The following is a 72,089-nucleotide window of genomic DNA, read 5'->3' as shown; positions in this document are numbered from 1 at the left end:
GGTCTAGTGGTGCTAATTTGACTTTTTGGTTTGAAACTAGTTTTTATTTGTTTACCTAGTTGACATGCATCGCATACCTTGTCCTTGATAAACTTTATATTTGGAATTCCACGCACTAAATATTTAGATGAGATCTTTGATATTAGTTTCATGCTTGCATGGCCTAGTCTCCTATACCAAAGCCAAGCATCATCATTTAAAGCAGAGAAGCACATTTCATTACTTAGTTCATCAAGGTTGATGGTGTAGACATTATTTTGTTTTAATTCAATCATAGTTATGTTATGGTTTGGTTTTTCAATAATACACACATTTGATTCAAATCTAACGATATAACCTTTATCGCATAATTGACTAACACTCAAGAGATTATGTTTCAATCCATCAACTAGTAAGACATCATCAATAGAAAATTTTAATTTGTTACCTATGGTTCCCTTGCCAATGATTTTGCCTTGGTTGTTGTCTCCAAAGGTGACGTACCTTTCTTATGTGCTAGTGAGCATAGAGAAATGAGATGGATCTCCAATCATATGTCTTGAGCATCCACTATCTAGATACCATCTCTTGCTCCTAGCTTGTGATGGTGTATGTTTCTACAACAAGGGATTATTTTTAGGTACCCATTTTCTTTTGGGTGCCTTAAAAACTTGTTCATCATATTGCATAGAATTGATCATGGTTCCTTTAGGAACCCAAATTAGTTTGTTCGGACTAATTTTCTTGAATGGACATTTATAAGTTTTATGTCCATATTTGTAACAAAAGTTGCAATTGCTTTGATGCCGAACATGTAAGACGGGGCCTTTAATGAAGGTGGTTGGATTTTGGTGAGGACTTCTCACAAATCCGATTCCACTTCTTTTAGGAACGTGACCCTTATTTGTAAGGATCATGTTCAAAGATTTGCTACCAACCTCGAATTTCTTCAAGGTGTCCTTAAGTAGCAAGTTCTCCTTTTGGAGAGATTCTAGATCATGCCATTTTATACATGGAGCTAAACTATCATGATATTCAGTTTTTAATTTATCGATATCACAAGTGAGACTATCATGCTCCTTTTTTAGTAATTTATATTTTCTACTAATTATCTTACATTCATCAAATAACTCATGGAAAGCATTTAACAATTCATGATAAGGTAAATCTGCATCAATTAAATCCGTTACCTCATCTCCGTTGGCCATTAGGGCATAATGAGCAACTTGCTCGGTGTTAGACTCCTCTTCTTCGGACGCACTTGAATCATCCCATGTTGCCTTGAGCGCCTTCTTCTCTGATGTTCTCTTTTTGGCTTGAGGACAATCGTTCTTGTAGTATCCCGGTTTTTTGCATTCATAGCAAATCACTTGGTCCTTCTTTTGTTCGAATTTATTTTTTGTATTATTTTTAAATTTGTTCTTTCTTAAATATTTTTTAAAATTTTGAGTCAAAAGTGCAATGTTATTGTCACTGTCCTCATCACTTGATGTTCCTTTCAAGTGGTCTTCTTGTGATTTGAGTGTCATATCCTTCCTGTTCTTTGGAAGGGGGTTCTCGAGCTCGTCATGAGCTTGACATGTCATTTCGTAGGTTATTAGAGACCCAATGAGTTATTCAAGAGGGAATGTTTTAAGGTCTTTGGCCTCTTGAATGGCCGTAACTTTTGGATCCCAACTTTTAGTGAGGGATCTTAAGATTTTAGTTACTAGTTCAAAGTTAGTAAAATCTTTACCAAGAGCTTTGAGTCCATTGATGACATCCGTAAACCGGGTGTACATGTCTCCAATGGACTCACTTGGTTTCATTCGAAAAAGTTCGTAAGAGTGCACAAGGATGTTGATTTTGGACTCTTTCACTCGGCTAGTGCCTTCATGAGTGACCTCAAGAGTTCTCCAAATATCAAAAGCCGAATCACAAATTGAAACCCGATTAAATTCATTTTTGTCTAGTGCACAAAATAGGGCATTCATAGCCTTTGCATTTAAAGCAAAAACCTTCTTCTCCGATTCATTCCATTCGCTCATCGAAAGAGAAGATTTTTGAAATCTGTTTTCAACAATACTCCAAAGCTCGAAATCCATAGAAATGAGGAAGATCCTCATCCGAGTCTTCCGATAAGTATAATCCGACCCATTAAACAAGGGTGGACGTGTGATAGAATGACCCTCATGCATGCTGGAGTAAGCCATCTCTCTTGGGTATTAAACCAAATATGAGAGTGAGCCTAGCTCTGATACCAATTGTTAGGATCGAAGCGGCACTAAGAGACGGGGGTGAATTAGTACAGCGGCTTAAAATGTTGGTTTCGACAAATCTTTCGTACGATAAAAATCGGAATCGAAAGTGCTTAACTTGAAAGCGTATTCGCAAAGTTGTGCAGCAAATGTAATGAGGAAATAAAGCAAGTAAGAGGGTTTGCAGTAATGTAAATAGCAGTAATGAAATGCAAACCAGAGATTACGTCGTTTTTAAAGTGGTTCGGTCAAGTGACCTACATCCACTTGCGAGGCCCCTCTTCGATGAGGCTCCCACCTTCCACTAGCAAATCTCTTGAAAGGGAAGGGTGAATACCCCTCTTACAACTTTTTACAAGCGGTTCACTCTCTTACAGATTTTCAGCAAGAAAGAAGGAGATGAACACTAGCAAATTGGAAACAAGACTAGCTAAGACTTTTCTAAGGCCTTTCTCTCAAACAATTGCTGCTCAAAAAGTTGTAATCTCAACTGAGATTTGAGGGGTATTTATAGGCCTCAAGAGGATTCAAATTTGGGCTCCAAAATTTGAATTCTCTTTGGGTTCCCAATGCTGGCAGTGCCACCGCCTGTCACTGTCAGACATTGACAGTGTTGGGCGGTGCCATCGCCTAGCTCTCGGGTGCTGGGCGGTGCCACCGCCAGACCCTTCGGTTCACTTGTTGGGCTTCAAATTTAGCCCAAACCAAGTCTAATTTTGGGCCCAGTTGGCCCCTAACCAGGATATAGGATTATCTCTTAATCCTAATCCTAATTACAAGTGAACTACATAACAAAACACATCCTAAGCAAGTTTTCAATCGCGAATGTCGAGTCTTGTTCTGGCGAGCTTTCCGACGAACTTCTTCCGACGGACTCCCAGCAAGCTCCCGAACTTGTGATGACTTTAACGAGTAGCCGAGCCTTCTCGGTGATCTCCGTGAACCTCCGAGGATCTCTTCGGCAAACTTCCGAAAATTTCGACAGGTTCCCGATTTCTTCTCGGTTGGATCCGGCAGCATCTCCGATGATTCTTCGGACTCTTAAACGTCCATCGAACTTGACTCCGGTATTCTTGCTTTGTGTTTTCTGGTTATCGTAGTTACTCCTGCACACTTAACTCAATAATATGGATTAGATCAATTAACCCATCAATTGGTTTTATCATCAAAATCCGAGATTCAACACCGACAATGCTACTTGGCGACCGTCACATCCCCAAAAAGGCCAAGTCACGAACACCCTGTTGTGGATCCTCGAGACGATGCCAAGCCCACGCAGCGACCCGAACCAACCAAGCACACTCGGGACGAGTCCCGTTGCACCACGATTGACTCGATAGGGTCATCAGGGTCAGGTCGGGATTACCAGAAGAGGAAAGTGAGCAGCTCATCAACCTACTAGTCGAAAACACCGACGTCTTCGCCTGGTCACTAGTAGACATGCCCGGGATCAACTGGGCGATCGCACAACACCACTTGAATATCAGTCCCCAAGCACGACCCATGAAGCAACGACCCAGAGCGCTGGCGTCTGACAATCAAAAGGCAATTGACGAGGAGATAGAGCGACTCCTGGTAGCGGGGTTCATCGCAGAAGCAAAATACCCACGATGGCTATCAAATGTAGTCATCGTTAAAAAGCCAAATGGAAGTTGGAGGATGTACATTAACTACACCGACCTAAATCGGGCATGCCCAAAGGACTGCTACCCACTACCAAGGATGTACCAACTAGTCAACTCAACTTCGGGGCACGAGCTCCTCACATTCCTAGATGCATTCTCTGGATATAACCAAATCCAGATGGCCCCCGAAGACTAGGAACATGTGACATTCATCACAATCCATGGAGTGTACTTCTACAAAGTCATACCGCTCGGTCTGAAGAACGCAAGGGCAACTTACCAAAGGATGATGAACAAGACATTCGCTTACCAGATCGACAGGAACATGGAAGTATACATCAAGGACATGATCGTCAAAAGCAAATCTGCCCGGACCTACCTTGCAGATCTCGCCGAGACATTCAGGACATTGCGAAAGTGTGGCATGCACTTAAACCCCGCTAAAATACGTTTTCAGGGTCAGCTCGGGAAAGTTCCTCGGATTCATAATCCACCAAAGGGGAATTGACGCCAACCCAGAAAAGGTTCAAGCTATCATTAACATGGAACCCCCCCAGTTGGTAAAAGAAGTCCAACGTCTAGCGAGGAGGCTCACCTCCTTGGCTCGGTTCCTATCTCGGTTTGGAGACAAGTGCCTCCCCTTTTTCCGAATCCTAAAAAACCCAAAGGACTTTGAATGGACCTCGGAGTGTCAATAGGCCTTTGGCATGCTGAAGGAGCTCCTGGCGTGCTTACCCCGACTGGCTATAGTCTCCCCGGGAGAGCCACTCAGCCTCCACCTCACAACCTCCGAGCATGCTGTCAGTTCCATCCTGAGCTGAGACAATTTTGGAGTACAACAACCGATCTACTATCTGAGCCACATCCTTAGCGGGCTAGAGGTAAGATATCAACTGGTGGAAAGACTGGCCTTAGCACTCATACAAACGACAAGAAAGTTAAGGCCCTACTTCCAGGCCCACCCTATCAAAGTAATAACCGACCAACCGTTGAGGCAAATATTGTCCAAGTTCAACGTGTCCGACGAATGCTCAAGTGGTTGGTCGAGCTCAGTAAGTTCGATATGCAATGTGTCCCGAGAACAGCCATCAAGGCTCAAGTCGTAGCCAACTTCATCTCAGAATTAACCCCCTCGGGCAACAGCAGTAACAAGCACACTGAGCAATGGTGGAACTTGCACGTCGACAACTCGGCGAACGCAAAGGGAGGCAGGGTCGATCTTGCCCTTGAAAGCCCGGACGGTCGGATAGTCAGGCATGCACCCTGCTTCGGTTTCAAAGCCACCAATAATGAGGCCGAATACGAAGTGCTCCTGTCGAGCCTCAAGTTGGCCCTTAAACTACAAGTCAAAGACGTCCGAGTTTTTACCAACTCACAACTAGTGGTCCGCCATATCAACAGAGACTACATGGCTTGGGACGCCACCATGACAAGGTATCTGTCGGAGGCAAAAAAACTCATTATTCGCTTCCGAGGCTTTGCCATAGCAAGGGTGCTACGGATGCAAAACACACAAGCTGACGCCTTGGCAAGACTCGTATCGAGCTTAGTATTAGGATCCTTTTTTCTGAGCTTTTGAATAATGTTTATTGAGTCTATTTAGTCCAATTGTTTATTGAGTCGGTTTGGTTCAGTTAGAGTCAAGTAGAGGTTTATTTAATATTTATTTATTATTAGAGTTCAAGTCTTGATGGACTCTGGGTGGAACTCTATAAATAGGGATGTAACTGCTTCTTTTCAGTAATCTATAAAAAATATTATTCTATCTTTTGACAAACCATAGGAGGTTGATCCCCTCGAAGTGATCAAGGAGGGCCGATCCCCTCGAAGTGATCAAGGTGGGTCGATCCCCTCGAAGCGATCAAGGAGGCCGATCCCCTCGAAGTGATCATTATCATCCCCATTTCTCCCCTTTCTTCGACGATAAGGCTTTAGGGTCTTATAATTTGGTATCAGAGCCTACGATAAGACCTTTAGGTATCATTTGGTATCAGAGCTGATAGGGGTAAAAACAGATTTGCTCAAGCACAGTAAGCTTCCCTATAAATACCCTTGCATGCTAAAGGAGAAGAGGAGGGGATACACACAACCCCTATGGGAACTCACTCAGACACAAAACACTCAGAGGCTCTTCTTCTGCCTCATCCACAATCCCCTCCACATCGCTAACTTGATCGTCGGAGGGGTCGGGCCGAGCTCCCGGCCCGACCTGTGTGCAGGTGCGAGACGGTGTCGCCTCTTCCCGAAGCTGCGGCGGAGCTGCCTCCCGACCCGAACCGCCGACCTGACCTGCCGAACCGACCTATCGACCCGAACCACCGTGCTCGGCCGCCGGGAGACCCCGAGGGACGCCGCCCGAGATCCCCGACATCCGGACCCCCGAACCGAGCCATGACGGCCCCGAGGCCACGGCTTAAAAAGTTACTTACCATAACATATTGGCGTTAAAAGGAGGGCCCGAATGTCGAGCGATCAGCAGATCCACTCCGGCGAACCCGCAGCCATGGGGTCGCGTCCAGTCATCACCCCGGAAGAACATCCCCTGCGTGATGAACCTCGAGACGAACGCCCTGCCACGACATCGGAGCGCTACTAGCGGTTGTTCAACGACCCAGGATGGTCGCCACCCGACGCCCCCGTCGTCCCGTCGCCTGTATCGCCCGAAGCCTTCCACGACCTCGCTCATCAAGTCCGAGCACTAGCGGGCGTGGTGCAATCTATCATCCCGCTCGTCCCTCAACCGGCACCCCCGCATATGACTCAGCCGCTACGGCAACAAGAGCCACCCTCTCGGGCCCACATGACGCCTCTGGAGCCTTCCGCTACTCCCCGGGTCAGACCGACCCCACTCGGGGACCCAGTAAGGACAAACCCGAGCGGCCGCCCAGAGCCCGAGGTAGTATCCCCGGATTCAACGGACTCCCTGCGAGCCTAGCTATGCTTTCTTTGGCAGCGGCTCAACGAACTAGAGAAGGAGTTTCGCAACTCGAAGATAGAGCTCGGGGTGGACACATACCGAGGATCTCCATTCGCACCAGAGATACGAGATCACGCGGTTCCCCCGAGCTTCCAACTCCCTTCTCTGGATGCATATGACGGCGCCACTGACCCAGCGGACCATGTCGCCACCTTCCGTGCCCAACTAGCGCTGTATCGAACGTCTGACGCTTTAATGTGCAGGGCGTTTCCCACGACCCTGAGGGGTCCAGCCCGCACATGGTACGGTGGCCTAGAGACTGGAACGATCAGTTCCTTCGACCAGCTCGCCAAGGACTTCGAGCTCCACTTCATAGCCCATGCCCGGCCAAAGCCCTCCGCGGCATAGCTCCTCAAACTCAAACAAAGAGAGGACAAGCCCCTCTCACATTTCGTGGATCGCTTTGCCACGCAAATCCGGAGCTTACCGGACACTCACCCCTCTGTGTTAGTGTAGGCGTTCATGGTAGGCTTGCGACCTTCCAGATTCTACTGGTCCCTCGTAGAGCGACCCCCCACCACAGTACCAGATATGCTCCAGCGAGCCAACCGGTACATCGCGGCAGAAGCTTGGGTGACCGCAAGGAAGAGGAGTGACTCTGGGCGACGGGCCCCGTAGCAGCGGTCAAGCTCCCGCGGTTGCTATCCGATGCAATCCTCGTGCAAGGAATCTAGCCCCTTCCTCAATCTCTTGCAAGCGAAGGCTCCATGTTTACCTAACCGCCTCTTGGCTCACGGTTAGCTTCGGTCTAACCCCCCTCTTTTTTGCATTCGCACGGCTCAATCGTAGACGGCCGAGTCCACCTCAGCGCGGCCTACCCGCCTGAGCCATGTCGCTCGGTCGTAGTCTGCCCGAGTCCACCTCAACGCGGCCTACCCGCCTGAGCCATGTCTCTCGGTCGCAGTCTGCCCGAGTCCACCTTAGTGCGGCCTACCCGCCTGAGCGATGTCCCTCGGCCGTAGCCTGCCTACGCCGAGCTTCCCGGCCATACACCGCCGAGTTCACCTCAGAGCGGCCTGCCCGCCTGAGCGGTGTCCCTCGGTCGCAGCCTGCCTACGTTGAGCTTCTCGGCCATACACTGCCGAGTTCACCTCAGCGCGGCCTACCTGCCTGAGTTGTCTCTAGGCTTTAGCCACCTCCCTCGGCCATACACTGCCGAGTTCACCTCAGCGCGGCCTACCCGCTTGAGTTGTCCCTCGGCCCTCCTCGGCCACAGTCGGTCCGAGACCTTTGCGCGGCCTGCCCGCCTAAGTAGCTCCTCGGCCACAGCCTGCCCGAGAGCTCCTCGGTCGCAGCCTGCCTAGCACCTCGGCCACACACTGTCGAGATCCACCTCGGTGCACCCTATCCGCCTGTGTCGTGCTGCTCGGTCGCATGGTGCCCGAAACCACGTCCGTGCGTCCTGCCCGCCTGCGTCATGCTACTCGATCGCATGGCCCTCGCGACCACGCCTGCGCGGTCTGCTCGCCTACGTCGTGCTCCTCGGCATCATGATGCCCGAGACCACACCTGCGCGGCCTGCCCGCCTGCATCGTGCTCCTCGTTCTCATCATCCCCGAGACACACCTGCGCGACCAGCCTGCCTGCGTCGTGCTCCTTGGTTCCGTGTTCCCGAGACACACCAGCGTGGCCAGCCCGCCTGCTACGTGCCCCTCGGCTCCATATGCTAGTCATATGTGCCCAGCAAGCCAATCACGTGAGTGATGACACGTGTGACTTGATACAGAATCTTTTTGCTTATTATATTTTGGCGTATATCACTTTATAACTATTACATAAATGCATATATATATTGTGATGTCCTTGGATTTGTGCAATGGGAATCGGATCGTGATGAGATCACGATAATGATATCGATTCTCCTTTAAACACATATCCTAAATAATCCCGGTCATAGGTTACTCGAGAGGGACATCGTGATAACCGGATAGACTAGTGTGCTGTATACCCGTCCATATGATAGATGCAGCTGGTCTCATAGCTGCTCGTGTAGGGACACTAGGGATACAATACAGGTGCTCATTGGAGAATGAGTTCACTGATTGATCCGCTTACGGAATGCTGGATGGTTGATGATGCCTTATTGTCAGACAGCGATTCCGTAGTCCTAGTGGTGTATCTGGTCCTTAGACTTGAGACACCAAGGATGTCCTGTATGAGTGCTCCACTCTTTGATACCAGACTTATAGGTTTGGCTATCCCAGATCTAGTACAGTTGGTCATTGGGAGTGGTAGTCGACCTTATAAGGGCTATTGAGTGTCGACAGAGGATCATCCACTCTCGGCGTCATGAGAGGAACATCCCATGTGTTCTTGCTCAGACAAATCCCTGGCCAAGGTCATTCGGGTTGAGAGAGAAAGAGTTCTCCGGGAGACTCCGATTAGAGCGAGACTTGAGTAGAAACCGTATGGGTCTGACAGCACCATGCTCGATATACGGTCTCTAGGATATTAGATGGATGAGGAACTATAAGTACATAGTAACTGAGGACAGACAGGTCCAATGGATTGGATTCCCCTGTATCGTCTGGGGACTACGGCGTAGTGGCCTAGTACGTCCGTAGTCGATGAGTCGAGTGAATTATTACAGAGATAATAAATCACTGAGTTAGAAGGAGTTCTGACAGGTATGACTCACGGCCAGCTCGATATTGGGCCTAGAGGGTCACACACATATGGTAGGCATTGCGATGAGTAGAGGTTCGGATATGAGATATCCGACGGAGCCCTTGTCTTATTGGATGCATATCCAATACCCACTAGGGAAGGACCCATTAGGGTTTGACACGAGATCTCTATAAATAGGAGGGATTCACTGCCTCATAGGCTAGAGTCTTTGCTTGCTCTTCCTATTCTCCTCTCCCTCTCCACCTCAGAGTAGGCCTGGAGTTTTGAGGAGCGTCGTCGCAACCCTGCTGTGTGGATCACCGCTAGAGAGGAGGACGCTTGACCTCCTTCACCCTCTCCTAAGGATCTGCAAGGAAACAGGGATATACGATCTCCCTAGGTAACACAATCTCTATACGCAGTTTTGTGTTTTGCAGATTTTTGCGCATCAATCTTCGCACGACGACGAACATCTTTTTGGGAATCGGGGATTTTTGTTTTTCTTGTTCTTCTGCTGCGCATATGATGTCGTCCCCCCATGATTTCCCAACAGTGGTATCAGAGCCAGGTTTTTCGTACAAATGATTGGTTTTGAACTGCGTGTGTTGTGTTTAGGAAGAATATTGACGTCAAAATCGTTGACGCAAAAGCGAGGAAGGGTAGCAACAGTTGCTGCCCTTGATCTGCATGCCTGCAGCCACCTGCAGCGGCAGCCGTAGCCAGGCAGCACAGCGCCGGCGCATCCGCAAGCGCTGTGCCTACAGCAGCCGACCGGCGGCCTGCTTGCAGCAGGCTTACTGTGGCGGGCCTGGCAACCCATGGGCAGAGGCGCCGTAGGGCAGCGGCGCCTACCGCCGTAGGGCAACGACGCGCGACGCTTGCCGCCGCTGCTGCCGCGGGCAAAACCCCCCCCACAGGGGTGGCCGCCCGGCGGGACAGCACTGCTTGCGGAGGCAGCGACGCCCGAAGGGGGAGCCCACCTGCAGCGACAGCGCCGCCAGTGAGCGTGCCGCCTGTAGGCGAGGGAGCGCCCTCGCCCCGCCGCACAGGCCGCCGCCGGCAGGGTGGCGGCGACGGCAGCAGCGAAAAAGGGGAAAGGGTATTAGGGTTTTCTGGGCAAAAGATAGTTTTGCCCCTCGGAATTTGAGAAATTCCAGTTTCTGTCTTTTATCCAAATTACGAAAATACCCTTAGGAATTGAGAAATTCCCTACATGTCCCTGATTTCAGAAAAATATTAATTAATTAAAAGGTTTAGTTGATTATTATTTTTATTATTATCTAGTAGTCCTACATGATGATGATTATTTATACATATGATGTATGATGTGTGGACGAATGATCATGGACCGTGTGATGTGTGTACTTGTGATTATTATTATTGAGGTCTGCGAACCTCCATTATATTTCTCGTTTATTGTCGGGCCTGCGTGCCTATGATTAAGTTGTAATCACATGAGGAGGCGCAGCGGGAGCGTGGATGCGATAGCGAGACCCACGAGACGAACGATCGTGATGCATGGAGATGCATCAAGATGTCGACGGAACCGACGAGGACGAGATGGACGATCACAGGGCATGGAGATGCACCGTTGCACACATAGATCTTGATATGAGTGATTAGGCCTACTGGCTCGGGCCTAATCATATTAGGTTGTGGTCCATGATCATCTGATGTGATTGCTTATACACATACTAGATATGTATATATATTTGCATGCGATGTAGATATATATTAAATATGTATATGTGTGACATGTCATATTAGGAGACCAAATTATAGAAACATCTCTCGATAATATTAAGTCGGTAAACGTGAGGCAATTAGATTGACCCACGTGGCCTTCCATCGTTATGAGTAGGAACCGATTCTCGGTGTAGGTTGAGTTGGTCGAGTCCCTCGAGACTCACCTATATCGCGATTCGCTATCTTGCTTACGACATAGAGATGTCACCGGTGACCTAAGGGCATGGTATGCTTGGTCGAGTCCCTCGAGGCTATATCATCAAATCAGACTCATCTTATAACAAAGGTGTTGACTTAACCGAGCATCATGGTTGGTCGAGTCCCTCGAGGCCATGGTGATTCGGAGGCCGAACAGGACGGGAATTACAAGGAGTTGTATTCGGCAAGAGTTGCCTACCTTTTAGGCTTAGTGTGATTTGTCGAGTCCCTCGAGGTTACACTAAGACGCTGATTGGATCCTGATCCCCACTAGAAGTCTGTCGGAGACTTCCGTTTCACGTGCTGAGGATGTCGCGTGACTCGTTAGTAAAATAGTGGGAGCATATTAAGATAGAAGTCCATATCTTGATAGTTTATTTCTTGCAAAATCTACATGTTATTCATTTCTGCTACATCTTTATTTTCAGAAAATGTCGCTTTCAAATCCCTTACGTGGCATACTTGATGTCAACCGCCTCACTGGTCCAAATTATACGGATTGGCTCCGTAACTTGAGAATTGTTCTCACAGGGGAGAAAATCATGTACGTCCTTGATACAGTGATGCCTACGCCCGAAGAAGGGGCAAGCGAGGATGAGATCGCTCGCTACGTGAAGTACATTGATGACTCCACTCTTGCTCAGTGCTATATGTTGGGCTCTATGACTTCAGAGTTACAGAGACAACATGAAAAGATGGATGCCAGATCCATTCTCCTACATGTCCGCAAATTGTTTGAGGAATAGGGAAGGACTCAACGATATGAGATATCCAAGAGCCTTTTCCGCGCTAGGATGATTGAGGGGACACCGGTTTAGAACCATGTCCTAAAGATGATTGAGTGGATAGAGAAACTCAGGTCTAGGAATGGTCCTAGAGGATAACTTGTGTGCGGACATTGTGCTTCAGTCCCTACCAGATTCCTTTTCACAGTTCATAATGAATTTTAATATGAATAAGCTTGAGGTGACTCTCCCAGAGCTCCTCAATATGTTGAGGGAGGCAAAGAGTACTATTAAGAAAGAGAAGCCAGTTCTCTACACTGGTGAGACTAGAAAGAAAAGGAAAGCAGAAAGGTCCCTTAAGAAGGGAAAGGGCAAGGGGAAACAAGGTAAAGCAAAGGTTGCTAAGAAAGACCCAGCAAAGGACAAAGGCCAGTGCTTCCACTATGGTAAAGATGGGCATTGGAAGAGAAACTGCAAAGAGTACCTTGTAGAAAGGGCGAAACAAAAGCTTGATGAAGCTTCAGGTACATTCATGATCAGTCTCCATTTGTCAGACTCTTATGATAACACATGGGTATTGGATACCGGTAGTGCTTATCATATATGCAATTCGTTGTAGGTTCTAGCAAGGCCTAGGAGACTAGAGAGAGGCGAGATGGACCTCAAGATGGGTAATGGAGTAAAAGTTGCTATATTAGCTATTGGCGAGGTCGCCCTACATCTACCTAATGGAGCTTTTATTACATTAGATGCATGTTATTTTGTTCCTTCTTTTATCAAAAACATTATCTCCATTTTATGTTTAACAGTTAGTGGATATAAATTTGTTTTTGAGAACAATGGTTGTTCGATATTATTAGATGATAAGATCATCACGAAAGGAACATTGCATAATGGTTTATTTATGTTAGACACCACTCCACATATCATGAATGTAAATGTGTCCAAAAGGAAACGAGATGAGTTGAACAATGCATACCTGTGGCATTGTAGGCTAGGTCACATCCATGAAAGAAGGATTCAAAAGTTGCTAAATGATGGATATCTAGATCCATTCGACTATGTGTCATATGCAACTTGTGAGCCTTGCATTCGTGGAAAACTGACCAAATCTCCATTTAGTAGAACTGGAGAGAGAGCCAATGAGTTGTTAGAACTCATATATAGTGATGTATGTGGACCCATGTCAACTCATGCCATTGGAGATTACTCATACTTCATTACATTTACTGATGATTTCTCAAGGTATGGATATGTGTACTTAATGAAGTACAAGTCCGAGGCCTTTGAGAAATTCAGAGAGTATAAGAATGAGGTGGAGAACCAGACTGGAAAGAGTATCAAAACTCTTCGATCAGATCGAGGAGGTGAATACTTAAGTACATAGTTTACTTAGTTCCTCAAGGACCATGGGATATTATCCCAATGGACACCTCCTTATACACCTCAGCTCAATGGTGTCTCTAAAAGGAGAAATCGTACATTATTAGATATGGTACGGTCCATGATGAGTTTCGCTAACCTACCCATCTCATTCTGGGGATATGCCCTAGAAACCGCAGCTTACCTTCTGAACAGAGTTCCAACTGAGTCGGTAGTGTCTACACCATATGAGATATGGAAAGGGAAGAAGCCTGATCTTAAGGTTGTTAAGATTTGGAGCTGCCTTGCCAATGTTAGAAGACACAACCCCGATAAGTTAGAATCAAGGACAGAGCGATGCAAATTTGTGGGATACCCCAAGGAAACTTGTGGGTATTATTTCTATCATCTCGAGGACTAAAAGGTCTTTGTAGCTAAGAGAGCAGTGTTCCTTGAGAAGGAACACATTCTTGACGGAGACAGTGGGAGAATGATAGAATTGAGCGAGGTTGGAGAACCAAGCTCAAGCACCACTCTACAGCCCGAGTCTGTTCAGGTACCTAATACACAAGTATCAACTTTACGCAGGTCTGATAGAGTATCCCATCCTCCTGAGAGATATGTGAGACATATTAGAGTAGAGGATGTAGAGGATATTGATCCTCAGACCTACGAGGAGGCTATTATGAGTATAGACTCCGGGAAGTGGCAAGAAGCCATGAATTATGAGATGGATTCTATGTACTCCAATAAGGTTTAGAACCTAGTTGATGCGCCCGAAGGTATTATACCCATCGGTTGCAAATGGATCTTTAAGAAAAAGATCGGAGTAGATGGAAAGGTAGAGACCTATAAAGCAAGGCTAGTGGCTAAAGGGTATCGTCAAAGGCAAAGTGTTGACTACGACGAAACTTTCTCACCCGTAGCAATGTTAAAATCCATCAGAATTCTATTGGCTATTGTAGCACACTATGATTATGAGATCAGGCAGATGGATGTGAAAACCGTATTCCTCAACGGGAACCTCGAGGAGAGGTGTATATGATGCAACCTAAGGGATTCGTGTCCAAGAACTGCCCAAATAAGGTGTGTATGTTGCTTAGATCCATTTATGGACTAAAGCAAGCTTCCCGAAGTTGGAACATAAGATTTGATGAGGCAATAAGATCTTATGACTTCGTTAAGAACGAGGATGAACCTTGTGTGTGCAAGAAGGTAAGTGGGAGCGCTATCACCTTTTTGGTGTTATATGTGGATGATATCCTCATCATTGGGAATGACGTAGAAATGCAATCCATAGTAAAGGCTTTGTTATCTAGACACTTCTCCATGAAGGACTTAGGGGAAGCATCCTATATTTTGGGGATTAGAATCTATAGAGATAGATCCAAGAGGATGCTTGGCTTGTCCTAGTCCAGGTACATAGAAACCATTGTCAAAAGGTTTGGTATGGAAAATTCCAAGAGAGGTCTCATACCGATGAGACATGGGATATCACTTTCTACGAGTATGTCCCCAAAGACTCCAGAAGAAAGGGCGAACATGGATATGATACCTTATGCCTCAGCAATAGGGTCTATCATGTATGCCATGCTATGTACTAGGTCTAATATACCGCATGCTCTGAGTGTCACGAGCAGGTATCAAGCGGATCCAGGCTTGGAGCACTGGAAAGCAGTAAAGTGTATCCTTATGTACTTGAGAAGGACTAAGGATCTTTTACTAGTATATGAAGGTAATAGCCTTAAGGTTGAAGGCTACACTGACTCAAGTTTTCAGTCTGATGTCGATGATAGCAAGTCGAATTCAGGGTATATGTACACCTTGAATGGAGGAGCAGTGTGCTGGAAGAGTTCCAAGCAAGATACCACTGCTGACTAGACCATAGAGGCGGAGTACATTGCTGCATTAGATATAGCAAAGGAGGGAGTCTGGGTGAAGATGTTCATCACAGATTTGGGAGTCGTGCCGGGTAGCAAGAAGTCGACTTCCTTATATTGCGACAACTATGGGGCGATTACTCAAATAAGGGAACCCGAGTCTCATCAGAAGTGTTCTGAGGAGGTTCCAGCTTATCAGAGAGATCGTAACCCGAGGAGATGTAGCAGTGGAAAGAGTTCCATCCGAAGATAACATTGCAGATCCACTGGCAAAGCCGTTGTCTCAGATTGTCTTTGATCGTCACAGGAGTCTGATGGGGATCAGACACATAGGTGATTGGATTTAGGTCAAGTGGGAGATTGCTAGTCATAGGTGCCTAGCAAGCCAATCACGTGAGTGATGGCACGTGTGACTTGATATCGAATCTTTTTGCTTATTATATTTTGGCGTATATCACTTTATAACTATTGCATAAATGCATATATATATTGTGATGTCCTTGGATTTGTGCAATGGGAATCAGATCGTGATGAGATCACGATAATGAGATCGATTCACCTTTAAACACATATCCTAAATAATCCCGGTCATAGGTTACTCAAGAGGGACATCGTGATAACCGGATAGACTAGTGTGCTATATACCCGTCCATATGATGGATGCAGTTGTTCTCATAGCTGCTCGTGTAGGGACACTAGGGATACAATACAGGTGCTCATTAGAGAATGAGTTCATTGATTGATCCGCTTACGGAATGCTGGATGGTTGATGATGCCTTATTGTCAGACAGCGATTCCGTAGTCCTAGTGGTGTATCTGGTCCTTAGACTTGAGACACCAAGGATATCCTGTATGAGTGCTCCACTCTTTGATACCAGACATATAGGTTTGGTTGTCCCAGATCTAGTACAGCTGGTCATTAGGAGTGGTAGTCGACCTTACGAGGGCTATTGAGTGTCGATAGAGGATCATCCACTCTCGGCGTCATGAGAGGAATATCCCATGTGTTCTTGCTCAGAAAAATCTCTAGCCAGGGTCATTCGGGTTGAGAGAGAAAGAGTTCTCCGGGAGAATCCGATTAGAGCGAGACTTGAGTAGAAACCGTATGGGTCTGACAGCACCATGCTCAATATACGGTCTCTAGGATATTAGATGGATGAGGGACTATAGGTACATGGTAACTGAGGACAGATAGGTCCAATGGATTGGATTCCCCTGTATCATCTGGGGACTACGGCGTAGTGGCCTAGTACGTCCGTAGTCGATGAGTCGAGTGAATTATTACAGAGATAATAATTCACTGAGTTAGAAGGAGTTCTGACAGGTATGACTCACGGCCAACTCGATATTGGGCCTAGAGGGTCACACACATATGGTAGGCATTGGGATGAGTAGAGGTTCGGATATGAGATATCTGACGAAGCCCTTGTCTTATTGGATGCAGATCCAATACCCACTAGGGAAGGACCCATTAGGGTTTGACACGGGATCTCTATAAATAGGAGGGATTCACATCCTCATAGGCTAGAGTCTTTGCTTGCCCTTCTTATTCTCCTCTCCCTCTCCACCTCAGAGTAGGCCTGGAGTTTTGAGGAGCGTCGTCGCAACCCTGCTGTGTGGATCACCGCTAGAGAGGAGGACGCTTGACCTCCTTCACCCTCTCCTAAGGATCTGCAAGGAAACAGGGATATACGATCTCCCTAGGTAACAAAATCTCTATACGCAGTTTTGTGTTTTGTGGATTTTTGCGCACCAATCTTCGCACGACGACGAACATCTTTTTGGGAATCGGGGATTTTTGTTTTTCTTGTTCTTCTGCTGCGCATATGATGTCACTCCCCCATGATTTCCCAACACCATACTCCCCGAGACACGCCTGCGCGGCCAGCCCGCCTGCGTTGTTATCCTCGGCTCTTCGGCTTAACGCCACTAGGGACACCTACGCGGCCAGCCCGCCTGCGTTGTGCTCCTCGGCTCTTCGGCTTAACGCCACCCGGGACACACCTGTGCGGTCAGCCCGCCTACGTTGTGCTCCTCGACTCTTCGGCTTTACGCCACCCGAGACCACGCCTGCCCGGCCAGCCCGCTTGCGTTGTGATCCTCGGCTCTTCGGCTTAACGCCACCCGAGACCACACCTGCGCGGCCAGCCCGCCTGCGTTGTGCTCCTCGGCCCTCGGCTGCACGCCACCCGAGACCACACTTGCGCGGCCAGCCCGCCTATATTGTGCTCCTCAGCCCTCGGCTGCACGCCACCCGAGACCACACCTGCGCGGCTAGCCCGCCTGTGTTGTGCTCCTCGGCCCTCGGTTTCACGCCACCCGAGACAACACCTGCGCGGTCAGCCCGCCTACGTCGTGCTCCTCGGCCCTCGACTGCACGCCGCCCGAGACCACACCTGCGTGGCCAGCCCGCCTGTGTCGTGCTCCTCGGCCCTCATCGGCTCCATGATCCCCGAGTCCAACTCCGATCGGCCGGCCCACATGCACCGTGCCCCTCGGATCCGCGTGGCCAGCCCACCAGAGGTCAGAAGCCATGCATTGGACATGCAAAAACCGACGCATAGCTCCTTTCGAGGGGGGGGGGGAATATGATAGGGGTAAAAACAGATTTGACGTAACACACCGGATTTGACGTAATACATCACGACGTCAGCCCCCCCTGGACGACACACTGCTCCAGGGGGCGAGCATTAAACATCAGCATAATGTGCACCCTCACTCACCGTACCCAGACGACCTCATCGTCTGACCCCGCACAACCGGCCGAGGCAAGGGAAGGCGTCGACTGAGGCTCGCCATACCTGCGGCAGCTCGGCCTTCCACGCAACGCCCACGACGACGACAGGCACCATCGGAGGTACGGCCCTGCCTCGACAGGGTGGCACATCAGGTAACATCAAACTCACCTATAAATACTCCCAAGCCCCAAGCAAACGGGGCAAGCACACAGCAGCACAACTTCACCCAAAAACTCCTCTCCCAATCACTGACTTGATCATCGGAGGGGTCAGGCCGAACCACCGACCCGACCTGTGTGTAGGTACTCGACTATAGCCGACCCAACCCGGCGTCACAGAGCCTTCCAGCCAGACCCCCCGTAATCGTCCGCCACAAGATCCCGGGGGGAGTCATGCCTGATCCCAACCGTTCGGACCCCTGAACCAGCCGCGTCGACCCCAAGGTCACGGCTAAAAAAGTTACTTACCATAACAAGAGCCTACGATAAGACTTTAGGGTCTTATCGTTTGGTATCAAAGGCTACGATAAGACTTTAGGGTCTTATCGTTTGGTATCAAAGCCTACGATAAGACTTTAGGGTCTTATCATTTGATATCAGAGCGGTGATCATTAGCGTTCTCGCTGTAGTATTGCCGTGGCAATCAAAAATAAAAAAATTGTGTGAGGAAGCGTGAAGCCGACAGTCACGAACACTGATTCTTCTAAACCAAGAAGGAACCTCTGCGTCGCCGCTGCCCTTTGCTACAGTTATCTTCAACTTTGGAAAAAAAAAAAAAAAGCAAGAGGAAGAAGAAGAAGCCGCTGCCACCCCTGCTTCCCCTGCCGGACCCCTGTTTCCGGCCAGCCCACCCGCCGCCGCTGCTGCCCAGCCGACAGCCACCACCGTCGCCGCTGCCCTTTCCCCCCCCCCCAGCCAGCGACCTCGCTGCCTGCATCTCGCTCGAGCGAGAAGGGCCGCGGCCGCCATTTCCCAGCCAGCGGACCACCCATTGCCGCTTCTACCGTCGGCGATGCTGCCCTAGCCGCACCGCCATCGCTGCCTTACCTCGGTTGCAGCTTCGGCCGAGCGATCTGTCGGCGTCGCTGTTTCTGTGGTGCGATAAAAACAGAGCAGCCGCCGGTCCCTCTGCTGCCGCAGGTGCCGGTTGCCTCTACCGCCGCCGCTGCTTCTCGGCCACTTCAACGCCACCCCTCTCCTTCGTTGCCGAGCCACCACCGCTGCCAGCCACCGTGCGACGACCGCCGCACGCCTCCCAGCCGCCGATCCTCCTTGCTCTGCATCCGTAGTGACAGAAACAGGGCAACTCACCGGTTGCCCTTGTTCCCAAACGCGACACCGCCGACTCCTCCTTCTCCACCGTCGCCACTGCTGCCCTGCCAGCGACGACGCCGCTCGCCGCCCAGCCTGCCACGACTGCTGCTGCCAGCCACCGCAGCCTTCACCTCAACCCCCTCGATCTGTACCGTTGCTGCAGCCCCCTTGCTATGCATCTTTGCCGCAGCCGCCGGTTGCCACCACTGCAGCCTCAACCCCGGCCTCTTCAACGCCACCTCCCTCTTGTTCTGCCTCCGCTGCTGTAGTTGTTGGCTAGCATCACCGCAGCCTCAACCCGGCTGCTCGGCGATTGCTTCCTTGGGTCACAGCAGTCACAACCGTCGCCTTTTAGCCTCGGCGCTCTCATCTCACACAGTGACAAAAACACAGGGTAGCAACTCTTCCTCCATCGCAGCCACCGCAGCGGCGAGTCCTTGCCGGCACTTCCCCCAACCACATCACCATCGCTGCCTCCCAGCCCTCAATAGCAGCGATCCCTCCACGCAGCGACTGCAACAAGCATCGTTGCCTCTCACCAGCGCCTCCTTCCGCAGTGTGACAGAAATAGAGCAACGCTGCCTTCCATCCGCGCCGTCGCAGCCATCGCAGCGGTGAGCCCTTGGCGGTGCTGCCCTAGCCGCACCACCATCGCTGCCTCCAAGCCCTCAGCAACAGCGATCCCTCTACGCAGTGACCGCAACAAGCATCACTGCTTCCCACGCGGCGACCGCAACTACAACCCTTCATTCTCATAGTGTTACCACCGACTGCGTCACAACAGCAGCACCGAATAGGGCAGTGATTGATGCCCTTGACTAACACCAAAAATAGGAGTTGAGATTACAGATTTGCAGTCTTACGAAATAGCCACCGATAACTCAGTGAAAGCACAAATGGAAGCATTGGAAATTAAAATTGAGAACCGGTTACAAGAAGTACTTAATGATTTCAAAAAGGACTTACTGTGGAGCCTTAGTAAATTTCAACAAGGTGGGAGCTCAAGTTCTATGTTGCACAGATCTGAAAATACAAGAAAAAGGCCCCAAGATTGTGATGCAAACTACTTACACATGAAGGTGGAATTTCCGAGATGGAAAGATGGAGATCTGACCAGTTGGATCTCTAGGGCAGAAAATTTTTTCTATTTTCACAAAACTCCAGAAGAATCCAAGGTGGAAATAGCCTCAATCCAGCTCGATGGAGATGCACTCCAGTGGTACGATTGGTATGAAACTGTTTACGGAGTTCCTTCGTGGGAGAAGTTCAAAAGAGGGCTTCTTGTTCGATTTGGCCCATCCGAGTATGAGAATGTTAATGGCCAGCTCGCCAAAATTCATCAAGCTTCTACAGTGTTAGAATATCATAGTAGGTTTGAAAGATTATCAAATCAAGCTAGAGATTGGTCGAACCGACAACTTCTGGATACATTTATTGAAGGGCTTATTCCAGAGATCCGGTGTGAAGTTAAGGCTCGTCAACCCCGTACTATGATAGCTGCGATCTCATTTGCAAATCTACATGAGAAAAAAATTAGCAAGGAAAGATCAGCAAGGGGTTTATATTATGATAAAAAATGGAGTATGGAGCACCGATGTAAACAAGGGCAACTTTTGATGATTGAGCCAATTAGAGAGGAACCGAAAGCTAAGAATGTGGACTCCGTCATGAAGGTATAAATTCTAATGAAGATGTTGGACCCACCATACATACAATGCATGCATTAGCCGACTACTCTAACCCGCAAACTATGGAAGTTGGCAAAACTTTGGAACATCAGCCTGTTATAGTTTTGATTGATACCGATAGCACTAACAATTTTATCAACAGTGAGACCGTTGACCGATTGGCCCACCATTTTGAAGACTATGACAGATTCGAAGTAAAGATCGTTGATGGACGAATTTTCACTTGTGATAGCAAAGGTTCAAAGATAAAATTGATTATACAGGGCCAGAAGTTTCATGCAACGATTACTACACTAAAAAATCGACCTGTTGCTTACACTATCAAAAAGTGGATACAATACTTACTTGATCAACGAGTTGTGATGCGTTGCAGATAGTCTATGGCTAAAGTGCTGAAAGAGAAGCTCCATGAGATTGATGCTGCTCAGCCTTGAAGACAAGGCTGATTTAAAGAGGGAGGAACTGTTAGGACCCTTTTTTCTGAGCTTTTGAATAATGTTTATTAAGTCTGTTTAGTCCAATTGTTTATTGAGTCGGTTTGGTTCAGTTAGAGTCAAGTAGAGGTTTATTTAATATTTATTTATTATTAGAGTTCAAGTCCTAATGGACTCTGGGTGGAACTCTATAAATAGGGATGTAATCGCTTCTTTTCAGTAATCTATGAAAAATATTATTCTGTCTTTTGACAAACCATAGGAGGCTGATCCCCTCGAAGTGATCAAGGAAGGCCGATCCCCTCGAAGTGATCAAGGAGGGTCGATCCCCTCGAAGCGATCAAGGAGGCCGATCCCCTCGAAGTGATCATTATCATCCCCATTTCTCCCCTTTCTTCGACGATAAGGCTTTAGGTTCTTATAATTTGGTATCAGAGCCTACGATAAAGACCTTTAGGGTCTTATCATTTGGTATCAGAGCCTACGATAAGACTTTAGGGTCTTATCATTTGGTATCAGAGCCTACGATAAGACTTTAGGGTCTTATCACTTAGACATCGAACCGTCACCTGAGGTCGAACAACTTCCTCACCAAAATATTATGGGCAAAGAGGTGGCCACCATGGAGGAGCCCCCGACCTAGGTCGAAGAGGTCCTCCACTACAAAAAAGATGGGATGCTACCGACGGACAGGATGGCCTCCCGAAGACTCCATCGCACACAGGCGTGGTATTGTGAGATGAACAACCAGCTTTATTGGAGGTCATTCACCCAGTCGCTCCTACGCTATCTAAACCCGATGAAAGCCCAAATAGTGTTAGCTGAGGTCCACGAGGGAATCTGCGAGGAACATATTAGCGGGCGGAACCTAGCCTTTAAAATCCTTCGACAAGGATACAATTGACCGACCATGTGCCGAGACGCTATGGCCTACGTATAGCGGTGCGTACAGTGTCAAAAGCATGCGAGGGCGCATCATCACCCCGCGGTTCCCTTGACCCCCCTAGACAGCACTTGGCCTTTCATGCAATAGGGAATGGACCTCCTCGTCCCCTTCCCACCGGCCTTGGGATAGAGAAAATTCCTCATCGTTGGAGTGGATTACTTTACCAAGTGGTTGGAGATCGAGCCGCTAGCATCCATCACCAAAAAGCAAGTAGAAGGGTTCGTATGGAGAAACATCATCACTCGGTTCCGCATCCCTAAAGTCATCATCACCGACAATGGCACTCAATTCAACAATGAAAGATTCAAAATATTTTGCTCGAATTATGGAATACAGCTGAGGTTCAGCTCGGTAGCCCACCGATAGACCAACGGCCTAGCCGAGGTAACTAACCGGGCGATAGTCGATGGTTTGAAGAAGAGGGTCACGAGAGTTCAAGGCACTTGGGTAGAAGAGCTTCCGAGCATATTATGGGCCTACCGAACAACACCGATGGCCACCATGGGAGAGTCACCTTTCAGCTTGACATTTGGCGTCGAGGTAGTGCTTCCACCCGAGGTAGTTTTTCCGACCCCCCTAGGTCGAGAACTTCGACGGTGCCACTTCGGAAAGTGGGCCTCATGCTAGCTTGGATCTCGTCGAGGAACGGAGAGCCGATGCGCATATCCATGCCCTCTCTTATAAAAATGCCATCACAAGACTCTACAATCAAAGAGTGCGCCCTCGGCTGATCAGACTTGGTGACTTGGTCTTACGAAAGGCCGAAGTCAGTGACCCCACGCACTCCCGAGGCAAGTTAGCTTCAAGATGGGAAGGTCTCTACCGAGTAACTACGATAATCCGAGATAGCACTTATCACTTGACAACACAAGAAGGGCAATCGATACCCAGAACGTGGCACATATCGAATCTAAAGAAGTTTTACGTCTGAAAGGATTGTCGGGCAAAAGCCCCGCCAATGATCAAAGAAGAAAAGACACGCAAGAATAACGAGGAAATTTTTCATTGATAAGGACCCTTTTACATCGCCTGGTTGGTCGCAGCATACAAAATGAAATGGCTGCAAGTAACCACCAAAATGGAAAGAAGAGTGACGCCGCTCAAGCCCCCAGGGAATCCACGGAGTCATCAAAAGGAACCACCATAGGCATCTCGACATCTTCATCCTCGGGGTGACAAAAACAAGGATCGACGTTGATGAGGATAGTAATTATGATAAGACTCAGCTGACGTCAGATGATGCCTCACGCAACAGCACCTGGTCAATGCAGACCGGAACGTCGACCGAGGCACATTAACATCCTACCAAAGCTCAATTCTTCACACCACGCCAACACAAAGTCAGACACTACCAGCCTACCCCCTGCAAGCGGGTAGCTCAAGAAGCAGTAAGCTTCCCTATAAATACCCTCTCGTTCATCAAAAAGAGGGGAGGAGAGACAGACACACAAAAACACTTCTTCATATGAAACCCCCTCCACATCGGCTAACTTGATCATCGGACGGGTCAGGCCGAGCGCCTCGGCCCGACCTTTGTGCAGGTGCGAAGCTAAAGGCCCCCTCCGGACGCGCAAGCGAGGAGTTCCTACCCAGAGGAGATGGCTACACCGTCCCGATCGGACACTGCTCCCGATCGCCTCAGTGGGCTCGAGGAACACCCTAGGGAGGTCCCCGTCGTCCGGACCCGAACCGAACCGCGTCGGCCCCGAGGCCACAGCTCAAAGTTGTTTCCCACAATAGATTGGTGCTAGAAGAAGGGCCCGAAATGTCGGGTGACAACCCGAGCGGCTCAGATGAGCCCACGGCTAAGAGGTCACACCCGACCGAAGCCTCAAGGGAACCTCCCCCGCACGGAGACCATCATGACAAACACACCGCCACGACCTCCGGACGATATTGGCGAATATTCAACGACCCGGGCTTGCCGCCACCTGACGGCGCCCCAGCCGACTCAACGCCCGTGTCGTCCGAGGCCTTTCAGGACCTCGCTCTTCAAGTCCGAGCCCTGATGGAAATGGTGCAAACCATTATCTCGCTCATTTCTCATCCGGCACACCCGCCTGCGATCGAATCACTGCGACAACGCAAGGCACCCGTTCGGGCCCACATGATGCTTCCAGAGCCCCCCACTTCGTCTCGGATCCGATCGGCCCCACTCGGGGATCCAATGATGGCAAACCCGAGCGGTTGCCCGGAACCCGAGGCACTCTCTTCAGACTCCCTGTGGGCCTAGTTGCGCTTCGTCAACCAGCGACTCGACGAGGTGCAGAAAGGGGTTCGCATGTCCAAGGGAGAGCTCGGGGAGGACACACACCAAGAGTCTCCCTTCATGCCCGAGATACGGGATCTGACAATCCCCCCAAACTTCCAGCTCCCCTCTTTGGACGCTTACGATGGCTCCACCGACCCGGCGGACCACGTAGCCACTTTTCGCGCCCAAATGGTGCTATACGAAACCTCTGATGCCCTGATGTGCAGAGCGTTTCCTACCACTCTGAGAGGGCCGGCCCACGCGTGGTATGGCGGCTTGAAGACCGGAACGATTGCTTCCTTCGACCAGCTCGCCAATGACTTTGAGCTCCACTTCGTAGTCTATGCATGGCCAAGGCCCTCCATGGCATTGCTCCTCGGACTCAAACAAAGAGAGGATGAGCCCCTCTCACATTTTGTGGATCGCTTTGCCACGCAAATCTGGGGTTTGCCGGACACTCACCCTTCTCTGTTGGTATAGGCATTTATAATAGGCCTGCGACCTTCTAGATTCCTCTGGTCCCTCGTGGAACGACCCCTCACCACGGTGCCAGAGATGCTCTAGCGGGCTAACCAGTACATCGCGGTGGAAGCCTGGGCGACCATAAGGAGAAGGGATGACTTTCGGCAGCGGGCTCCATAGAAGGGGTCAAGCACCCGCGACGGCTATCTGATGTAGTCCTCGTAAAAAGGAAATTTAGGCCCTGCCTCAGTCTCTTCCGAGCGAAGGTTTAGTATCTACCTGACTACCTCCCGGCTCACGGTTAGCCCCAGCCTAAATCCTTCTGAATCTACATGGCTCGGCCGAAGTCTGCCGAGTCCACCTCAGCATGGCCTGCCCGCCTGAGCCGTGTCCCTCGGCCGTAGACTGCCAAGCCCCCCTTAGGGCGGCCTGTTGCCCGAGACCACGCCTACGCGGTCTGCCCGCCTACGTCGTGCTACTCGGCCGCATGATGCCCGAGACCACACCTACGTGGCCAGCCCGCCTGCGTCGTGCTCCTCGACTCCATGTCCCGAGACACACCTACACGTCCAGCACGACGCAACATGTGTCATGCTCCTCGGCTCCATGCTTTCTGAGGCACACCTATGCGGCCAGCCCGCCTGCGTCGTGCTCCTTGGCTCCTCGGCTCCATGCCCCGAGACACACCTACGCGGCCAGCCCGCCTACGTCGTGCTCCTCGGCTCCTTGGCCCCATGACCCAAGACACGCCTGCGCGTCCAGCCCGCCTGCGTCGTGCTCCCCAGCTCCTCGGCTCCATGCTCTCCGAGACACACCTACGTGGCCAGCCCGCTTGGGTCGTGCTCCTCGGCTCCTCGAACCCGAGACACGCCTGCGCGGCCAGCCTGCCTGCGTCGTGCTCCTTGGCTCCATGCCCCGAGACTCACTTGCGTAGCCAGCCCGCCTGCGTCGTGCTCCTCGGCTCCTCGGCCCCATGACCCGAGACACGCCTGCGCATCCAGCCCGCCTATGTCGTGCTCCTCGGCTCCTTGACTCCATGCTCTCCGAGACACACCTACGCGGCCAGCCCGCCTACCTCGTGCTCGTCGGCTCTATGCTCCCTAAGACCGTGTCTATGCGGCCAGCCCACCTGAAAGCTGAACCCATGCCTCGGACTCACGTTACAATGACCGATGTATAGCTTCTTTTCGGGGGGGAATATGATGAGGATAGTAATTATGATAAGACTCGGCTGACGTCAGATGACGCCTCACGCAACAGCACCTGGTCAATGCAGACCGGAACGCCGACCGAGGCACATTAACATCCTGCCAAAGCTCAATTCTTCATGCCACGCCAACACAAAGTCAGACGCTACCACCTGCCCCCTACAAGCGGGCAGCTCAGAAAGCAGTAAGCTTCCTTATAAATACCCTCTCGTTCATCAGAAAGAGGGGAGGAGGGACAGACACACAAAAACACTTCTTCATATGAAACCCCCTCCACATCGGCTAACTTAATCGTCGGAGGGGTTGGATCGAGCGCCTCGGCCCGACCTTTGTGCAGGTGCGAAGCCGAAGGTCCCCTCCGGATGCGCAGGCGAGGAGTTCCTGGCCAGAGGAGACGGCTACACCGTCCCGATCGGACACCGCACCCAACCGCCTCAGCGGGCTCGAGGAATGCCCCAAGGAGGTCCCCGTCGTCCGGACCCGAACCGAGCCGCGTCAGCCCCGAGGCCACGGCTCAAAGTTGTTTCCCACAACAGATGTCAAAATAGAGGTCAGGAAACCGAGCTCGAAACTGTGACACCGCGACTCAGTATCCGTACTCATACGACACTTGTCCTGACCGTTGCAGCCCAAGCTGAAACCCGAGGGACTCCTTGTACTCTTCAATCACCCTTTTGGTCTTAGCAGGAGTCGTTCGAGTTTCCTCCGCCAAAGCTTCCTCGGCCTTCATCGCCGATAGACGGGCCTCCTCCAAGCTCTAAGACAGGCCCAGCAGTTCGCTCTCCATCAAGCAGACCCGTCCGCAAGACTCCTTCAGCTGCTTCCGAAGACTCGCTTGTTGTTGCCCGGCACCCTCAAGCTTCGATTTCGGCCGCACAACCTCACCCTCCAGGTCGACGGCCCGCTGCTCGGCGACCGCTACCGCCTCCGATCCTGCCCCGGCCTTCAACTCCTCGACCTGGCCGCGGAGCTCAGCGTTCCTGTCCCCTAAGCTACTGATTATCCGGCCAACATCCTAGACACGATCCACTAGCGTCGTATAGTAGTGCAGGTTCTGTGTAGAAAATCGACCTAGCAATAAGAAAAGGAGGTCAGACAAGGGCCGAAGCAAAGAGAGAGAACTACTGTCATACCCAGACCAGGGACTTGGCAGCCTTCTCGATCAACACCTCGGAAGGTGAGCCATACATATGCCTGGCGATGTCTGGAATGAGAGCACCTCGGGCATAAGTCACGGACGTCGCACCGTCCGTCCAGACCCGGTCGCTAAGGGTGAGACCGGACCACCGTGCCACCAGAGGGTCAGACGCCTCGCCCTCAGCCATCCCACCCACAGAGAGAACCTGGAAGGGCTCATCCTTGGAATGGGCTTGGGTGCGGTAGAGATCTCGCACCATGGCCAGACGTGCCCCTTTGCCCGACTCTGACTTCCCGACTCATTCCTTACCTTGTGAGCCCTCAGTGATCTCCGTCGGGGCAGGGTCCCGGGGCTGCCCCCCCGGGCTACTACAAGCGCCACCAGTGACCTCTCGAGCTACGGTTGGCATAGACATCTTCGGCATAGCGGTCTTTGGCCTCTTGCACGGGCGATTGGACTCTGAACCCCCTGATCGGCTCAGATCTCCTACGGGCTGCGTAGCGGGAGGATCAGATTGGGGAGCTGTAGAAGCACGAGGCATCCCCCGCAGTTTCCTGAGGTCAATGGTATCTGCCCAAAAATAAGAGAGTCAGTAATGAGTAACGATGCTGAGGTAACTAGTAAAAGGGTATTGGCCTGAGCCGTCCCCGGAGCACCGGACTAAGGCCGACCTTGATCAACCACTCCTCGGTCATGTCCCTAATGGCTCGCGAGGTGACGAGAATCCCCTTCAGCTGCTCTAACTACTCGCGTTCATTGTTAGACAACTCGAGATAGCTGTTGTTGATTATCTGAGCTGACCATCTAAGGCCAAATCCCCACCCCCGACTGCAACTGATGAAGAAAAAGTGGCTCTTCCACCCTTTGTTGTTAGAAGGCGCCCCGCTCACCCTAAAACCCCCACTAGAGGATAAGAAATAGCCGCCCAGTCCCTTCGACAAGTGGAAGCAGGACATAAAAAGAGAAAGGGTTGGGGTGATATCTGCCCCCCCAACACTCCCCAAGGAAGGCCACCATATACCTCCAAGAATTGGGGGCCATCTGCGATGGCGAAATACGCCACCAGGAGAGGTAGGCCTCAATCAACGGATGCAAAGGAAACCTAAGCGTAGCCTCGAGGACATCAAGGGTCAACCCGAACCCGCTCGGAAACAGGTCGTAGGCCCTTTGCCCGAACCGAGGAGCGTGCAGCTCATACTCGCTTGGGATACTATAGCATTCCCGAACGCGACCAAACCTCTCCGCGGTCACAACCGAGTCGGAATCATGCTGGGACTTCATGACCTCTAGAGCCTAAACTGTTCTCTCACTCACGGGGGACGTCCCCGATGAGGGACTGCTAGAAGTCGACACTACCGCCTCAGACATTAACCTAACAGAGGAAGAGGAGGAAGAGGAAGAAGAGGAAGAGGAGGTGGACATCTCGACTGACTTGAGGTGTCTACTGACCACGGAAAAGATGAAGAGCGAGAACCCGAAGCACAAGAATGAACTCAGTTGAAAACTGTTGAATCTCGTATTTTGATGATGAAACCAATTGATAATTGTGTTTATGTCTTAATCTGCGTTTTGAGTGACGCAGGATGCTTCGATCAGGATGATACAATTAAAGCAGAAAAAATCATGTTGTGCTAGAGGAACATGTCAGAAGATTGGACGTTGGGCCGGTAGATCGATCGATGTATCAACAGAAGGCTTCGGGTCGTGGACTCGGGCATCAGGCCAAGAAGAGCGGGTATTGCGCCAAGGATATCGGAGATGCGGAGTCAACTTGCCAATTGGGCAATAGGACGCAAGAGAGGACGATGCGCCGAAGAATCGGACGAAGCGTCGAGGGACCAATGACTATTGGGAAATCTTGGGGGCGACATCATATGCGCAGCGGAAGAACAAGAAAACAAAATCCCCGATTCCCAAAGGGATGTTCATCGTCGTGCAAAGATTGGTATGCAAAATCCGCGAAACTTAAAACTACGTATAGAGTAGATTGTGTTACCTAGGGAGATCGTATATCCCTGTTTCCTTGCAGATCCTTAGGAGAGGGTGAAGGAGGTCAAGCGTCCTCCTCTCTAGCGGTGATCCACACAGCAGGGTTGCAACGACGCTCCTCAAAACTCCAAGCCTGCTCTGAGGTGGAGAGGGAGAGGAGAATAAGAAAAGCAAGCAAAGGCTCTAGCCTATGAGGCTCTGAATCCCTCCTATTTATAGAGGTCCCCTGTCAAACCCTAATGGGTCCTCCCCTAGTGGGTATTGGATCTGCATCCAATAAGACAAGGGCTCCGTCGGATATCTCATATCCGAACCTCTACTCATCACAATGCCTACCATATATGTGTGACCCTCTAGGCCCAATATCGAGCTGGTCGTGAGTCATACCTGTCAGAACTCCTTCTAACTCAGTGAATTATTATCTCTGTAATAATTCACTTGACTAATCGACTACGAACGTACTAGGCCACTACGCCGTAGTCCCCAAACGATACAGGGGAATCCAATCCATTGGACCTGTCTGTCCTCAGTTACCGTGTACCTATAGTCTCTCATCTTTCTAATATCCCAAAGACCGTATATCGAGCATGGTGTTGTCAGACCCATACGGTTTCTACTCGAGTCTCACTCTAATCGGATTCTCCCGGAGAATTCTTTCTCTCTCAACCCGAATGACCCTGGCTAGGGATTTGTCTAAGCAAGAACATATGAGATATTCCTCTCATGACACCGAGAGTGGATGATCCTCTATCGACACTCAATAGCCCTCGTAAGGTCGACTACCACTCCCAATGACCAGCTGTACTAGATCTGGGATAGCCAAACTTATAAATCTAGTATCAAAGAGTGGAGCACTCATACAGGACATCCTTGGTATCTCAAGTCTAAGGACCAAATACACCATTAGGACTACAGAATCGTTGTCTGATAATAAGGCATCATCAACCATCCAGCATTCCGTAAGCGGATCAATCAGTGAACTCATTCTCCAAAGAGTACCTGTACTATATCCCTAGTGTCCCTACACGAGCAGCTATGAGATCAGCTGCATCCATCATATGGATGGGTATACAGCACACCAGTCTGTCCGTTTATCACGATGTCCCTCTCGAGTAACCTATGACCAGGATTATTTAGGATATGTGTTTAAATGTGAATCGATCTCATTATCGTGATCTCATCACGATCCGATTCCCATTGCACAAATCCAAGGACATCACAATATATATATGCATTTATCCAATAGTTATAAAGTGATATACACCAAAATATAATAAGCAAAAAGATTCTGTATCAAGTCACACGTGCCATCACTCACGTGATTGGCTTGCTTGGCACCTATGACTAGCAATCTCCTACTTGACCTAAAGCCAATCACTTATGTGTCTGATCCCCATCAGACCCCTGTGACGCTCAAAGACAATCTGAGACAACGGCTTTGTCAGTGGATCTGCAATGTTATCTTCGGATGGAACTCTTTCCACTACTACATCTCCTCGGGTTACGATCTCTCTGATAAGGTGGAACCTCCTTAGTGTTAGGATCGGAGCGGCACTAAGAGGGGGGGTGAATTAGTGTAGCGGAAAAAACGTCGGTTTTGACAAATTTTTCGTATGATAAAAATCGAACTCGGAAGTGCTTAACTTGAAGGCGTATTCGCAAAGTTGTGCAGCAAAGGTAATGAGGAAATAAAGCAAGTAAGAAGGTTTGCAATAATGTAAATAACAGTAATGAAATGCAAACCAGAGATTACACCGATTTTAAAGTGGTTCGGTCAAATGACCTACATCAACTTGTGAGGCCCCTCTTCGATGAGGCTCCCACCTTCCACTAGCAAATCTCTTGAAGGGGAAGGGTAAATACCCCTCTTACAACTTTTTACAAGCGGTTCACTCTCTTACAGATTTTCAGCAAGAAAGAAGTAGGTGAACACTAGCAAATTGAAAACAAGACTAGATAAGACTTTTCTAAGACCTTTCTCTCAATCAATTGCTTCTCAAAAAGTTGTAATCTCAGCTAAGATTTGAGGGATATTTATAGGCCTCAAGAGGATTCAAATTTGGGCTCCAAAATTTGAATTCTCTTTGGTTTCCGATGCTGGCGGTGCCACCGCCTGTCAGTGTCTGACACTGACAGTGGACTGGCGGTGCCACCTCCAGACTCTCCGGTTCATTGGTTTGGCTTTAAATTTAGCCCAAACCAAGTCTAATTTTGGGCTCAATTGACCCCTAACCAGGATATAGGATTATCTCTTAATCTTAATCCTAATTACATGTGAACTACATAACAAAAAACATCCTAAGCAAGTTTTCAACCGCGAACGTCGAGTCTTGTTCCGGCGAGCTTTCCGACGAACTTCTTCCGACGGACTCCCAGCAAGCTCCCGATCTTGTGATGACTTTAACGAGTAGCCGAGCCTTCTCGGTGATCTCCGTGAACCTCCGACGATCTCTTCGACGAACTTCCGAAAATTCCGACAGGTTCCCGATTTCTTCTCGGTTGGTTCCGGCAACATCTCCGACGATTCTTCGGTCTCTTAAACGTCCATCGAACTTGACTCCGGTATTCTTGCTTTGTGTTTTCTGGTTATCGTAGTTAATCCTGCATACTTAACTCAATAATATGGATTAGATCAATTAACCCATCAATTGATTTTATCATCAAAATCCGAGATTCAACAATCTCCCCCTTTTTGATGATGACAATCAATTGATGACGGAGTTAAACATAACTCCCCCTATCTATATGCCATATTATGAGAAGATGAAAACACTTGAATTCCATCCATTGAATTCAAGCTTAAACCGATAAGTTCTAACCGTAGAACTTATCGTTATTCTCATTAAGCAATAGTAAATATGAAACTTTGATGAAAACTTTACGAAAAATCCATTTAAACAAGTTTATTCTTAGGGACAATTTAACATACCTAATTCCCTTCTAATGAATTCAAATTGGTCTTCATTCAAAGCTTTTGTAAATATATCTGATTGATGCTTTGTGTCAATGAATTCTAGAACAACATTATTGTTAAGGACATGATCGCGTATGAAATGATGCCTAACGACTATGTGTTTAGTTCTAGAGTGCTGAATTGGATTTTTGGTGAGGCATATGGCACTAGTATTATCACATTTTATGGGAACGTTTTTGAAGTGAATTCCATACTCTTCTAATGTATTTTTCATCCAAACAACTTGTGCACAGCATGCACTTGTAGCAATGTATTCGGCTTCCACCGTAGATAGTGCAACTGAATTTTGTTTCTTGGAAGTCCAAGAAACAAATGCATGTCCTAAAAATTAGCATATTCCGAATGTACTTTTTCTATCTATCCTGCATCCGCCAAAATCGACATCTGCATAAGCTATTAAATCGAATTTTTTAGATTTTGGATACCACAATCCTAAATTTGGAGTTCCTTTAAGATACCTAAATATTCTTTTAACACTCTTAAGATGAGATAATTTAGGATTAGATTGAAACATAGCGCAAAGTCCTACATTAAACATAATATCCGGTCTAGTCGCGGTGAGGTAGAGTAAACTACCTATCATTCCCCTATATGTTTTTTGATCGAAATTTTCACTATTTTCATCCATATCTAACTTAGTCAAAGTACTCATAGGGGTGCTTATTGCTTTTGAATTATCCATGTTAAATCGTTTTAACAATTCTAATGTATATTTAGATTGGTTAAGAAATATGTAATCACTAAGTTGTTTGATTTGTAATCCTAAAAAGAAAGTTAATTCACCCATTAAACTCATTTCAAATTCATGACTCATACATTTGGCAAATGATTCACATAGTGATTCATCCAAGGAGCCAAAAATAATATCGTCAACATAAATTTGCACAATAAGAAAGTTATTTTCAAAATGTTTAATAAACAATGTAGTATCAACCTTGTCTTCGGTAAAATTATTTAAAATAAGAAAGGAACTAAGCCTTTCATACCAAGCTCTAGGAGCTTGTTTCAAGCCATAAAGAGCCTTAGTCAATTTAAATACATGATTAGGAAGAAGAGAATTTTTAAATCTGGGAGGTTGTTCGACATATACTTCTTCGGAAATAAAACCATTCAAGAAAGCACTTTTGACATCCATTTGAAACAATTTAAAATTATTACTACTAGCATAGGCAAGGAGCATCCTTATGGCTTCTAATCGAGCCACGGGAGCGAAGGTTTCTTCATAATCGATACCTTCTTCTTGGTTGAAACCTTTGGCCACTAATCTAGCCTTATTTCTAACCACGATACCATTTTCGTCTTGCTTGTTTATAAAGGCCCAATTAGTACCAATGACTAAATAGTCACTAGGTTTAGGAACAAGCTTCCATACCTTATTCCTCTCAAATTGATTCAATTCCTCCTGCATTGCAATGACCCAAAAATAATCTTTTTTAGCCTCGTTAATGCATTTAGGTTCGATTTGAGAAATGAAGGCGGCATTAGCACAAAAATTCTTGAAAGAGGAACGAGTTTGAACCTCTTTTAATGTATCTCCTATAATTAGCTCCTTTGGATGAGCATCTATATACTTCCATTCCTTGGGTAAGGAAATTTCGGAAGAAGGTGCATCCAAGTTGCTATTTTGAGGAGGGGGTTCATTTAAATTCAAATTAGCAAAACCAAGATCATCATCAAAATTATTTTTCTTTAAATTAGAAATTTCATTAAAAACTACATGAATAGACTCTTCTATTACTAAGGTTCTTTTGTTAAAAACCCAAAAAGCCTTAGAAATGGAAGAGTAACCAAGAAAGATGCCTTCATCGGATTTAGCATCAAATTTTCCTAAGGCATCCCTTTCATTCAAAATAAAGCATTTACAACCGAAAACGTTAAAATAGGAAATATTTGGTTTTTTGTTATTCCATAATTCATAGGGAGATTTTGATAGGGATGGTCTTATTTGGACCCTATTCATGATGTAGCAAGCCGTATTTACGGCTTCGGCCCAAAAATACTTGGGTAGACTATGTTCATTTAACATCGTTCTTGCCATTTCTTGTAGGTTTCTATTTTTTTTTTCAACTACTCCATTTTGTTGGGGATTCCTTAGAGTGGAGAAGTTGTGATTGTATCCATTAACTTAACAAAAATTTTGAAAGTCACGGTTTTGATATTCGCCACCGTGATCACTTTGAATTGATGAAATCATGAAACCTTTTTCGTTTTGAGTGAGTTTACAAAATTTAGAGAAACACTTGAAACAATCACTTTTGTGAGCTAAGAAATAGGTCCAAGTGTATCTAGTATAGTCATCCACAATTACAAACGCATATTTGCTTCCTCCTAGACTTGTCGTGTCAATTGGTCCAAATAAGTCCAAATGAATCAATTGCAATGGTCTAGTGGTGCTAATTTGAGTTTTTGGTTTAAAACTAGTTTTTATTTGTTTACCAAGTTGACATGCATCGCATACTTTGTCCTTAATAAACTTTATATTTGGAATTTCTCGCACTAATTCTCTAGATGAGATCTTAGATATTAGTTTCATGCTTGCATGGCCTAGTCTCCTATGCCAAAGCCAAGCATCATCATTTAAAGCGGAGAAGCACATTTCATTACTTAGTTCATCAAGGTTGATGGTGTAGACATTATTTTGTTTTAATGCAATCATAGTTATGTTATGGTTTGGTTTTTCAATAATACACACATTTGATTCAAATCTAACGATGAAACCTTTATCGCATAATTGACTAACACTCAAGAGATTATGTTTCAATCCATCAACTAGTAAGACATCATCAATAGAAAATTTTAATTTGTTACCTATGGTTCCCTTGCCAATGATTTTGCCTTGGTTGTTGTCTCCGAAGGTGACGTACCCTTCTTCTTTGCTAGTGAGCATAGAGAAATGAGATGGATCTCCAGTCATATGTCTTGAGCATCCACTATCTAGATACCATCTCTTGCTCCTAGCTTGTGATGGTGTATGTTTCTACAAGAAGGGATTATTTTTAGGTACCCATTTTCTTTTGGGTGCCTTAAAAACTGATTTAACTTGTTCATTATATTGCATAGAATTGATCATGGTTCCTTTAGGAACCCAAATTAGTTTGTTCGGACTAATTTTCTTGAATGGACATTTATAAGTTTTATGTCCATATTTGCAACAAAAGTTACAATTGCTTTGGTGCCAAACATGTAAGACGGGGGCTTTAATGAAGGTGGTTGGATTTTGGTGAGGACTTCTCACAAATCCGATTCCACTTCTTTTAGGAACGTGACCCTTATTTGTAAGGATCATGTTCAAAGATTTGCTACCAACCTCGAATTTCTTCAAGGTGTCCTTAAGTAGCAAGTTATCCTTTTAGAGATATTCTAGATCATGGCATTTTATACATGGAGCTAAACTATCATGATATTCAGTTTTTAATTTATCGATATCACAAGTGAGACTATCATGCTCCTTTCTTAGCAATTTATATTTTCTACTAATTGTCTTACATTTATCAAATAACTCATGGAAAGCATTTAATAATTCATGATAAGGTAAATCTGCATCAATTAAATCCGTTACCTCTTCTCCGATAGCCATTAGGGCGTAATGAGCAACTTGCTCGGTGTTGGACTCCTCTTCTTCGGACGCGCTTGAATCATCCCACGTTGCCTTAAGCGCCTTCTTCTTTGTTGTTTTCTTTTTTGCTTGAGGACAATCGTTCTTGTAGTGTCCCGGTTTTTTACACTCATAGCAAATTACTTGGTCCTTCTTATGTTCGAATTTATTTTTTATATTATTTTTAAATTTATTCTTTCTTAAATATTTTTTTAATTTTTGAGTCAAAAGTGCAATGTCATTGTCACTGTCCTCATCACTTGATGTTCCTTTCAAGTGGTCTTCTTATGATGTGAGTGTCATATCCTTCCTATTCTTTGGAAGAGGGTTCTCGAGCTCGTCATGAGCTTGACATTTCATTTCGTAGGTCATTAGAGACCCAATGAGTTCTTCAAGAGGGAATGTTTTAAGTTCTTTGGCCTCTTGAATGGCCGTAACTTTTGGATCCCAACTTTTAGGGAGGGATCTTAAGATTTTAGTTACTAGTTCAAAGTTAGTAAAATCTTTACCAAGAGCTTTGAGTCCATTGATGACATCCGTGAACCGGGTGTACATGTCTCCGATGGACTCACTTGGTTTTATTCGGAAAAGTTCGTAAGAGTGCACAAGGATGTTGATTTTGGACTCTTTCACTCGACTAGTGCCTTCATGAGTAACCTCAAGAGTTCTCCAAATATCAAAAGTCGTATCACAAATTGAAACACGATTAAATTTATTTTTGTCTAGTGTACAAAACAAGACATTCATAGCCTTTGCGTTTAAAGCAAAAAACCTTCTTCTCCGATTCATTCCATTCGCTCATCGGAAGAGAATATTTTTGAAATCCGTTTTCAACAATAGTCCAAAGCTCAAAATCCATGGAAATGAGGAAGATCCTCATACGAGTCTTCCAATAAGTGTAATCCGACCCATTAAACATGGGTGGACATGTGATGGAATGACCCTCATGTATGCCAGAGTAAGCCATCTCTCTTGGGTATCAAACCAAATATGAGAGTGAGCCTAGCTCTGATACCAATTGTTAGGATCGGAGCGGCACTAAGAGGGGGGGGTGAATTAGTGCAGCGGATTAAAACGTCGGTTTTGATAAATCTTTCGTACGATAAAAATCAAACTCGGAAGTGCTTAACTTAAAGGCGTATTCACAAAGTTGTGCAGCAAAGGTAATGAGGAAATAAAGCAAGTAAGAAGGTTTGCAGTAATGTAAATTGCAGTAATGAAATGCAAACCAGAGATTACGCATATTTTAAAGTGGTTCGGTCAAATGACCTACATCCACTTGCGAGGCCCCTCTTCGATGAGGCTCCCACCTTCCACTAGCAAATCTCTTGAAGGGGAAGGGTAAATACCCCTCTTATAACTTTTTACAAGCGGTTCACTCTCTTACAGATTTTCAGCAAGAAAGAAGTAGGTGAACACTAGCAAATTGAAAACAAGACTAGATAAGAATTTTCTAAGACCTTTCTCTCAATCAATTGCTTCTCAAAAAGTTGTAATCTCAGCTGAGATTTGAGGGGTATTTATAGGCCTCAAGAGGATTCAAATTTGGGCTCCAAAATTTGAATTCTCTTTGGTTTCCGATGCTGGCGGTGCCACCGCCTGTCAGTGTCTGACACTGACAGTGGACTGGCGGTGCCACCGCCCAGCTCTCGGGTGCTGGGCGGTGCAACCGACTAGTCTAGCGATGCCACCGCCAGACTCTCCGGTTCATTGGTTGGGCTTTAAATTTAGCCCAAACCAAGTCTAATTTTGGGCCTAGTTGGCCCCTAACTAGGATATAGGATTATCTCTTAATCCTAATCCTAATTACATGTGAACTACATAACAAAAAACATCCTAAGCAAGTTTTCAACCGTGAATGTCGAGTCTTGTTCCGGCGAGCTTTCCGACGAACTTCTTCCGACGGACTCCCAGCAAGCTCCCGATCTTGTGATGACTTTAACGAGTAGCCGAGCCTTCTCAGTGATCTTCGTGAACCTCCGACGATCTCTTGGACGAACTTCCGAAAATTCCGACAGGTTCCCGATTTCTTCTCGGTTGGTTCCGACAGCATCTCTGACGATTCTTCGGTCTCTCAAACGTCCATCGAACTTGACTCCGGTAATCTTGCTTTGTGTTTTCTAGTTATCGTAGTTAATCCTGCACACTTAACTCAATAATATGGATTAGATCAATTAACCCATCAATTGATTTTATCATCAAAATTCGAGATTCAACACTCAGAACATGCTTAGATTTCTAATGAGACCTAGGTTCCTTTGCTTGAGCAATCGCCCCATTGTTGTCGCAATATAGGGAGATCAGCTCCTCGCTACCCGGCATGACTCCCAAATCTGTAATGAACTTCTTCAACCAGACTCCCTCCTTTACTGCATCTGATGCAGTAATGTACTCCGCCTCTATGGTCGAGTCAGTAGTGGTATCTTGCTTGGAACTCTTCCAGCACACTGCTCCTCCATTCAAGGTGTACACATACCCTAAATTCGACTTGCTATCATTGACATTAGATTGAAAACTTGAGTCAGTGTAGCCTTCAACCTTAAGGCTATTACCTCCATATACTAATAAAAGATCCTTAGTCCTTCTCAAGTACTTAAGGATACACTTTATTGCTTTCTAGTGCTCCAAGCCTGGATCCGCCTGATACCTGCTCGTGACACTCAGAGCATGCGCTATATCAGGCCTAGTACATAGCATGACATACATGATAGACCCTATTGCTGAGGCATAAGGTATCATATTCATGTTCGCCCTTTCTTTTGGAGTCTTTGGGGACATACTCGTAGAAAGCGATATCCCATGTCTCATCGGTATGAGACCTCTTTTAGAATTTTCCATGCCAAACCTTTTGACAATGGTTTCTATGTACCTAGACTGGGACAAGCCAAGCATCCTCTTGGATCTATCTCTATAGATTCTGATCCCCAAGATATAGGATGCTTCCCCTAAGTCCTTCATGGAGAAGTGTCTAGATAACCAAGCCTTTATTGTGGATAGCATTCCTACGTCGTTCCCAATGATGAGGGTGTCATCCACATATAACACCAAAAAGGTGATAGCGCTCCCACTTACCTTCCTGTACACACAAGGCTCATCTTCGTTCTTAACGAAGTCATAAGATCTGATTGCCTCATCAAATCTTATGTTCCAACTTCGGGAAGCTTGCTTTAGTCCATAAATGGATCTAAGCAACCTACACACCTTATCTGGGCAGTTCTTGGACATGAATCCCTCATGTTGCATCATATACACCTCCTCCTCAAGGTTCCCATTGAGGAATGCGGTTTTCACATCCATCTGCCAGATCTCATAATCATAGTGTGCTGCAATAACCAATAGAATTCTGATGGATTTTAGCATTGCTATAGGTGAGAAGGTTTCGTCGTAGTCAACACCTTGCCTTTGATGATACCCCTTAGCTACTAGCCTTGCTTTATAGGTCTTTATCTTTCCATCTACTCTGATCTTTTTCTTAAAGATCCACTTGCAACTGATGGGTGCAATACCTTCGGGCGTATCAACTAGGTTCCAAACCTTGTTGGAGTACATAGAATCCATCTCAGAAATTTGCATCACTTTGTCCTTGATTCTAACTTATCGGGGTTGTGTCTTTTAACGTGGGCAGGGTAGCCCCAAATCTTAACAACCTTAATATTAGGCTTCTTCACTTTTCATATCTCATATGGTGTAGATACTACCGACTTAGTTGGAACTCTATTCAAAAGGTAAGCTGCAGTTTCTAGGGCATATCCCCAGAATGAGATGGGTAGGTCAGCGAAACTCATCATGGACCATACCATGTCTAATAACGTACGATTTCTCCTTTCAGAGATACCATTGAGCTGAGGTGTATAAGGAGGTGTCCATTGGGATAATATCCCATGGTCCTTGAGGAATTGAGTAAACTTTGTACTTAAGTACTCACCTCCTCGATCTGATCGAAGAGTTTTGATACTCTTTCTAGTCTGGTTCTCCACCTCATTCTTATACTCTCTGAATTTCTCAAAGGCCTCAAACTTGTACTTCATTAAGTACATATATCCATACCTTGAGAAATCATCAGTAAATGTAATGAAGTAGGAGTAACCTCCAATGGCATGAGTTGACATGGGTCCACGTACATCACTATGTATGAGTTCCAACAGCTCAGTGGCTCTCTCTTCAGTTCCACTAAATGGAGAGTTGATCAGTTTTCCACAAATACAAGGCTCACAAGTTGCATATGACACATAGTCGAATGGATCTAGATATCCATCATTTAGCAACTTTTGAATCCTTCTTTCGTAGATGTGACCTAGCCTACAATGCCACAGGTATGCATCGTTCATCTCATCTTGTTTCCATTTGGACACATTTACATTCATGATATGTGGAGTAGTGTCTAACATAAATAAACCATTATGCAATGTTCCTTTCGTGATGATCTTATCATCTAATAATATCGAACAACCATTGTTCTCAAAAACAAATTTATATCCACTAACTGTTAAACATGAAATGGAGATAATGTTTTTGATAATAGAAGGAACAAAATAACATGCATCTAATGCAATAAAAACTCTACTAGGCAGATGTAGGGCGACCTCGCCAACAGCTACTACAGCAACTTTTGCTCCATCTCGCCTCTCTCTCTAGTCTCCTAGGCCTTGCCGGAACCTGCAACGAATTGCATATATGATAAGCACTACCGGTATCCAATACCCATGTGTTATCATAAGAGTCTGACAAATGGAGACTGATCATGAATGTACCTGAAGCTTCATCAAGCTTTTGTTTTGCCCTTTCTGCAAGGTACTCTTTGCAGTTTCTCTTCCAATGCTCATCTTTACCATAGTGGAAGCACTGGCCTTTATCCTTTGCTGGGTCTTTCTTAGCAACTTTTGCTTTACCTAGTTTGCCCTTGCCCTTTCCCTTCTTAAGGGACCTTTCTACTTTCCTTTTCTTTCTGGTCTACCAGTGTAGAGAACTAGCTTCTCTTTCTTAATAGTACTCTTTGCCTCCCTCAACATATTGAGGAGCTCCGGGAGAGTCACCTCAAACTTGTTCATATTAAAATTCATTATGAACTGTGAAAAGGAATCTGGTAGGGACTGAAGCACAATGTCCATACACAAGTTATCCTCTAGGACCATTCCTACACCTGTGAGTTTCTTTATCCACTCAATCATCTTTAGGACATGGTTCTGAACCGGTGTCCCCTTAGTCATCCTAGCGCGGAAGAGGATCTTGGATATCTCATATCGCTGAGTCATTCTCTGTTCCTCAAACAATTTACGGACATGTAGGAGAATGGATCTGGCATCCATCTTTTCATGTTGTCTTTGTAACTCAGGAGTCATAGAGCCCAACATATAGCACTGAGCAAGAGTGGAGTCATCAATGTACTTCACGTAGCGAGCAATCTCATCCTCGCTTGCCCCTTCTTCGAGCGTAGGCATCACTATATCAAGGACGTACATGATTTTCTCTGCTGTGAGAACAATTCTCAAGTTACGGAGCCAATCCATATAATTTGGACCAGTAAGGCGGTTGACATCAAGTATGCCACGTAAGGGATTTCAAAGCGACATTTTCTGAAAATAAAGATACAGTAGAAATGAATAACATGCAGATTTTGCAAGAAATAAACTATCAAGATATGGACTTCTATCTTAATATGCTCCCACTATTTTACTAACGAGTCACGTGACACCCTCAGCACATGAAACGGAAGTCTCCGGCAGACTTCTAGTGGGGATCAGGATCCAATCAGCGTCTTAGTGTAACCTCGAGGGACTCGACCAATCACACTAAGCCTAAAAGGTAGGCAACTCTTGCCGATCACAACTCCTTGTGATTCCCGTTCTATTCAGCCTCCGAATCACCATGGCCTCGAGGGACTCGACCAACCATGATGCTCGGTTAAGTCAACACCTTCGTTACAAGATGAGTCTGATTTGATGATATACCCTCGAGGGACTCGACCAAGCATACCATGCCCTCAAGTCACCAGTGATATCTCTATGTCATAAGCAAGATAGCGAATCGCGATATAGGTGAGTCTCGAGGGACTCGACCAACTCAACCTACACCGGGAATCGGTTCCTACTTATAACGATGGAAGGCCACGTGAGTCAATCTAATTGCCTCACGTTTACTGACTTAATATTATCGAGAGATGTTTCTATGATTTAGTCTCCTAATATGACATGTCACACATATACATATTTAATATATATCTACATCGCATGCAAATATATATACATATCTAGTATGTGTATAAGCAATCACACCAGATGATCATGGACCACAACCTAATATGATTAGGCCCGAGCCAGTAGGCCTAATCACTCACATCAAGATCTATGTGTGCAACGGTGCATCTCCATGCCATGTGATCATCCATCTCGTCCTCGTCGGTTCCGTCGACATCTTGATGCATCTTCATGCATCACGATCGTCCGTCTCGTGGGTCCCGCTATCGTATCCACGCTCCCGCTGCGCCTCCTCATGTGATTACAACTTAATCATAGGCACGCAGGCCTGACAATAAACGAGAAATATAATGGAGGCTCGCAGGCCTCAATAATAATAATCACAAGTACACACATCACATGGTCCATGATCATCCGTCCACACATTATACATCACATGTATAAATAATAATCATCATGTAGGACTACTAGATAATAATAAAAATAATAATCAACTAAACCTTTTAATTAATTAATATTTTCTAAAATCAGAGACATATTATAATTTGGACAAAAGACAGAAATTGGAATTTCTCAAATTCACAGGGGCAAAACTATCTTTTTGCCCAAAACCCTAATTCCCTCTTACTGCTGCCGTTGCCGCCTCCCTGCTGGCGACGGCCTATGCGGTAGGGCGAGGGCGCTGCCCTCACCTGCAGGAGGCACGCCCATTGGCAGCGCTGCCGCTGCAGGTGGGCACATCCGCGGGCGGTGTTGTCCCGCCGGGCGGCCGCCCCTATGGGGGGGGTTTCGCCCGTTGGAGCAACGGCGGCAAGCACCGCTGCCCTACGGCGCCTTACCCCGTGGGAGAAGTGGCCACAGGCGCCTCTGCCCGCGGGCTGCCAACCCTGTTAGGATCAAGAGCACTAAGAGGGGGGGGGGGAGGGGGTGAATTAGTGCAGCGGAAATCTTTCACTATTAAAATCGAAAGCTGCGTTCGTTTGATAAAAACAATTTCGATGTAAAAGCCGATTCTAAGATTACTTTAACTTAAGATTAAGCGAGATGACGTTAAAGTAAATCTACGAAGGCAGTTTGCAGTTTATGATAAAAATCAGAATGCAAGCGCAAACTGAAATGCGACGTTCGTACGATAAAACCGGTTTACGTCTAAATGCCAATTTTGAGGATACTGAACTTTGAGAGACGTTTTATAAATGCGTAGAAGGCAGTTTGCAGTTATGATTGAAATCAAAACGTAAACGTAAACTGAAATGTAATGATCGTACGAAAAAGCCGATTTACGTCTAAACGCAGATTCAGAAAGTTCTGAACTTAGAAACTCGTTCGTAAAAGCGCAGAAGGCAGTAGCTATTTAGGAGGTTTGCAGTAAAGATAAAATGCTCAAAGTAAATGCAAACCGAGATTTAGAGTGGTTCGGTCAATCTTGACCTACTCAACTTTTGGCTTCCTCCACCGACGAGGTCACCGACGTCAACTAGAGGCCTTCCTTCAATAGGCGAAGGCCAACCACCCTTTTACAGTTTCACTCCTTTTGATGGGCTTAGGAGACAACCCTTATAGAAATTTTCTCTCCTCTCTTTACAACTCAAAACTTGAAGAATAGAGGGAGGAGAACTTTTGGCATTTTCAACAATTTTGAGCTCTAAGAATCACAGAAAAAGATCAAGATTTCGAGTGTTAGTTTTTCTCTTTCAGTGCTGAATGGGTGGGGTATTTATAGGCCCCAACCCAGTTCAAATTTGGAGCTCAAAACTGTCAATTCCCGAAATTCCGGGATCAGGCAGTTGCACCACCTGACTGGGGCGGTTGCACCGCCTGGCAGAGCTCGAAGACTGAGCCTTTGGGCGATGCCACCTCTGTCAGGGGCGGTTGCACCTCTCTGCCAGAGCTCGAAGACCGAGCTCAGGCGGTTGCACCACCCAGTCTCCCTGGGAGACTTAGCCCAAGCAGTGCTACCTCCTAGCTTGGGCGGTTGCACCTCCCACAGCAATCAGGGTCCGAATGGGTAGATCCATTCGGCCCAATTTGGGTTTTTCAAGGGCCCAATTGCCCCAAGATTAAGCTAATGGGATCACCTCCCATTTCCAACTTAATCATTGTGCTAACTACGATAAATCCTAAGACAATTTCTGCAGCTTGCTCCGGTGCGTCAATCTCTTCTTCCGACGAGTTTCCGGCGAACTTTCGTCGATCATCCGATGAACCCTCGGTGATGCTCCTGCGGACTTCCGGCAAACTCCTGGACTTGCGACGATCCACTTGGCGAGTTCCGACGAGCTTCTTTCGGCAAGCTTATGGACTTCTCGGATTTGTTCCCGTAGAACCTCCGACGACTGTCCGAACTTCCGTCGAACTCTCGAACTCCCAATGTGATCATTGTCTTGACTCCGGCGCAACTCCTGCTGCATGTCTAACTTTCATCGTAGTTAATCCTGCACACTTATCTCGAACACATAGATTAGACAACAAATGACAATTGACTTCATCATCAAAATCCGAGATTCAACAATCTCCCCCTTTTTGATGATGACAATCAATTGATAATGGAGTTAACCTTAACTCCCCCCGTCTATATGTCATACTTGAGATAAGTCATTCTTGAATTCAAAACCTTAAGAATTCAAGAGACATATTGATAAGTTAAAATCATTTGAACTTATCAATATTCCCATCATGATTCCTATCATGATGTATCTCTCTGAAGATGATGTCAAGGCTTGACATTCATTTTCAAATTTTACCTTACAAGTTTGAATGATGGTAATAGTAACAATTCATCATATTGTAAGATATCAGCATGTAAAACTGTGAAGTAAGATTTTGATATCATTACATGATGTACACATTTCAAGTACACATTTCAAATATTTTAGCAAGTATTGCATTTCATCACACGGTAAGATATCAGCTCGTAAAATTACGATGCAAGTTTTTTGTTTGATATCTTGACATGATACAAGGCATAATGCAAATCATAGCATTTATTAATATATCTCTTGGTGATGCAAGCATGGCATAATTATAGCATTAGTGTTTATAGCATCAATTCATATATTTCTCCCCCTTTGTCATCAACAAAAAGCATGGTAGTTGTGATATCAGGAGAACAATACAAGTAAATTTTGAGTATACGTGCAATGATTGTTTCATGCCTTTACTTGATTCATGTTATTTCCAATAGTAACTGATAGGAAATTAATTGTTCAAGCACATACAGGAAAACATGATATGTTGATTGCTTTGATTCATGCTATTTTTGAGTTTGCTTTGAGTCAAGATATGTGAAACAACTTTTTGTAAATAGAAATACTATCATCCATATTTCAAGATGGAATCATTTTATCAAATCCATTTCAGAAAAATATTTTTCATAAGAGTGTACGAGAAAATCCGATTTTTAGCATTCCAATTGTTAAGCGAATCCGAAAATGAAATTAACTCTTTCATGCATTCGGATAAAACTATGCTACAGATTTTTAAATACAATCAAAAGACAAAACATTTTTGTATTCAACACATAATTTCCAACATGTTATTTAGGCATGTAATGGCAGTCAAGTGATATGATCATTCAGTAAAGTCCGAAAGATAATTTTAACTAGTTTATGTATTCGAACACATCAACATTCCTAATTCTCTTCTTATGAAATCAAATTGTTCTTCACTTAGAGGTTTTGTAAAAATATCGGCTAGTTGATGTTTAGTGTCAATAAACTCTATGATTACATCATGATTAGTAACATGATCTCGTATAAAGTGATGTCTAATATCAATATGTTTTGTTCTTAAGTGTTGTATAGGATTCTTTGTTAAGCATATTGCACTTGTGTTATCACATTTAATGGGAATATTTTTAAGATGAACTTTATAATCTTCTAAAGTGTTTTTCATCTATACAACTTGTGCACAGCATGCACTTGCTGCAATATATTCAGCTTCGGTTGTTGATAGTGCAACCGAGTTTTGTTTCTTAGATGACCAGGAAACAAGGGCATGTTCTAAAAATTGACATGTTCCTGATGTGCTTTTTCTATCTAGTCTACAGCTAGCAAAGTCTGCATCAGCATAAGCAATTAACTCAAGATTTTCTGATTTTGGGTACCATAATCCTAGATTTGTGGTACCATTAAGATATCTAAGTATTCTTTTAACTGCTTTGAGATGAGATATCTTAGGGTTTAATTGAAATCTAGCACAAAGTCCTACACTGAACATGATGTCTGGTCTAGTTGCAGTAAGGTAAAGTAAACTTCCTATCATACCCCTATAAGTTTTTTGATTGAAACTTTCTCCACTCTCATCAATTTCTAACTTAGTGGAGGTGCTCATAAGAGTGTCAATAGCTTTTGAGTTATTCATATTAAACTTTTTTAGTAAATTCATAGCATATTTAGTTTGACTAATAAAGATGTCATTGCTTAGTTGTTTGATTTGTAAACCTAAGAAGAATGTTAACTCTCCCATTAAACTCATTTCAAATTCAAGACTCATAGTTTTAGCAAAAGATTCATAAAGAGATTCATTCGTAGAACCAAAGATAATATCATCAACATAAATCTAAACAATGAGAAAATTATTTTCAAAATTCTTGATGAATAATGTAGTATCAACCTTGCCTTTTATGAAATTATTTTCAATAAGAAAAGAACTAAGTCTCTCATACCAAGCCCTCGGAGCTTGTTTTAAACCATAGAGAGCTTTAGTTAATCTAAACACATGATTAGGGAGGCTATTATTTTCAAATCTAGGAGGTTGTTCAACATAGACTTCTTCAAAAATAAAACCATTAAGAAAAGTGCTTTTAACATCCATTTGAAACAGCTTAAAATTATTACTACTAGCGTAGGCAAGGAGCATCCTTATGGCTTCTAATCGAGCCACAGGAGCGAAGGTTTCTTCGTAATCGATACCTTCTTCTTGGTTGAAACCTTTGGCCACTAGTCTAGCCTTGTTTCTAACCACGATACCATTTTCATCTTGCTTGTTTCTGAAGATCCATTTAGTATCAATAACTAAATTATCATTTGGCCTAGGAACAAGCTTCCACACCTCATTTCTCTCAAATTGATTTAATTCATCTTGCATTACGATAATCCATGAATCATCTTTCATGGCTTCGTCAACGCATTTGGGTTCAATTTGGGAGAGAAAAGCGGTGTTGGCACAAAAACTTTTAAGAGAGGATCGTGTTTGAACCCCCTTTGATGTGTCTCCTAAGATTAGCTCCTTAGGATGAGCATCTACATACTTCCAATCCTTGGGTAAGGATGTTTCGGAAGTTGATGCATTCAAGTTGCTAGTTGGAGACGGGGTTTCATTTAAATTCAAGGAATCAAAATTAACATCATCATTAAAATCGTTTTTCCTGATTTCGGAAATCTCATTGAAAACAACATGGATGGATTCTTCAATAATTAAAGTTCTTTTATTGAAAATACGAAAAGCTTTAGAAACCGAAGAATAACCAAGAAAGATTCCTTCATCAGATTTAGCATCGAATTTTCCTAAGTTATCCTTTTCATTTAAGATAAAACATTTACACCCAAAGACTTTAAAATATGAAACATTGGGTTTTTTGTTGTTCCATAACTCATAAGGAGTTTTGGTGAGTAAGGGTCTAACTAGAACTCTATTCAAAATATAGCATGTAGTGTTTACGGCTTCGGCCCAAAAATATTTGGGTAGGCTATGTTCATTCAACATGGTTCTTGCCATTTCTTGTAAATTTCGATTTTTTCTTTCTACTACTCCATTTTGTTGAGGATTTCTTGGAGTAGAGAAATTATGGTTGTATCCATTGAGTTCACAGAATTCTTGGAAATCATAGTTTTGAAATTCTCCACCATGATTACTTCTAATTGACGAAATCATAGAACCCTTCTCGTTTTGGACAAGTTTACAAAACTTGGTAAAAGATCTTAAGCATTCATTTTTCTGTTTTAAGAAGTAAGTCCATGTATATCTACTATAGTCATCCACAATGACGAAGGCGTATTTGCTACCTCCTAGGCTTGATGTAGAGATTGGTCCGAACAAGTCCATATGGATCAATTGTAAGGGCCTAGAGGTGCTTATTTGATTCTTAGATTTGAAACTATCCTTAATTTGTTTACCTAATTGGCAAGCATCACATACATTATCTTTGATAAACTTGATATAAGGAATTCCTCTTACAAGATCTTTAGATGATATTTGAGTGATTAGTTTCATGCTAGCATGACCTAATCTTCTATGCCATAGCCAAGCATCCTCATTCAAAGTCGAAAAACACATTTCATTACACAAATCATTGATGTCAATAGTGTATACGTTATTTTGTTTTAATGCAATCATAGACATGTTTTTGTGTGGTTTTTCAATGATGCAAGCATTAGATTCGAATCTAACAATGTATCCTTTATCACATAATTGACTAATGCTCAAGAGGTTATGTTTTAAACCATTAACTAACAAAACATCTTCAATAAAGAAGTTGGATTTGTTACCTATGGTTCCTTTGCCAATGATTTTACCCTTGTTGTTGTCTCCGAAGGTGACATAGCCTTCGTCTATGCTAGTGAGCTTAGAGAATTGAGATGGATCTCCGGTCATATGCCTTGAGCATCCACTATCAAGGTACCATCTCTTGCTCCTAGCTTGCGATGATATGGGTTTCTATAAGAAAGGATGATTTTTAGGTACCCATTTGCTTTTGGGTGCCTCAAAGATAGATCTACATTGTTTATCATGTTGCATAGAGTTTATCATGGTTCCTTTAGGGACCCAAATTAATTTATTCGGACTAATCTTCTTGAATGGACAATAATGCGTTTTGTGTCCAAGTTTGCAACAAAAGTTGCATTTGCTTTGGTGTCGAACATGTAAGATGGGGCCTCTTATGAAGGTGGTTGGATTTTGGTGACGACTTCTCACAAATCCAATTCCACTTCTTTTGGGAATGTGACCCTTGTTTGCAAGGATCATGTTTAATGACTTACTACCAACCTCGAATTTCTTCAAGGTGTCCTTAAGTAGCAAGTTTTCCTTTTGGAGAGTTTCTAGATCATGGCATTTTATGCATGAGCTTAAACTATCATGATATTCATCTTTTAACTTATCGAAATTACAAATAAGACTATCATGCTCCTTTTTTAGCAATTTGTATTTTCTACTAATTGTCTTACATTCATCGAATAATTCATGGAAAGCATTTAATAATTCATGATAAGGTAAATCTGCATCAATTAAATCTGTTACCTCTTCTCCGATGGCCATTAGGGCGTAATGAGCAACTTGCTCGGTGTTGGACTCCTCTTCTTCGGATGCGCTCGAATCATCCCATGTTGCTTTGAGCGCCTTCTTCTCTCTTTTTGATTTGGGGACAATAACTCTTGTAGTGTCCCGGCTTTTTGCACTCATAGCAAATGACTTGGTCCTTTTTGGATTCAAGTTTATTTTTTGTGTCATTTTTAAACTTGTTTCTTTTAATGAATTTTTTAAATTTTCTTGTTAGAAGTGCTAAGTCATCATCATAGTCCTCATCACTTGAGTTTTCTCTCAAGTGGTTTTCTGAAGTTCTAAGTGCCATATCCTTCCTGTTCTTTGGAAGGATGTCTTCTTACTCTTCATGAGCTTTGTAAGTCATCTCGTAGGTCATTAATGACCCAATTAGTTCTTCAAGTGGGAAGTTGTTTAGATCTTTCGCCTCTTGAATAGCAGTGACTTTAGGATCCTAACTTTTAGGAAGGGATCTTAGAATCTTATTTACGAGCTCAAAATCCGAAAAACTTTTTCCGAGTCCTTTTAGACCATTGACGACATCCGTGAAACGGGTAAACATGTCGCCAATAGTCTCACTCGGTTTCATCCGGAAAAGTTCAAAAGAGTGTAGCAAAAGATTGATTTTTGACTCTTTCACTCTACTTGTGCCTTCATGAGTCACTTCGAGTGTGTGCCAAATATCAAATGCGGTTTCACAAATCGAAACACGATTAAACTCGTTTTTATCAAGTGCACAAAATAAGGCATTCATAGCCTTTGCATTAAGAGCGAAAGCCTTCTTCTCCAAATCATTCTAATCGATCATTGGAAGAGAAGACTTTGAAAAACCATTTTCGACAAGATTCCAAAGTTCAAAATCCATAGAAATAAGAAAGATCCTCATTCGGGTCTTCCAATAGGTGTAGTCCGTCCCATTGAACATGGGTGGACGTGTAATAGAATGACCCTCTTGATTTTCGACGTAAGCCATCTCTCTTGGGTTTTAATCCGTTTGAGAGTTAACCCCGCTCTGATACCAATTGTTAGGATCAAGAGCACTAAGAGGGGGGGGGGGTGAATTAGTGCAGCGGAAATCTTTCACTATTAAAATCGAAAGCTGCGTTCGTTTAATAAAAACGATTTCGATGTAAAAGCCGATTCTAAGATTACTTTAACTTAAGATTAAGCGAGATGACGTTAAAGTAAATATACGAAGGCAGTTTGCAGTTTATGATAAAAATCAGAATGCAAGCGCAAACTGAAATGCGACGTTCGTACGATAAAACCGATTTACGTCTAAATGCCAATTTTGAGGATACTGAACTTTGAGATACGTTTTATAAATACGCAGAAGGCAGTTTGCAGTTATGATTGAAATCAAAACGTAAACGTAAACTGAAATGTAATGATCGTACGAAAAAGCCGATTTACGTCTAAACGTAGATTCGGAAAGTTTTGAACTTAGAAACTCGTTCGTAAAAGCGCAGAAGGCAGTAGCTATTTAGGAGGTTTGCAGTAAAGATAAAATGCTCAAAGTAAATGCAAACCGAGATTTAGAGTGGTTCGGTCAATCTTGACCTACTCCACTTTTGGCTTCCTCCACCGACGAGGTCACCAACGTCAACTAGAGGCCTTCCTTCAATAGGCGAAGGCCAACCACCCTTTTACAGTTTCACTCCTTTTGACGGGCATAGGAGACAACCCTTACAGAAATTTTCTCTCCTCTCTTTACAACTCAAAACGTGAAGAACAGAGGGAGGAGAACTTTTGGCCTTTTCAACAATTTTGAGCTCTAAGAATCACAGAAAAAGATCAAGATTTCGAGTGTTAGTTTTTCTCTTTCAGTGCTGAATGGGTGGGGTATTTATAGGCCCCTACCTAGTTCAAATTTGGAGCTCAAAACTGTCAATTCCCGGAATTCCGGGATCAGGCGGTTGCACCTCCTGACTAGGGCGGTTGCACCGCCTGGCAGAGCTCGAAGACTGAGCCTCTGGGCGGTGCCACCTCTGTCAGGGGCGGTTCCACCTCTCTGCCAGAGCTCGAAGACCGAGCTCAGGCGGTTGCACCTCCTGACTAGGGCGGTTGCACCGCTTGCCAGAGCTCGAAGACTGAGCTCAGGCGGTGCTACCTCCTGGCTGGGGCGGTTGCACCGCCCAGTCTCCCTGGGAGACTTAGCCCAGGCGGTGCTACCTCCTGGCTTGGGCAATTGCACCTCCCACAGCAATCAGGGTCCGAATGGGTAGATCCATTCGGCCCAATTTGGGTTTTTCAGGGGCCCAATTGCCCCAAGATTAAGCTAATGGGATCACCTCCCATTTCCAACTTAATCATTGTGCTAACTACGATAAATCCTAAGACAATTTCTGCAGCTTGCTCCGGTGCGTCAATCTCTTCTTCCGGCGAGTTTCCGGCGAACTTCCGTCGATCATCCGATGAACCCTCGGTGATGCTCCTACGGACTTCCGACAAACTCCTGGACTTGCGACGATCCACTTGGCGAGTTCCGACGAGCTTCTTTTGGCAAGCTTATGGACTTCTCGGATTTGTTCCCGCAGAACCTCCGACGATTGTCCGAACTTCCGTCGAACTCTCGAACTCCCAACGTGATCATTGTCTTGACTCCGGCGCAACTCCTGCTGCATGTCTAACTTTCATCGTAGTTAATCCTGCACACTTATCTCAACACATAGATTAGACAACAAATGACAATTGACTTCATCATCAAAATCCGAGATTCAACAAGCCCCGTTGGACGCAAGCCTGCTGCAAGCACGCCACCGGCCGACTGCTACAGACGCAGCCCTTTTGCGGGCCGCCTTCGGCTGCACTGCGTGCACGCAGATCGAGTGCAGCAACTCTTGCTACTTTTCCTTGTTTTTGCATCAACGATTTTGACGTCAAAATTCTTCCTAAACACAACACACGCAGTTCAAAACCAATCATTCGCACGAACAACCTGGCTCTGATACCACTATTGGGAAATCTTGGGGGCGACATCATATGCGTAGCGGAAGAACAAGAAAACAAAATCCCTGATTCCCAAAGAGATGTTTGTCGTCGTGCGAAGATTGGCACTCAAAATCAGCGAAACTTAAAACTACGTATAGAGTAGATTGTGTTACCTAGGGAGATCGTATATCCTTGTTTCCTTGCAGATCCTTTGGAGAGTGTGAAGGAGGTCAAGCGTCCTCCTCTCTAGCAGTGATCCACACAGCAGGGTTGCGATGACGCTCCTCAAAACTCCAGGCCTGCTCTGAGGTGGAGAGGGAGAGGAGAATAAGAAAAGCAAGCAAAGGCTCTAGCCTATGAGGCTCTGAATCCCTCCTATTTATAGAGGTCCCCTGTCAAACCCTAATAGGTCATCCCCTAGTGGGTATTAGATCTGCATCCAATAAGATAACGGCTCCGTCGGATATCTTATATCCGAACCTCTACTCATCGCAATGCCTACCATATGTGTGTGACCCTCTAGGCCCAATATCGAGCTGGCTGTGAGTCATACTTGTCAGAACTCCTTCTAACTCAATGAATTATTATCTCTGTAATAATTCACTTGACTCATCGACTACGGACGTACTAGGCCACTACGTCGTAGTCCCCAGACGACACAGGGGAATCCAATCCATTGGACCTGTCTGTCCTTAGTTATCGTGTACCTATAGTCCCTCATCCCTCTAATATCCCAGAGACCGTATATCGAGCATGGTGCTGTCAGACCCATACGATTTCTCCTCGAGTCTCGCTCTAATCGGATTCTCCCGGAGAACTCTTTCTCTCTCAACCCGAATGACCCTGGCTAGGGATTTGTCTGAGCAAGAACACATGGGATATTCCTCTTATAACGCCGAGAGTGGATGATCCTCTATCGACACCCAATAGCCCTCGTAAGGTCGACTACCACTCCCAATGACCAGCTGTACTAGATTTGGGATATCCAAACCTATAAGTCTGGTATCAAAGAGTGGAGCACTCATACAGGACATCCTTGGTGTCTCAAGTCTAAGGACCAAATACACCACTAGACTATGGAATCGCTGTCTGACAATAAGGCATCATCAACCATCCAACATTCCGTAAGCGGATCAATCAGTGAACTCATTCTCCAATGAGCACCTGTATTGTATCCCTAGTGTCCCTACACGAGCAGCTATGAGACCAGCTGCATCCATCATATGGATGGGTGTACAGCACACTAGTCTGTCCAGTTATAACGATATCCCTCTCGAGTAGCCTATGACCGGGATTATTTAGGATATGTGTTTAAAGGTGAATCGATCTCATTATCATGATCTCATCACGATCCGATTCCCATTACACAAATCCAAGGACATCACAATATATATATGCATTTATGCAATAGTTATAAAGTGATATACGCCAAAATATAATAAGAAAAAAGATTTTGTATCAAGTCACACGTGCCATCACTCACGTGATTGGCTTGCTGGGCACCTATGACTAGCAATGACATGCCAGACAACTTGGTTAATTTCTTAGGAATAATTGTCTCGATCGAAGTTTTGTTTTACATGTGCAGGATTAACTACGATGAAAGTAAGATATGCAGTAGGAGTTGCGCCGGAGTCAAGACTATGATCACGTTGGGAGTTCGACGGAAGTCCGGACGGTCGTCAAAGGTTCTGCGGGAACAAATCCGAGAAGTCTAGGAGCTTGCCAAAGAAGCTCATCCGAACTCACCAAGTGGATCATCGCAAGTCCAGTAGTTTGTTGGAAATCCGCAGGAGCATCATCGAAGGTTCATCGGATGATCAACGGAAGTTCATCGGAAGCTCGTCGGAAGAAGCGATTGATGCACCGGAGCAAGTTGCAGTAAATGTCTTAAGAAATTCGTAGTTAGCACGATAATTAAGTTAGAAATGGGATGTGATCTCATTAACTTAATCTTGGGGCAATTGGGCCCTTGACAGACCCAAATTGGGCCGAATGGATCAGCCCATTCGGACCCAGATTACTTGGACAGAGGTGGCACCGCCTGGGTCGGTGGTGGCACCGCCCAGGGCTCAGTCTCCGAGCTCTAGCTGGGCGGTGCAACCGCCTCTGTCAGAGGTGTAACCGCCTGAGCTCGGTCTCCGAGCTCTGGTTGGGCGGTGCAACCGCCCTAGTCAGGTAGTGGCACCACCTGAGCTCGGTCTCCGAGCTCTGGCAGGAGGTGCAACCGCCCCTGACAGGAGGTGGCACCGCCCAGAGGCTCAGTCTTCGAGCTCTGCTAGGCGGTGCAACTGCCACAGTCAGGCGGTGCAACCGCCCAAACCCCGAAATTCCGGGAGATGACAGTTTTGAGCTCGAAATTCAAATTGGGTTAGGGCCTATAAATACCCCACCCTTTCAGCAATGAAAGGGCAACCCAAAACCACCGAAATCCTGATCTTACTCTGTGATTTTTAGAGCTCAAAAGTATTGTATGAGTTAAAAGTTCTTCTCCCTCTTTTCTTCCAAGTTATGATCTTTCAAGAGAGGAGAGAAAATTCTATAAGGGTTGTCTCCTAAGCCCGTCAAAAGGAGTGAAACTGTAAAAGGGTGGTTGGCCTTCGCCTATTGAAGGAAGGCCTCTAGTGGACGTCAGTGACCTCGTTGGTGGAGGAAGCCAGAAGTGGATGTAGGTCAAGATTGACCGAACCACTCTAAAATCGCGGTGCTCTCTAGTTTTCATTTACTTTGAGCATATTATCTTTACTGCAAACCTCCTCAATAGCTTACTGCCTTCTGCGCTTTTACGATCATGTTTCAAAGTTCAGTATTTTCCGAATCGGTGTTTAAACGTAAATCAGTTTTATCGTACGAACATCATATTTCAATTTGCGCCTACATTCTGATTTCCATCATAACTGCAAACTGCCTTTATAGATTCGCTTTAACTACATCTTGCTTGATCACATGTTAAAGTGATTTACGAATCGACTTTTCTACCGAAATCGCTCTTATCGAACAAACGCAGTTTTAATCGTTGAAAGTTTTCCGCTGCACTAATTCACCCCCCCCCCCCCCCCTCTTAGTGCTCTTGATCCTAACAATTAGTATCAGAGCCTAGCATTTCTCATTTCAGATTTACACCCGAGAGAAATGGCTCTCCATGGCTTTAAAGAGGGTTTTTCGGTTGTTCATCCACCGTTGTTTAACGGATTGGTCTACACTTATTGCAAAACTCGAATGAGAGTTTTCTTGATTTCTATGAATTTGGATTTATGGAATATTATTGAAACCGATTTTCAACTTCCCTCTAAACCGATGAACGAATGGTCGGATTTGGAGAAGAAGTATTTTTCTTTAAACGCAAAGGCTATGAATGTCTTGTTTTGTGCACTTGACAAAAATGAATTTAATCATGTTTCGATGTGCGAAACGGCTTTTGATATTTGGCGAACACTTGAAATCACACACGAGGGAACTAGTAGAGTCAAAGACTCAAAAGTTAACATTTTATTGCATGATCTTGAGCTTTTTCGAATGCGACCAAGCGAGACTATAGGCGTCATGTACGCCCGTTTCATGGATATCATCAATAATCTAAGAGTTCTTGGTAAATCTTTTTCAAATTTTGATCTCGTAAGCAAGATCTTAAGATCCCTTCCAAAATGGTGGGATCCTAAAATAACCGTAATACAAGAAATAAAAGATTTAAATGTTTTTCCACTTGAAGAACTAATTGGTTCATTGATGACATATGAAATGGTGCACAATGCACATGATGAACATGATGAACAAAACAACCTTCCAAAGAACAGGAAGGATTTGGAACTCTGGACAAATGAATACCACTTGAGCGAAAACTCAAGTGATGAGGACAATGATGAACTTAAACTTCAAACACTAAATCCTAATAAGTTTATTAAAAAAAATCTAAAATAAACAATGAACTTGAACGGAGAAAGAGGCCAAAGAAGAAGATCACAAAGTGGGATGAATCGAACTCCTCCGAAGACGAGGAGAAAATCAAGAAAGGCGAGGTGGCAAACTAGGCCTTAACCACTTTTAATGAAAAGGTAATCGAAATCCCCTTGATTTATTTTGAAATTACTTATGCTTTCATGATGTATTTTCTTTTTTAGTTTAGAATTAATTTTCTTGAAAATTACATGTTTAAAAATAAAAATACAAAAATTATGATCATGCTAGTAATTTCGAAAATGATAATATTGCATATTTTATGATAAACAAACAAAATGATTTTGATTGAAAATATGAAATCATGGTTAAGAAGTAATAATGTGTTTCATGTTTGATTAACATTGTTGAATGAAATCATGTTTGATTAACATTGTTGAATGAAATCATGTTTGATTTGAAGTAATGCATAACAATGTAATGAAAATATTAGATGTTTTTGATACAATGATTGACAATTTTATGCATGAGATTTTAAGTTATACATGCTGATAAGCATGTGTTATTTTCATGAGTGTATTTGAAAAACATATGGCAAAACCATGTCCGAATGCATAAAAGTGTTAAATTTCATTTTTAGATTTTCTTGACCATAACAATTAATTTTTTAAAATCTATTGATCTTGATGGATTTATGACGCAATTCATTTTTTGATCCTAAACGTTGATGCATGTTTTTATTTAACATAAATGAAAAAGCATGCTAACATGAAATCAAATACTTAAAAAAAGGGAAAATATATTATGAAATCATGAATCTACCTATGTTATGAATTTTGTGAACCATAAAAGTGATTTTTATGATTTAAATTTGAAATGAGTTTTATCAAAATCATGATATTGATTTCTTGGAATTCATGACATGAGATAATTGAATCCTTGACTTACTCTTTATAAGGTTTGAAAATGGATGTTTAAAATCTTGCTTGATGAGTTGTTTTATAAGATTTTGCCTTTATCTTGATTTGGCATATAAAGACTAAGGTACGCTTAGATGAAAAAGAATCACTTAAAAAATGTTTTTCCCATCTGATCAAGATTAATAATTTCATGATATTTTGTGAATCTCGAAATTGATTTTGATGACTTAATTATGAGTTTCAAGTTAACGATTTGATTTGAATGAGTTTTATCTAAATCATAATCTTGATCTTGCAAAATTGGAATCACAAATATTATCTTTTGATATTCATGACTTGAATTTGATTGAAACATTGCATGCTTAAATTAATTATTCTCCTATGTTTCAAAAATTCTTTAAATGCCTTACGTGATGATTGAAAATTAACTTGCTTTATGATGAATTACGAATCATGACTTGATCTATGATATTGATATATTTTAATCATGATCCTTGGTTGTATAATTATTTTGCTCTATTAAAAGGATTTGTCAAATGAATCATGTCCTTCTTGAATTTTCTTGATATCATGACATGATTTTGTAATATGGCCTGTATAATGATTAAAATTTTTTGGCCATTGATTTCTCCCTTCTTTTCGGTAATGACATAGGGGGAGAAATATATGAATTGATACTATGAGTGTCATATTTGAATGAGAAATATATGAATTAATGCTGTGATTACCATATGCCATGTTTGCATCATGTTAAGATATCAAGAACTTGCATCGTAATTTTACTTGATAATATCTTGCTATGTGATGAAATGCTACGATTTGTTGCTAAAATGATTCATACAATACTTATGATTTTTATGTGATGTATTGCATATGATATGAATCATGATTAAAATTGCCTTAATTTGAATTCAAGGTTTATCTCAATTATGAAATTTTGAAATAAGAATGATTACTCATCTTTGTCATGATTTAGAAATTGACATAAAGGGTCTTCCCTTCTTTAGAAAGGATCTTCCCTTCTTTTTGACAATGACCAAGGGGGAGATAACTAGCGTGCACAATTCAAGAAGAAAGCAAAATTTGCACTTCTCAAAAGAGAAGAAATTGCTATCTTGAATATCACTGAGAATTGCTAGCTTGAAACATTAAGAAAATGCAAAAATGTGTTATCGTTCCTATCTCAAGAAAAGCAAATATGCCAACTTACATATCTTTGAATTTGCTAGCTTGTAAAACTTGCATATTTCAAGAAGCAAGAGTTGCTTTCTTGAACATCTCTAAATTGCTAGCTTGCAAGTTCTAAAATGTTATAAAATTGCTAGATTGCATAATGTTAAAAATTTAATATTTTTCATGCAATGAGTGGAACTTATATTACAAACACAAGAATAGTTGTACTTCTCCTTTTTGTTGATGACAAAGGGGGAGAAGTATATTGATGACATGACATGTTATGCATAAGTTTATGCATATGTTCATAATGATGTGGTGCAAGTATTCATGGTGAATATTGCAATAACTTGAATTTAGTTTGAATTCAAGATTCTATCAATATGGCATATTGATAGAGGGAATTTGTTTAAACTTTGGGAGTTAAGTTTAACTCCGTCATGAATTGGTTGTCATCATCAAAAAGGGGGAGATTGTTGAATCTCATATTTTGATGATGAAACCAATTGATAATTGTGTTTATGTCTTAATCTGCGTTTTGAGTGACGCAGGATGCTTCGATCAGGATGAGACAATTAAAGCAGAAAAAATCATGTTGTGCCGAAAGAACATGTCAGAAGATTGGACGTCGGGCCGGTGGATCGGTCGACGTATCGATAGAAGGCTTTAGGTCGTGGACTCGGGCATTGGGCCAAGAAAAGCGGGTATTGCGCCAAGGATATCGGAGTTGCGGAGTCAACTGGCCGATTGGGCAATAGGCCGCAAGAGAGGACGATGCGCCGAAGAATCGGACGAAGCGTCTATTGAATCTCGGATTTTGATGATGAAGTCAATTGTCATTTGTTATCTAATCTATGTGTTGAGATAAGTGTGCAGGATTAACTACGATGAGAGTAAGACAAGCAGCAGGAGTTGCGCCGGAGTCAAGATCATGATCACGTTGGGAGTTCGAGAGTTCGACGGAAGTTCGGACGGTCGTCGGAGGTTCAGAGAGAACAGATCCGAGAAGTCCAGAAGCTTGCCAAGCGAAGCTCGTCGGAACTCGCCAAGTGGATCGTCGCAAAGTCCAGGAGTATGCCGGATGTCCGCAGAAGGATCACCGAGGGTTATCGGTTGATCGACGGAAGTTGGCAGGAAACTCACCGGAAGAAGCGATTGACGCATCGGAGCAAGCTGCAGAAGTTGTCTTAGAGATAATCGTAGTTAGCACGATGATTAAGCATGAAAATGGGAGGTGATCCCATTAGCTTAATCTTGGGGCAATTGGGCCCCTGAAAAGATTCAAAGTGGGTCGAATGGAGTGAACCATTCGGACCCTGATTGCACCAGGAGGTGCAACCGCCCCAGCCAGGAGGTGCAACCGCCTGGGCTGTGGGGTTGAGAGGTGCAACCGCCCCAGCCAGGAGGTGCAACCGCCTGGGCTGTGGGGCTGGGAGGTGCAACCGCCCCAGCCAGGAGGTGCAACCGCCAGGGGTGCACGGCTGGGAGGTGCAACCGCCCCAGCCAAGAGGTTGCACCGCCAGAGCTCAAGTTCCGAGCTCTGCCAGGCGATGCAACCACCAAGCTCAGTCTTCGAGCTTTGGCAGAGAGGTGCATCAGCCTGAGCTCAGTCTCGAGCTCTGCTAGGTGATGCATTCACCAAGCTCAGTCTTCGAGCTCTGGCAGAGAGGTGGATCAGCCTGAGCTCAGCTTGGAGCTCTGCCAGGTGATGCAACCACCGAGCTCTGTTTCGAGCTCTGCCAGGTGATGCATTCACCAAGCTCAGTCTTCGAGCTCTACCAGGTGATGCAACCATCGAGCTCAGTCTTCGAGCTCTGGCAGAGAGGAGCAATCGGCAGAGCTCAGTCTTCGAGCTCTGCCAGGCGGTGCCACCTCTCCAGTCGAGAGGTGCAACCGCCTGATCCCAGAATTCTGGGATTTGATCGATTTGATCGTTTTGAGCTCGAATTTTGAATTGGGTTGGGGCCTATAAATACCCCACCCATTCAGCACTGAAAAGACACAGACCAATACCGAAATTGTGATCTTTTCTGTGATTCTAAAGAGCTCAAAAGTGTTGTAAAGCCTTTAAGTCTCCTCCTTCTGTTCTTCAAGTTTTCAATTGTAAAGTGAGGAGAGAAAGGTCTGTAAAGGTTGTCTCCTAAGCCTGCCAAAAGGAGAGAAATTGTAAGAGGGAAGTTTGGCCTTCGCCCATTGAAGGAAGGCACCTAGTTGACGTCGGCAACCTCATCGGTGGAGGAAGCCAAAAGTGGAGTAGGTCAAGGCTGACCGAACCACTCTAAATCTCTGGTTTGCGTTTACTTTCGAGCACTTTATCATTACTGCAAACCTCCCTCATCACTACTGCTCTCTGCGCTTTCACGAACAAGTTCTAAGTGCTGTTCTTCCAAATCTGCATTCAGACGTAAACTCGTATTTTCATACATTACAGTTTACGTTTACGTTTGATTCTGCAGAACTGTTTTCCGTGCTTTTACGAACGAGCTTCCTTGCAGTTTACGCTTACATTTTAATCCTATTGATAACTGCAATCTGTCCTCTACGATTTTACGAACGAGTTTCAACATTTAGACGTAAAACTGCATTCAGACGTAAATCGGCTTTCTTCGCTCAATTATCATATTTCAGTTCACGTTTACGTCTTGGTTTCAACTGCATACTGCCTTCTGCGAGTATACAAACTAGTTTCAAGGTTTAGACGTAAATCTGCGTCTAACTGCGTTTAGACGTAAATCTGCGTTTAGACGTAAAACTGCGTTTAGACGTAAAACTGCGTTTAGACGTAAAACTGCGTTTAGACGTAAAACTGCGTTTAGACGTAAAACTGCGTTTAGACGTAAATCTGCGTTTAGACGTAAAACTACGTTTAGACGTAAAACTGCGTTTAGACGTAAATCTGCATTTAGACGTAAATCTGCATTTAGACGTAAATCTGAGTTTAGACGCAAAACTGCGCTTAGACGCAAAACTGCGCTTAGACGCAATCTGCGCTTAGACGCAAAACTGCGCTTAGACGCAATCTGCGCTTAGACGCAAACTGCACTTAGATACAAACTGAGAATTTGCTTTTGCATCATAATAGTTCTTAAACAAACGCAGCTTTTGGTTTTAAATCGCTGTAAGATTTCCGCTGCACTAATTCACCCCCCCCCCTCTTAGTGCTCTCGATCCTAACAATTGGTATCAGAGCAAGGTTAACTCTCTAAAGGATTAAAACCCAAGAGAGATGGCATACGCCGGAAACCAAGAGGGGCATTCGATTACACGTCCACCCATGTTCAGTGGAACGGACTACACTTACTGGAAGTCCCGAATGAGGATCTTTCTTATTTCTATGGATTTTGAACTGTGGAACCTTGTTGAAAATGGATTTTCAAAATCTTCTCTTCCAATGATCGATTGGAACGATTTGGAGAAGAAGGCTTTCGCTCTTAATGCAAAGGCTATGAATGCCTTATTTTGCGCTCTTGATAAAAACGAGTTTAATCGTGTTTCAACTTGCGAAACTGCTTTTGATATTTGGCACACACTTGAAGTGACCCACGAGGGCACAAGTAGAGTGAAAGAGTCAAAAATCAATCTGTTGCTGCATTCTTTTGAACTTTTCCGAATGAAACCGAGTGAAACCATTGGCGACATGTTTACCCGTTTCACGGATGTCGTCAACGGTCTAAAAGGACTCGGAAAGAGCTTTTCGGATTTTGAGCTTGTTAATAAGATACTAAGATCCCTTCCTAAGAGTTGGGATCCTAAAGTCACCGCCATTCAAGAGGCAAAAGATCTACGAAATTTCCCTCTTGAAGAACTAATCGGGTCATTAATGACCTACGAAATGACTTGCAAAGCTCATGAAGAGCAAGAAGACATCCTTCCAAAGAACAGGAAGGATATGGCACTTAAAACTTCTGAATGCCACTTGAGAGAAAACTCAAGTGATGAGGACTGTGATGATGACTTGGCACTTTTGACAAGAAAGTTTAAAAAATTCTTCAAAAGAAACAAGTTTAAAAACGATGTGAAAAATAAACTTGAACCTAAGAAGGACCAAGTGATCTGCTATGAATGTAAAAAGCTGGGACATTACAAAAGTGATTGTCCCCAAGTCAAGAAAAGAACAACAAAGAAGAAGGCGCTCCAAGCAACATGGGATGATTCGAGCGCATCCGAGGAAGAAGAATCCAACACCGAGCAAGTTGCTCATTACGCCTTTATGGCCATCGAAGAGGAGGTAACGGATTTATTAGATGCTGATTTATCTTTCGATGAATTATTAAATGCCTTCCATGATTTATTTGATGAATGCAAAGTTATAAATAGAAAATACAAGTTGCTAAAAAGGGTACATGATAATCTTACTTGTGAGTTTGATAAGTTAAAAGTCGAACATCATGATAGTTTAAACTCATGTATCAAATGTCATGATTTAGAAACTATACAAAAAGAAAACTTGCTGCTTAAGGACACCTTGAAGAAATTCGAGGTTGGTAGCAAGTCATTAAACATGATCCTTACAAACAAGGGTCATGCTCCCAAAAGAAGTGGGATTGGATTTGTGAGGAGTCCTCACCGAAATCCAACTACCTTTGTAAAAGGCCCCATCTTACACGTTCAACACCAAACCAAGTGCAACTTTTGTTGCAAATCTGGACACAAGACACATTGTTGTCCATTCAAGAAAATAAGTCCAAACAAATTAATTTGGGTTCCTAAAGGAACCATGATAAACTCTATGCAACATGATAGAAAATGTAGATCTATTTATGAGGCACCCAAAAGCAAATGGATTCCTAAAGATCATCCGTTCCTATAAAAACATTGAAAGTCTAGGCCGGAGCAAGAAATAATGTTCTGCTCCTTGACTCTCAATGATCATAAAATCAAAAAGGAACTCGCAACGCTTAAGTAACAAGTGGAAGCTATGAAATCACAAATACGATACAATTAGAAACATATGATATCCAAATTCACATACCCCTGATCTTCAAAACCTGTTCATCTACGAATTAATTCTTGTAGAAACTAAACATGTCATGATCTTAAAAAGGGACACCAAACAAACATTCGTATGCACGTTAAAAGATCTATCTTACAAAGAGCTTCTTCCTTAAATAAAAACTCATACGAAATCATGTAACAAACATCAATTGCTCTGAAACTCTCCTCAAGGCAAATTCTCCCAAATCAAATCATCCTAAGTACTCACCTGCTGCAGGCGGTGGCACCTCTCCAGCTGGCGGTTGCACCTCCAGCCATCACGGGTGGCCAGAGGTTGCACCGCTCCAGCCAGAGGTGCAACCGCCAGCAGCTCTGCCCCCTTAAAATCACGCTAGGGCCGGCTAAGGAACCGACCCCAACTCACCCCCATTTCCTCCTCTACTCTTCCAAGACTCCTCCATTCCCACTTCACTCCTCTAAGCCTTCCAAATACCTCCCATTTCGGAGCAAAACATCAAGAATCCTTCCTTCTCTTGAAGATTTCACAAAGGTATTCTCTAAGAAGCTCTTAAATTCTGTTTTGTTCTTCATTTACTTTAGCTCATCATCATCCCTTTAAAACAGCAGTAGTAATGGGATCTAGAAGATCCTCAAGGGACAAGGGAAAGAGGAGAGTAGTAGAAGAGTTTGATCTCACTCTTTTTGATTCCAAAAACCATGCTGAAAAATTTCTCTCCTTCGAACTAAGAAGCATCAATAAGGGAAAATACGTAGATCTGAATGAACTAAGAGATGTAGAGACTATCCATTGGTTTGCAAACCTTAATCTACTTCCCATTTTGCAGATCAACGAACCCATTTATCCTAGACTAGTTAGATTGTTTTATAACAACATGCAAAAAGATGATGAAGAAAGGATATCAACCTATCTCTTAGGACAACACATTTCAATCACTGATAGATTCATTTGTGATATGATAGGTATTCCCATGAAAAGCATAGGACTTTACTTCAAAGGATCATGGGATGAAAAAACTATTGAAACATCCTACGTTGAAGCCTTAGGAACAATCCTTGCCAATCCTAACGTAGAATCTATTCCTAAAAGTTGTGAACATCTAATGCCCTTTAACACTAAGATACTTCATCATATCATGACTAGTATAATTCTTCCTAAGCAATACCATCATGATGAAGTGAGTCAATTGGAATTAGGAATTATGTACCTAATTATGAAAGAACGTGACATTTGTCTTGGCTATCTGATCCAACAAAACATGTTGGAATTATCTACGAAAGATATGATGCTCCCATATGGTGGAATTATTACTAGAATAATGAAAGCTTACGACATTCAAATACCACTAGAAGAAGAAGTAATGAAATCAGATAGATACAGCATAATAAACAAAAATCTACTTCACCGACTGAGATGTCACTATAGAAACGGTAACTGGGTTAGAATGCCTAGAAGAACTGATCCCCCTCAGCTTGAACCTGAACCAGAGCCGGAAACCCCAGTCTTTAGGAGTACCCACTCTCCTCCGATCTGTCCCTTTGAGGAAACACATCCGGTTGAGCAAACTCACACATCATCCATCGAAGATATCGGGATTCGGATGGACCGATTTGAGCAACGACAAGAACGGCTTGAACTTCGACAAGATCAAATCCTAACCGAGCTACAACAAATCCATCGACAATTTGACTCTTTATTTAGGCACTTTAATCTTCCACCTCATGAATAAGCTTGTATAAACATCTGATGTTTTTGATATGACATGTTGTAAACTCCTTATGTTATTCATGAAGGACTTTGTCTTTATGATTACCTGATATGCTGTACATATGTTACCCTGATATGGTTATCTTTGTCTGTGTAAGCATATTTGCAAACATCTCTTGTTGTTTATCTCGGTTTTTGCACTGAAACTAAAAAGGTTTAAAAGCCTATGCCTTGAAAATATGAAGCAACATACCAATGTAAGTTGATAAGTCAGCAGTATGACATTGATATGGTTGCTATTGCTAATATGATTGCTATCATGCCATGTATCAAACAAAATGTGCATCATACGAGCTGATATCTTACCATGTGATGCAATGCTACACTTGCTGAAATAAAAATCCTGCTATGCAATATGATATAATGCTGCACTTGAAATAATTGTGTTACTACATCAAAATTATTTTTCGAATGTTATTACTATTACATGCCTTGACAACGCTTGATCAAATAACATGTTGCAAATTATGTGACAAATATTTTTAACCAAATGCATGTAAGAAGTTCATTTTTCGGGTTGTATGCTAAAAATGGGATGTTCCCGTACACTCTTATGAAAACTCTTTGGAAAATGACTTTCCTCCGTCAAGCAAAAAAGAGATATATGTGTCATAACTTCCTTTATATGCTTGATAATGCTATCTTGCTTTTTGTTGATGACAAAGGGGGAGAAAAATATGAATTGATAAACACTATGTCATAGCTGAACTGCCATAATCATATCTATGTCATAGTTGCAAATACTTGAGTGATGCTATAAAATAAACAATGTTATGCCATCCTTGCATCACCAAGAGATATGTGAACATGTGCTATAGAAAAATATGAATTAATAAACACTATGTCATAGCTAAACTGCCATAATCATATCTATGTCATAGTTGCAAATACTTGAGTGATGCTATAAACAATGTTATGCCATCCTTGCATCACCAAGAGATATGTGAACATGTACTATAGTTTGCATCATATCTTGATTTGATATTGTAAAGAAAATGCAAACTTACTAGAAAATCTCAAATGTGAGCATCATGTAAAAAGTCCTTCGTAGCTTTATATGATTACATGATGAATGGTTACAAACACAATCATACAAACTTGATGATGTATGTCATGCCTTGACATAATTCTTGAAGAGATACATCATGATAGGCATCATGATGGGAGCATTGATAAGTTTAACTGATCTAACTTATCAATACGTCACTTGAATTCTTAGGTCTTGAATTCAAGGTTGACTTATCTCAACTATGGCATATAGATAGGGGGAGTTAAGGATAACTCCTTTATCAATTGATTGTCATCATCAAAAAGGGGGAGATTGTTGAATCTCGGATTTTGATGATGAAGTCAATTGTCATTTGTTATCTAATCTATGTGTTGAGATAAGTGTGCAGGATTAACTACGATGAGAGTAAGACAAGCAGCAGGAGTTGCGCCGGAGTCAAGATCATGATCACGTTGGGAGTTCAAGAGTTCGACGGAAGTTCGGACGGTCGTCGGAGGTTCAGAGAGAACAGATCCGAGAAGTCCAGAAGCTTGCCAAGCGAAGCTCGTCGGAACTCGCCAAGTGGATCGTCGCAAAGTCCAGGAGTATGCCGGATGTCCGCAGAAGGATCACCGAGGGTTATCGGTTGATCGACGGAAGTTGGCAGGAAACTCGCCGGAAGAAGCGATTGACGCATCGGAGCAAGCTGCAGAAGTTGTCTTAGAGATAATCGTAGTTAGCACGATGATTAAGCATGAAAATGGGAGGTGATCCCATTAGCTTAATCTTGGGGCAATTGGGCCCCTGAAAAGATTCAAAGTGGGTCGAATGGAGTGAACCATTCGGACCCTGATTGCACCAGGAGGTGCAACCGCCCCAGCCAGGAGGTGCAACCGCCTGGGCTGTGGGGTTGAGAGGTGCAACCGCCCCAGCCAGGAGGTGCAACCGCCTGGGCTGTGGGGCTGGGAGGTGCAACCGCCCCAGCCAGGAGGTGCAACCGCCAGGGGTGCACGGCTGGGAGGTGCAACTGCCCCAGCCAAGAGGTTGCACCGCCAGAGCTCAAGTTCCGAGCTCTGCCAGGCGATGCAACCACCAAGCTCAGTCTTCGAGCTTTGGCAGAGAGGTGCATCAGCCTGAGCTCAGTCTCGAGCTCTGCCAGGTGATGCATTCACCAAGCTCAGTCTTCGAGCTCTGGCAGAGAGGTGGATCAGCCTGAGCTCAGCTTGGAGCTCTGCCAGGTGATGCAACCACCGAGCTCTGTTTCGAGCTCTGCCAGGTGATGCATTCACCAAGCTCAGTCTTCGAGCTCTGCCAGGTGATGCAACCATCGAGCTCAGTCTTCGAGCTCTGGCAGAGAGGAGCAATCGGCAGAGCTCAGTCTTCGAGCTCTGCCAGGCGGTGCCACCTCTCCAGTCGAGAGGTGCAACCGCCTGATCCCAGAATTCTGGGATTTGATCGATTTGATCGTTTTGAGCTCGAATTTTGAATTGGGTTGGGGCCTATAAATACCCCACCCATTCAGCACTGAAAAGACACAGACCAATACCGAAATTGTGATCTTTTCTGTGATTCTAAAGAGCTCAAAAGTGTTGTAAAGCCTTTAAGTCTCCTCCTTCTGTTCTACAAGTTTTCAATTGTAAAGTGAGGAGAGAAAGGTCTGTAAAGGTTGTCTCCTAAGCCTGCCAAAAGGAGAGAAATTGTAAGAGGGAAGTTTGGCCTTCGCCCATTGAAGGAAGGCACCTAGTTGACGTCGGCAACCTCATCGGTGGAGGAAGCCAAAAGTGGAGTAGGTCAAGGCTGACCGAACCACTCTAAATCTCTGGTTTGCGTTTACTTTCGAGCACTTTATCATTACTGCAAACCTCCCTCATCACTACTGCTCTCTGCGCTTTCACGAACAAGTTCTAAGTGCTGTTCTTCCAAATCTGCATTCAGACGTAAACTCGTATTTTCATACATTACAGTTTACGTTTACGTTTGATTCTGCAGAACTGTTTTCCGTGCTTTTACGAACGAGCTTCCTTGCAGTTTACGCTTACATTTTAATCCTATTGATAACTGCAATCTGTCCTCTACGATTTTACGAACGAGTTTCAACATTTAGACGTAAAACTGCATTCAGACGTAAATCGGCTTTCTTCGCTCAATTATCAGATTTCAGTTCACGTTTACGTCTTGGTTTCAACTGCATACTGCCTTCTGCGAGTATACAAACTAGTTTCAAGGTTTATACGTAAATCTGCGTCTAACTGCGTTTAGACATAAATCTGCGTTTAGACGTAAAACTGCGTTTAGACGTAAAACTGCGTTTAGACGTAAAACTGCGTTTAGACGTAAAACTGCGTTTAGACGTAAATCTGCGTTTAGACGTAAAACTACGTTTAGACGTAAAACTACGTTTAGACGTAAATCTGCGTTTAGACGTAAATCTGCATTTAGACGTAAATCTGAGTTTAGACGCAAAACTGCGCTTAGACGCAAAACTGCGCTTAGACGCAATCTGCGCTTAGACGCAAAACTGCGCTTAGACGCAATCTGCGCTTAGACGCAAACTGCACTTAGATACAAACTGAGAATTTGCTTTTGCATCATAATAGTTCTTAAACAAACGCAGCTTTTGGTTTTAAATCGCTGTAAGATTTCCGCTGCACTAATTCACCCCCCCCCCTCTTAGTGCTCTCGATCCTAACAGCGTCGAGGGACCAATGACATGCCGGACAACTTGGTTAATTGCTTAGGAATAATTGTCTCGATCAAAGTTTTGTTTTACATGTGCAGGATTAACTATGATAAAAGTAAGACATGCAGTAACAGTTGCGCCGGAGTCAAGACTATGATCACGTTGGGAGTTCGAGAGTTCGACGGAAGTCCGGACGATCGTCGGAGGTTCTGTGGGAATAAATCCGAGAAGTCCAGGAGCTTGTCAAAGAAGCTCGTCCGAACTCGCCAAGTGGATCATCGCAAGTCCAGGAGTTTGCAGGAAATCCATAGGAGCATTACCGAAGGTTCATCGGATGATCGACGGAAGTTCACCGGAAGCTCGTCGGAAGAAGCGATTGACGCACCGGAGCATGTTGCAGTAAATGTCTTAAGAAATTTATAGTTAGCACGATAATTAAGTTAGAAATGGGAGATGATCCCATTAACTTAATCTTGGGGCAATTGGGCCCTTGACATACCCAAATTGGGTCGAATGGATCAGCCCATTCGGACCCAGATTACTTGGCCAGAGGTGGCACCGCCCAGGGCTCAGTCTTCGAGCTCTGGCTGGGCGGTGCAACCGCCTCTAACAGAGGTGCAACCGCCTGAGCTCGGTCTCTGAGCTCTGGCTACGTGGTGCAACCGCCCTAGTCAGGCGATGGCACTACCTGAGCTCGGTCTCCAAGCTCTGGCAGGAGGTACAACCGCCCCTGACAGGAGGTGGTACCGCCCAGAGGCTCAGTCTTCTAGCTCTGCCAAGTGGTGCAATCACCCCAGTCAGGCGGTGCAACCGCCAGACCCCGGAATTCCGGGAGATGACAGTTTTGAGCTCCAAATTCAAATTGGGTTGGGGCCTATAAATACCCCACCCTTTCAGCTATGAAAGGGCAACCTAAAACCACCGAAATCCTGATCTTACTCTGTGATTTTTAGAGCTCAAAAGTGTTGTATGAGTTAAAAGTTCTTCGCCATCTTTTCCTCCAAGTTCTGATCTTTCAAGAGAGGAGAGAAAATTATGTAAGGGTTGTCTCCTAAGCTCATCAAAAGGAGTGAAACTATAAAAGGGTGATTGGCCTTCACCTATTGAAGGAAGGCCTATAGTGGACGTCGGTGACCTCGTCGGTGGAGGAAGCCAGAAGTGGATGTAGGTCAAGATTGACCGAACCACTCTAAAATCGCGGTGCTCTCTGGTTTACATTTACTTTGAGCATATTATCTTACTGCAAACCTCCTCAATAGCTTACTACCTTCTGCGCTTTTATGATCGTGTTTCAAAGTTCAGTATTTTCTGAATCGGTGTTTAGACGTAAATCGGTTTTATCGTACGAACATCATATTTCAGTTTGCGCTTATATTTTCATTTCCATCATAACTGCAAACTACCTTTATAGATTCGCTTTAACTACATCTTGCTTGATCACAAGTTAAAGTGATTTACGAATCGGCTTTTCTACCGAAATCGCTCTTATCGAACGAACGTAGTTTTAATCGTTGAAAGTTTTCCGCTGCACTAATTCACCCCCCGCCCCTCCTCTTAGTGCTCTTGATCCTAACAAAAACAAGAGAGATAAGCAAACATATAAGAAGAAGGGGAGGGGAATTTATAGGGCAGAGCCCCGCCAACCGAGGCAACCCTTCTTCTCCCCCAGAAGTCCAGCGGTTGCCTCCCTCACCTTAAACAACTGAAGGCACACAATTCCCGAGACAAGCAACGAGATTCCTCCCATCTCACCCGGCGAGAAACTTCCTGCCAAACGTAGAGATTTCCCGCCAAAACACAGAAATTTCCTGCCAAAACATCGAAATGTCCCACCAAACACAGAAGCTTCCCGCCAAAAGAAAAGACTCCCCGCCAATGCTGAAGCTTTCAAAGGATGAAGATTTCCCACACAAACTGCGATGCCCGAGTCACGCCACTTGGCCGCATCAGTCATACAACGCCCGAGTCATGCTGCTCGGCCATATCAGTCATGCGGTGCCCGAGTCACATCGCTCGGCCGCATTAATCATACAGTGCCTGAGTCACACTACTCAGCTGCATCAGTCATACAATGCCCGAGTCACGCTGCTCTACCGCATTAGTCATACAGTGCCCAAGTCATACCGCTCTATCACGGACAAACTTCAAAACAGGGTGTTTGATGTAATGCTTATGTATGTCTGTGTCTTTTGGCATGTTCATGCCTTGTACAACATGTAGAGGGGCGGCCGAAGGCATAATAGTCCCATTTTAGTTGGGTTGGTGGCCTCTTTAGGCTTGTAAATAAAGGTTGTCATGTGGACACGTGCGAGAGCTTTTCGGTCTGTAATAGACCATTTTACCCTTTGTTGTGCCACTGTTCAGAACTTAAAAAGTCTGTTTGTAATTTGCATTGTCTATGAAGTGTTTTTCGGACATGTTTGCTTATGGATCCCGATTGAGGCGTTCTCTCTAACCCATTCTCTCTTTTAGTGGTCCTAAGGGACAAAGGGAGGCTTCGGGGAGGTTGACCTTTGCGGACGGACTCGCAAGGGTGCCGCACAACTTAGGCAAATCCAGCTAAGTCCGTGTCATATAGTTGTTGAATCTCGTATTTTGATGATGAAACTACTTGATATATGTTTATGATTTAATCTGCGTTTTGAGTGACGCAGGATGCTTCGATCAGGATGAGACAATTAAAGCAGGATAATCATGTTGTGCCGAAGGAACATGTCAGAAGATTGGACGTCGGGCCGGTGGATCGGTCGACGTATCGACAGAAGGCTTCGGGCCGTGAACTCGGGCATCGGGCCAAGAAGAGCGGGTATTGTGCCAAGGATATCGGAGTTGTGGAGTCAACTGGCCGATTGGGCAATAGGATGCACGAGAGGACGATGCGCCGAAGAATCGGACGAAGCGTCGAGAGACCAATGACATGTCGGACAACTTGGTTAATTGCTTAGGATTAATTGTCTCGATCGAAGTTTTGTTTTGTTGTGCAGGATTAACTACGATGAAAGTAAGACAAGCAGCAGGTGTTGCGCCGGAGTCAAGATCATGATCACGTTGGGAGTTCGAGAGTTCGACGGAAGTTCGGACGGTCGTCGGAGGTTCAGAGAGAACAGATCCGAGAAGTCCAGAAGCTTGCCAAGCGAAGCTCGTCGGAACTCGCCAAGTGGATCGTCGCAAAGTCCAAGAGTATGCCGGATGTCCGCAGAAGGATCACCGATGGTTATCGGTTGATCGACGGAAGTTGGCCGGAAACTCGCCGGAA

The sequence above is a fragment of the Musa acuminata genome, chromosome BXJ3-4 (genome assembly GCF_036884655.1).
Source record: "Musa acuminata AAA Group cultivar baxijiao chromosome BXJ3-4, Cavendish_Baxijiao_AAA, whole genome shotgun sequence".
Classification (NCBI taxonomy): domain Eukaryota; kingdom Viridiplantae; phylum Streptophyta; class Magnoliopsida; order Zingiberales; family Musaceae; genus Musa; species Musa acuminata.
The sequence above is the reverse complement of the archived record's forward strand: the minus strand, read 5'-3'. Positions refer to the sequence as shown.